Genomic DNA, 72,089 nt, shown 5'->3' with positions numbered 1-72,089 from the left:
AGGTTAGGTTAGCTAGGGTTAGGTCAGCTAGGGTTAGGTTAGGTTAGGTTAGGTTAGGTCAGCTAGGGTTAGGTTAGGTTAGGTTAGGTTAGGTTAGGTCAGCTACGGTTAGGTTAGGTACGGTTAGGTACGGTTAGGTTAGGTTAGGTTAGCTACGGTTAGGTTAGGTTAGGTTAGGTTAGGTTAGCTACGGTTAGGTTAGGTCAGCTACGGTTAGGGTAGGTTAGGTTAGGTCAGGTTAGATTAAGTTAGGTTAGGTTAGGTTAGGTCAGCTAGGGTTAGGTCAGGTTAGGTTAGGTTAGGTTAGGTTAGGTTAGGTTAGGTTAGGTTAGGTTAGGTTAGGTTGCGAATTTAGTTTTGACTCAAAAATAAATATTTTTATACAATATTGGCAAACAATTACATCTCTTAATGCACAAGAGTAATCTTTCGAAAATACCTGCTTTCAAGGCGGTTCGATTTTTTTGACAAACACCCCCCCCCCCCCCAAAAAAAAAAAAAAAAAATGATTGAAATGCATATAGTGAAAATTTACGAAAAATTTACATTTTATGGCTTAAGGAATTCTCGATGATATTGTAAAGAGCAGCTGCCACCTTGATGACCCTCGAGCAATCCACAGACATGAACCTGACAAACTCTGAAGAACAAAAAGGCACAGTACCGTGACTGGAACAATAGACGTTTCGGTCCGAGTCAGACCGAAACGTCCTAATAAGCTTCTCTCTCCTATGTGGGGGTTATTTGTGTAACAGACTTTGATTATCTACGTGATGGAAAGGAGCAGACTCGTTATATATATATATATATATATATATATATATATATATATATATATATATATATATATATATATATATATATATATATATATATATATATATATATATATATATATATATATATAGGATGGGGTCCACCTCTGGTGTAAATTGTGGGACCCATAGCCTCGGAGAAGTGGACAAAAAGGCTTCAAGGAAGAATATTTGGATTTCTTCCGATATATATAATAATAATAATAATAATAATAATAATAATAATAATAATAATAATAATTTTAGTTTCAAATATAATTAACATTATACACGATACTTATAAATGCAGTTTATACCTGTGTATATACACCGAGTTTTTACTTAAATTCCAACTTTAGGTAGTGGAAATTTTTTTATTATTAATATACGGATGAAGAGCCACCTGAGTGACCCTCGTGCAGTCAACAGACATTAACACCAGCAAACTACTGTTAATTTTTATCGCTATTTCTGCCTGTGTTGGGCTGGTTGTCACGCTCAGGCGTACGTCAGCCCCCTGGAGCCAGCTCGTAATGCGAGCAAAATTCTCTTGTATCAAAGGTAAACATGCGTCAAAATCTCGTATATAACGAGACATGTTGTTTGGTGTACAATTTCAAGACAGTGATCATATGCTCTATCAGTCTAGGTTGTCATTATTTTAATATATGCATTGTGAAATATACAGAAGGTCTTCGTGTATTGATAAGTATCATCATAGTATTTCTCAACCCGGATGTGAGATATGGCATCCGTATTAAAGGTGTGTGTGTGTGTGTGTGTGTGTGTGTGTGTGTGTGTGTGTGTGTGTGTGTGTGTGTGTGTGTGTGTGTGTGTGTGTGTGTGTGTGTGTGTGTGTGTGTGTGTGTGTGTGTGTGTGTGGTGTTGTGTGTGTGTGTGTGTGTGTGTGTGTGTGTGTGTGTGTGTGTGTGTGTGTGTGTGTGTGTGTGTGTGTGTGTGTGTGTGTGTGTGTGTGTGTGTGTGTGGTGTTGTGTGTGTGTGTGCGTAGCGGTGTACTCACCTAATTGTACTCACCTAATTGTGGTTGCAGGGGTCGAGACTCAGCTCCTGGCCCCGCCTCTTCACTGATCGCTACTGGATCCTCTCTCTCTCTGCTTCCTGAGCTTTGTCATACCTCTTCTTAAAACTATGTATGGTTCCTGCCTCCACTACTTCACTTGCTAGGCTATTCCACTTGCTGACAACTCTATGACTGAAGAAATACTTCCTAACGTCCCTGTGACTCGTCTGAGTCTTCAGCTTCCAGTTGTGACCCCTTGTCCCTGTGTCCCCTCTCTGGAACATCCTATCTCTGTCCACCTTGTCTATTCCCCGCAGTATCTTGTATGTCGTTATCATGTCTCCCCTGACCCTTCTGTCCTCCAGTGTCGTCAGTCCGATTTCCCTTAACCTTTCCTCGTACGACATTCCCTTGAGCTCTGGGACTAGCCTTGTTGCAAACCTTTGTACTTTCTCTAACTTCTTGACGTGCTTGACCAGGTGTGGGTTCCAGACTGGTGCTGCATACTCCAGTATGGGCCTAACATACACAGTGTACAGTGTCTTGAACGATTCCTTATTAAGGTATCGGAACGCTATTCTCAGGTTTGCCAGGCGTCCGTATGCTGCAGTGGTTATTTGGTTGATGTGTGCCTCCGGTGATGTGCTCGGTGTTATGGTCGCCCCAAGGTCTTTCTCCCTGAGTGAGGTCTGTAGTCTTTGTCCACCTAGCCTATACTCTGTCTGCGGTCTTCTTTGCCCCTCCCCAATCTTCATGACTTTGCATTTGGCTGGATTGAATTCGAGAAGCCAGTTACTGGACCACATGTCCAGCCTCTCCAGGTCTCTTTGCAGTCCTGCCTCATCCTCGTGTGAAGTGTTGTGTGTGTGTGTGTGTGTGTGTGTGTGTGTGTGTGTGTGTGTGTGTGTGTGTGTGTGTGTGTGTGTGTGTGTGTGTGTGTGTGTGTGTGTGTGTGTGTGTGGTGTTGTGTGTGTGTGTGTGCGTAGCGGTGTGTGAAGTGTTGTGTGTGTGTGTGTGTGTGTGTGTGTGTGTGTGTGTGTGTGTGTGTGTGTGTGTGTGTGTGTGTGTGTGTGTGTGTGTGTGTGTGTGTGTGTGTGTGTGTGTGTGTGTGGTGTTGTGTGTATGTGTGTAGCGCTGTGTGTAGTGTTGTGTGTGTGTACTCACCTAGTTCTCACCTAATTGTGGTTGCAGGGGTCGAGTCATAGCTCCTGGCCCCGCCTCTTCACTGGCCGCTACTGGGTCACTCTCGCTGAACCTTGAGCTTTATCATACCTCTGCTTAAAGCTATGAATGGATCCTGCGTGTGTGTACTCACCTAATTGTGGTTGCAAGGGTCGAGACTCAGCCCCTGACCCCGTGTGTGTGTGTGTGTGTGTGTGTGTTTGTGCACTTTCAGCATCTCACTTTCCCTTAGTTCAAACTAGTAATGTTTTCAATCCCTGTTGATGGAGATAGAAATTCTTCTCAGTCTATTGTACAATATTACATATTACAATATTATATATGGCTATCATGTCTGCTCTTCTCTTTTCATCAACTAAGATAACATTTTTGCAATTTCAGTCATTATTTTAACCATTCTTTTTAGCTTCATGCGCCATTTTATGCCATATATTGGGACATTTTCTCTTTTAGGGAAATATTACTTTTATGCTAAACTAACACCACTGTAATATATTTTGGTTTGACGTATGTCGTATTTTTTTCGCCTTTTACCATCTATGTATCTGAAAATTATTTTATAAGTTCGTAAATACAGTACGTATTTGCTGGACCTCGTTAATACAGTACGTATTTGCTGGACCTCGTAAATACAGTACGTATTTGCTGGACCTCGTTAATACAATACGTATTTGCTGGACCTCGTTAATACAGTACGTATTTGCTGGACCTCGTAAATACAGTACGTATTTGCTGGACCTCGTTAATACAGTACGTATTTGCTGGACCTCGTTAATACAGTACGTATTTACGTGGTCCTGTGATAATTTGTTCCTTAGGTCTCTCCATCGCTCGCTTTCCTGACGCGTAATTTATTTTTCCTCTTGTGGCCTCTTTCCTCTTGTCTCCCGTTTCTATCTTAGGGACGTAAGAAAGGTGGAACACAGCAACAGGCCTACTGGCCCATACTGGGCAGATCTTTCTCAAATCCAATCCACTAACAAAAATATTTGCTCAACCCAGTGTCATTCGTACTCAAGCAATGTGACATGATTTCACATCAAAGTCCCTCGTCTACCTGTTACTCCACCCGGTACACCATCAGTCACACCAGCAATCAATCCACCAGTCACACCAGCAGTCAATCCACCAGTCACTCCAGCAGTCAATCCACCAGTCACACCAGCAGTCAATCCACCAGTCACACCAGCAGTCAATCCACCAGTCACACCAGCAGTCAATCCACCAGTCACTCCAGCAATCAATCCACCAGTCACACCAGCAGTCAATCCACCAGTCACTCCAGCAATCAATCCACCAGTCACACCAGCAGTCAATCCACCAGTCACACCAGCAGTCAATCCACCAGTCACTCCAGCAATCAATCCACCAGTCACTCCAGCAATCAATCCACCAGTCACACCAGCAGTCAATCCACCAGTCACTCCAGCAATCAATCCACCAGTCACTCCAGCAATCAATCCACCAGTCACACCAGCAGTCAATCCACCAGTCACTCCACTTGCCCAATTCATCTAAACCTCAATCTGAAGACAGTTATTTTTATTAGGTTAGGTAAAGTTTGTCAAGAAACAGGACAAATGTATCCTGACGCGGGTCTTCGTTATATGATAACCCACAGCGGGAGCTTTTAGATATCTGACCGAGGCCTTCTACTGGCTTACCCCTCAATCCCTTTAAAAATTATAGTTATAATTATAACCAGTTACAAGGATATTACCAACCTGAATATGCGTATATACGCAGATACATACTCCACCGTGTATATACACTGGTAGATGTCATCACATGGGCTATATATTTATTATTGTAGACACACAGAATGATGCACTCCATTTGCTGTATATATAATGAAAGCTTTATAAAGTTTTGAGTATATACAAAGAGATATGCTCAGCTCTACGTATATTTGTTGTATTTTCCAGAGGCAGAGTCGGTCAAAGAAGCCTTTAATAATAATAATCATAATAATAATAATACTTATATTAAAATAATACATTAATAATATTAATTATATAAAAATAATACAATAATGATTATCATATAAAATAATGCTTATAATATAAAAATAATAATAATAATAATAATAATAATAATAATAATAATAATAATAATCGGTAAATTTTAATAAACATGAAGAAAAGAACAAGTAGACTTTTTTTTATTAATTTCACGTTAATACGGGGGGGGGGGGAATTATTTTTTTTTAAATAAGCCTTTAAAATAACGTTTTAAATTAATCCGGGTTAGAGAATGTAATCAGATAAAACCAGGGAGTGTTAACTCCACTTGTGGGACTGTGTCACCCACTGTGGATCACCACTGTAGGTCACCACTGTAGATCACATCACCACTGTGGATCACCACTGTAGGTCACCACTGTAGATCACATCACCACTGTGGATCACCACTGTAGGTGACCACTGTAGATCACATCACCACTGTGGATCACCACTGTAGGTCACCACTGTAGATCACATCACCACTGTGGATCACCACTGTAGGTCACCACTGTAGATCACATCACCACTGTGGATCACCACTGTAGGTCACCACTGTAGATCACATCACCACTGTGGATCACCACTGTAGGTCACCACTGTAGATCACATCACCACTGTGGATCACCACTGTAGGTCACCACTGTAGATCACATCACCACTGTGGATCACCACTGTAGGTCACCACTGTACATCACATCCACCACTGTGGATCACCACCGTAGAACACCATTGTAGATCACCCCTGTAGATCACCACTGTAGATCACTGTGGATCACCACTGTAGATCACCATTGTAGATCACCACTGCAGATCACCACTGTAGATCACCACTGTAGATCACCACTGCAGAACACTACTGTGGATAATAAAACACCGCTGTGGGTGATAAGGTACCCCTGTGGATGATAAATTATCACTGTGGGTGATAAAATACCCCTGTGGGTGATAAAACACCACTGTGGGAGATAAAACACTACTGTGGGTGATAAACACTACTGTGGGTGATAAAACACCAATGTGATTGATAAAATACTACTGTGATTGATAAAACACCACTTTGGGTGATAAAATACCACTGTGGGTGATAAAATACCACTGTGATTATAAAACACTACTGTGATTGATAAACACCACTGCGATTGATATAACACTACTGTGATTAATAAAATACCACTGTAGAGATGAAACACCACTATGGATTATAAAACACAACTGTGGGTGATAAAACACCACTATGGATGATAAAACACCACTGTGAATGCTGAAACACCATGAAAATTGATAAAACACTTCTGTTGGTGATAAAACATCTAGAAATAGAGAGGCCATCATTCCTCAAATGCGGGTTAAGGAGGCAAATTTATATTTAACAAAGCTACCAGAGAGTCAGGAGAGACAGAGAGATATCAGACAAGCAAGAGACATGTGGGAGGAACTGTGTATTCCTAGACATTAGGGCGTAGAAAGTTATCACTCAGACTAGATTAGAATGCCGGAGTGATGCTAAGAGATATACAGGGTGTGGCAGAAGTTGTTTTACTCTGAATGTTTATTTATTTTTATATTTGGCTGCACTGATTCGGCAACGAGGATTTTAGTAGTACTGAGTTGATCTGTGTCCAGTGAAGACCTGTTTAGTAGATTCTAAACCTCAACACTAAAGTGTTGAGGTTTTCTTCCCTATACATTCAGATGAAGGCAGAGCTGCAAGATGCTAGAGAAGAGATACAACTTCTTAGAGAGACTTATGATTCGACCCCCGGAATAAGGAAGAAATTACAAGTGATACCAGTTACAGTAAGTGAAAATATCTCTGCAAGAAAGAAATGATTTGAAAATGAAGAAGGTTGAAGAAAATGCTATTGCCACTACCAGTTCCTTCAATGTGTTACTGGACAAGTGTGGTTCCTCTAGTGTGACTGACACAACGAAGTCACTAGTGAAGGTGAGGCTGGTATTATAATAGGTGACTCCAATTACAGGGATTTCTGTAACAGACATAGGAAGAGAAGACAAAGGGTGAGCTTTCTTTTATTCCAGCACCTTTTCTGGGACTAGAATGGAGTATATAGTTAGTGGATTAGGAAACCTCAGAACTGGTAATGGGAGCAATCTTAATGTCTCTTCCAGCACTGGAGGAAATGATGCCCAGAAGCAACGGAGAATCTACTTCCCAGATTAAAGAGGGTTATAGGTATAAGGTGAAGTGTTGGGAATGAATGGCTGCATATGGGAGCTGGTGTTCACTGATGACTGGACAACTAGTGTAAGGATATTGCAGCACCATGTATTGATAAATGGGAGCACTTCTGCAGAGTAATGACATATTTGCCATTGATGGTATGCATTTAGCTAGGGCAGGGATGGTAGCATTAGCTAGTTCATATGAAGGCGTTGTTGCTGCATTGTATGGGGCTTGAAACTTAAAATAGTTAGAGGTATGGGTGTGTGTGTGTGTGTGTGTGTGTGTGTGTGTACTCACCTAGTTGTACTCACCTAGTTGAGGTTGCGGGGGTCGAGTCCGAGCTCCTGGCCCCGCCTCTTCACTGATCGCTACTAGGTCACTCTCCCTGAACCGTGAGCTTTATCATACCTCTGCTTAAAGCTATGTATGGATCCTGGCTCCACTACATCGCTTCCCAAACTATTCCACTTACTGACTACTCTGTGGCTGAAGAAATACTTCCTAACATCCCTGTGATTCATCTGTGTCTTCAACTTCCAACTGTGTCCCCTTGTTACTGTGTCCAATCTCTGGAACATCCTGTCTTTGTCCACCTTGTCAATTCCTCTCAGTATTTTGTATGTCGTTATCATGTCCCCCCTATCTCTCCTGTCCTCAAGTGTCGTCAGGTTGATTTCCCTTAACCTCTCCTCGTAGGACATACCTCTTAGCTCTGGGACTAGTCTTGTTGCAAACCTTTGCACTTTCTCTAGTTTCTTTACGTGCTTGGCTAGGTGTGGGTTCCAAACTGGTGCCGCATACTCCAATATGGGCCTAACGTACACGGTGTACAGGGTCCTGAACGATTCCTTATTAAGATGTCGGAATGCTGTTCTGAGGTTTGCTAGGCGCCCATATGCTGCAGCAGTTATTTGGTTGATGTGCGCTTCAGGAGATGTGCCTGGTGTTATTCTCACCCCAAGATCTTTTTCCTTGAGTGAGGTTTGTAGTCTCTGGCCCCCTAGACTGTACTCCGTCTGCGGTCTTCTTTGCCCTTCCCCAATCTTCATGACTTTGCACTTGGTGGGATTGAACTCCAGGAGCCAATTGCTGGCCCAGGTCTGCAGGCTGTCCAGATCCCTTTGTAGTTCTGCCTGGTCTTCAATCGAGTGAATTCTTCTCATCAACTTCACGTCATCTGCAAACAGGGACACCTCAGAGTCTATTCCTTCCGTCATGTCGTGTGTGTGTGTGTGTGTGTGTGTGTGTGTGTGTGTGTGTGTGTGTGTGTGTGTGTGTGTGTGTGTGTGTGTGTGTGTGTATGTGTATGTGTATGTGTGTGTGTGTGTGTGTGTGTGTGTGTGTGTGTGTGTGTGTGTGTGCGTGTGTGTGTGTGTGTGTGTGTGTGTGTGTGTGTGTGTGTGTGTGTGTGTGTGTGTGTGTGTGTGTGTGTGTGTATGTGTGTGTGTGTGTGCTGGAAAAATGGGGATTGTGGTACTGTAGACTTGGGCAGTATAAGTTAACAAGATTGTGATGCTATATATTTTAGAAATAACAGTTTTCAAGAGAGAAAGTAAATCTCTTAGCTTATTTCAAGCAATGAAAATAGACCACTGCCTGGAAAATCTTCCAGCTCCTGCCCCCAAACATTTTGCTCCCTGGGGATTTCAACCTAAGGCACCCAAAATGGGGGAATGTAGCAAATAATGGTGTAGCAGAGATTACCCCATGAAAACTCGCACACATCTGATACGAAATATTACCATATCAAAAACAGTATACTCAGATCACATCACTCAGATCACAACATACTAGAGGTTCAGGCATATATGCGCGGGGCCCCAGACCAACAAAATGTGATCAGTCACGAGGGATCCTTCACCAAATTCAACTTCAATAACGAAAACATAAGGTGGGACCAAGTCAGCCAGGTCCTAAATAATATAAACTGGGAAGATAACCTAAGCAACACGGACTCAAACCTATGTCTAGAGGAAATTAACTCTGTGGCACTCGAGGTATGCTCAAGGCATATTCTTTTAAGAAAAGGAAGAGAAGATGTAATCTAGATAGAGAAAGGCGCTCCCTATGCAGGCGAAGGCAAAGAATAACAGAGCAGCTAAAAGAGGCCAATACATCTATAATATGAAGGGAGGCACCGGTCAGAGAAATAGCAAACATCGAACGAAAGCCAAAGGAATCTTACAGGAGTCAATAAACGCGGAAAGAACTAAAAGCCGTAAATGAAATTTAAAGAAACCCAAAATATTTCTTTTCTTATGCCAAATCGAGGTCGAGAACAACATCCAGTATTGGGCCCCTACTTAGACGAGATGGGTCCTATACAGATGACAACAAGGAAGTTACTCAAGTCCCAGTATGACTCGGTTTTCAGCAAGGCGCTAACCAGATTGGAGAGTCGAAAACCTGAATGATTTTTTTATAAGAGGGACACCGAATTTGGTGGACTTAAAGCTATCTGATATTATCCTGACGCCAAATAAATTCGAAAAGGCGATAAATGACATGCCCATGCACTTTGCCCCAGGGGCAGACTCATGAAACTCCGTGTTCATCAAGAACTGCAAGAAGCCCCTATCATGTGCTTTTAACATCCACAGAGAGGGAGCATGGACACAAGGGTCGTCCCACAGCTGCTAAAGCAACAGACATAGCCCCACTCTACAAAGGGGGCAGCAAAACAATAGCAAAGAACTACAAACCGATAGCACTAACATCCCATATCATAAAAATCTTTGAAAGGGTTCTAAGAAGCAAGATCGCCACCCATCTACATACCCATCAGTTACACAACCCAGGGCAGCATGGGTTTAGAGCATGTCGCTCCTGCCTGTCCCAACTACTGGACTTCTATGGCAATGTCCTGGATGTTCTAGAAGACAAGCAAAACGCTGATGTAGTATACACAGACTTTGCAAAAGCCTTTGACAAGTGTGACCATGGTGTAATAGCGCACAAAATGTGTGATAAAGGAATAAGAAGAAAAGCTGGTAGATTGATCTATAATTTCCTAACAAAGAGAACACAAAGAGTAGTAGTAAACATAATAAAGTCTGAGGCAGCTACGGTGATAAGCTGTGTTCCACAAGGTACAGTACTCGCTCCCATCCTGTTCCTCATCCTCGTGTCTGACATAGACAGGGATATAAGCCACAACACCGAGTCTACCTTCGCAGATGACACCCGAATTTGCATGACTGTCTTCCATTGAAGACACTGCAAGATTCCAGGCAGACATCAGCTAAATCTTTAAATGGGCCGCAGACAACAATATGAAGTTCAGTGATGAGAAATTTCAATTACTCCGATATGGAAAACGTAAGAAAATTAAAACTGTATCGGAGTTTAAAACAAACTCCAGTTACACAAAAGAGCGAAAAACTAATGTAAAAGACCTGGGAGTGATAATGTCAGAGGATCTCACCTTCAAAGACCACAACGTTGTATCACTCGCATCTGCTAGAAAAATGACAGGATGGATAACGAGAACCTTCAAAACTAGGGATGCAAAGCCCATGATGACACTCTTCAGGTCGCTTGTTCTATCTAGGCTGGAATATTGCTGCACACTAACAGCAGGTGAAAATATACAGAAAACCTTCACGGCACACATAACTGCGTTAAAACACCTCAGTTACCGGGAACGCTTACAATCACTCCCTATGAAAGCAAACGACTCGGCAGACGATGCAACATTTCCCCAATGAAAAGCAGGGGCGCCACTAGCACGATAAGAAACAACACAATAAGTGTCAGGGGCTCAAGACTGTTCAACTGCCTCCCAGCATACATTAGGGGGATTACCAATAGACTCCTGGCTGTTTTCAAGAAGGCACTGGACAGGCATCTAAAGTCAATACCTGACCAGCCGGACTGTGGTTCGTACGTCGGGTTACATGCATCCAACAGTAACAGCCTGCTTGATCAAGCCCTGATCCACTATGAGGCCTAGTCACAGACCGGGCCGCGGGTCCGTTGACCCTCGAAACCCTCTCCAGGTATACTCCAGGTAATGTTATGAAAAAGAAACTCAGAGAAACATTGGGAAATAATAAAAACACAAGTAGGCAAAGATGAACATGGAGAAGCAGAACTAAAATTTCTTAGTATTAATTTTACTAAGAGTCGTGGTTCTAGAAAAAAATATAAATGAATTGTGTCTAGTTGCATGTGCGAGGAACTTAGATGTTTTTATACACAAATAACCCGCACATAAAAGAGAGAAGCTTACGACGACGTTTCGGTCCGACTTGGACCATTTACAAAGTCATACTAACCAGAAGTGGAGCAGGACGGCTATAATATGGTCCAAGTCGGACCGAAACGTCGTCGTAAGCTTCTCTCTTTTATGTGCGGGTTATTTGTGTATCGTTCCAATCACGGTATTGTGCCTTTTTTTTTTTTGTTATTAGATGTTTTTGCAATAACTAAGAGGTAGTTTAAGTAGAAGAGAGGGGACGGTTCTGCTGAGTGGCACAGTCAGGGGATTTAAATTGTTCCAACTTGTTCCAAACGAAGTGGCACTGTACCTCTGAAAAAGCCAGAATGCTGCATAAAAAAAACAGATGTAAAGACTAAAGAAACAGACAGAATCTGACTCAAGAAATCGTAATGACACGATTGCAAATAAACCGGGCTGGAGTTTTGAGACTCTATGACCGCGGGTTCAATCCCGGCCGGGGGTATGGTTTAGACAGAATCTGTCTAGGCAGAATTTCTAAGACATGAAAAAGATGACTAAAGTGTGTTACACTGACTCCCCGAACACTGAAAGTGACCTTGGAAGACTTCGTTGGGTTCATGACAAGATAATGTGGTAATTCTAGGGATTTTAACTATAGCCACATTGACGAGAATTCTTCGACTGAGATATAGAGTCCAAGAAGTTGATATTAGCAATCAAGAACAGATGTTTGAGGGAGTTTGTAAAAGAATCAATCAGAGGCATGACTTACTTCCACTAGTGGATTTTACCCACAGGTAACTCTACCTCCAACTGCTTCATCTCAATTGTATACAGTATATGAGCTCCTTCTATGACCAAATGCCGCCTTTTTATCAAGATTAATGAAATGAACACATCTCCAGGCTGAGGGACTGATTACTTCAAATTCCTTATTTTTCGCCATGCTCCTCTCTACAGGGCTGATGAAGCCACTGGATGGCGAAACGTTTCCTCAATAAAAATACCCAAGTATTGCACATTTTATAATAACCTTGATAATAAAAAGCTATATGAGTAAATTCGCTGACGACACAAGAATAGGTCGAATCGACAGATTCGGACGAGGATACCACTGAACTTCAGGAAGATTTGACCAAGCTAATGTTATGGTCCAGAAAAGTAGCAAATGCAGCTCACCGTGAAAACTTGCAAAGTCCTTAATTTCTGGCTTGAAAAAAAGCCAGTTGCACAGGCGAAACGTCGCGCAAATCAAATTTACCAGAGTTACAATTTGTCTTAATTATAAATAAACTGTATGTAAAGTAAAAGGACACAAGTGTCACTAATGTGACATTTTACTGTGGCAACGTTTCGCTCTACAGGAGCTTTGTCAAGTCGTTACCGCTCCTGGAGAGCGAAACGTTGCCACAATAAAATGGCACATTAGTTGCATTTGTGTCCTTTTACTTTACATATTATCGGTAATTCTACCAACATATATACACTATAAATAAACTGTCGATGTACACATGCTATTTTTGTTTATAGCTTCTAGTTATATTGAGGACCTAAAGCATCACAAAAGCGAGTAAATGAACCTGGATTAGTTTATTGGTGGATCCGTTCAGTAGGGGTTCTGTTCTGTAGAAAATCTCCTGCAGAGAACCCGTCTACTGACGGATCCTTCAAGCTGGGATCCATCCGGGAGAGGCGGAACGACAGAAGACAAGTAGAGAAGCGGAAAGAGAGTCTCACTGATAAATGAAGAGAAGCAATGAAACAAGGAGAGAAGCAGGGATGCAAAGAGATAATCAGAGAAGCGTAGAGAGAAGCACTCAGACAAGAGAGAGGTAAGTGGAAATACAGAGGCAAGTAGGAAAACACTAAGATAAGGAGAGGAGCAATGTTTGAAGATGAGAAGCATTGCGACAAAGTAGAGAGTGAAGCAGAGACAAAGAGAAAGAGAGAGAAGGAGAAAGGCGAGGAGGATACTGAGAGAGGGATAGACAAGGAGAGAAGCCCTGAGACAAGGAGAGGGAGTAAGATGGGGAGAGAAGCAGCAGCAAGTTAGGGGAAGACAGCCGGAGGTGGTACAACTGGTCGTGTATCTCTAGCCTGGACTCACCGTGGTGTCTTCCTTGTGTGTTGCTTCTCGTGTTATCGCTCGTTGCGACTCCTCACGGTATTTATTGTCTTTTTTCTGGGCCTCTAATGAATCTATTGAGGTTATTTGGCTCGTTCTTTATTATATTTAATATCTTCGCTACGCTTGCTTTGTTATATTCAGCGTCTTATTACTGTTAATGTTTGTATATTGGGCCAGCTTCGTTCTGCAGAGGGACTCACGACAGTGCTTATTACGTCTCCGTTGAAGGTTCATGTAATAATGTTTTTTTGCTGTGATACTATGATAGTGGAGGGAAGAGACCGTGTGACTGCACTGTTAGTTTCTCGGGACTGATTTTGGTGTTTTGGGGACTGATTTTGGTGTTGTGTGGACTGATTTTGATGCTGTGGAGGCTGATTGTGGCATTGTAAGGGTTGGTTGTGGTAATGAGGGGACTGATTGGAGAGCCTGTAGGACAAAATGCGGTGCTAAAATATTGGGCAACTGTCTAGAGAATTTGTGACTGGGGCTGTTTAAGTGGGGACAGACTGTGGTGTTTTTGGGATGACTGTGAGGGTGCCGGACAAAGTGCAGATGTGAATGCTGTTTTCGTCCTTGCTGTGATGAGACTGGTTGCCACTACTGCTGCTGTGAGAGGTGTTACCGCTGCTGTGATTATGTTGTGAGGTTGACCGCCTTTATTTCTGCTGTGGGAGGCGTTACCTTTGCTGTGGTGTTGTGAAGCTTTCTGTCTTCATTGCTGCTGTGGGAGATGTTTTATCCCTGTTGTGGTGTTATGAGGCTGGCTGCAACTATTGCTGCTGTTGTGAGAGATGTTTTTTCCCCTGCTGTGATGTTGTGAGGCTGAATGCCACTGTTGCTGCTGCTGCTGTGGAAGGCGTTGTTACCCCTGCTGTGGTGGTTCGAGCATGGAGAGATCCCCACGTGACCCACCCAACATAATGACACGGCTGGCAGGAGATCTAAGCCAAGGGTATCATTTGCCGATGTCGCTATGATTGGCTTCGCTGTGTCTGTGCCCCCTTCCCCACCAACTTGTCTTGTTGAAGAGGAGGAGGAAGAGGAGGAGGAAGAGGAGGAGGAAGAAGAGGAGGAAGAGGAGAAGGAAGAGGAGGAGGAAGAGGAGGAGGAGGAGGATTCAAGAGAGATAAGACTGGGAAAGTAAGACAACTTTGTGGTACCCTGATGGTGGGTATACTCATCTGTTTGTGGAGTTTGAGTTTCAACTCTTGTGTCCCGATTCTCAATCTTGCTTTGGTTGGTGTAGTAACCTATTGACACTAAATTTTCTCATACTTTACAAACTATGTATGGATTCAGTCTGCAGCACTTGTCTCCCGAGTGAATATACCTTCATCTTTTTCATTATAATTTATGTAAGGTCCATGGGATTGGAGATAATCAGGTTTGATAAAAGAAACGTTGACGGGTAGCTCCATTTCTTTGGATCTAAAGCCCTCACTAGCATTAATGCACCCTTCCTGCTTAAAGTGTTCAGTGCACATAAGAGACACAGAAACTATATGACATATGTGCAGTTAACACCCATGAGTTTCCTCGTTCTGAGTCCTCTCAAATCAGTCTGTCTCAGTCTTAAATATGTCTGTGTATCTACTTGGAGTATAACTGAGGGTATTCTGGGGATCAACGCCCCCGCGGCCCGATCCGCGACCAGGACTTCCGGTGGATCAGGGCCTGATCAACCAGGCTGTTACTGCTGGCCGCACGTAGTCCAACGTATGAAACACAGCCCGGCCGATCTGGCACAGACTAAATATCTGTCCAGCTCCCTCTTGAAAGCAGCCTGGGGCCTATTGGTAATTCCTCTTATGCATGGTGGGAGGCTGTTGAACAGTCTTGGGCCCCGGACACTTATTGTATTTTCTCTTAGTGTACCAATGGCGCCCCTACTTTTCGCACCATCTACCCAGTCTTTTACTTTCGTTGGGAGTGATTTCTGTGTGCAGGACTACAGTCTCATGCAGATCCTAGTATCGTCCGCAAAGGATGACATCCCTGTACACCTTGTACGGAGTGAACATATCTCCTCTGATTCTCTTCACCGATCTTCAACACCTCTGGTCATTCATAGAATTTTCCGCTTTCAACTCTGAGGTCGTTTTGATGGTCAATCTTTCTACCTTCATAAGTTTTATTTTTGCATTTCAGTAGATGAGGGCGCTACGTCGGTGCTGCGGACTCGAGTACGGTCTTAGGTTCATTGCTTACTAAGTACTGAATGATTTATTAGAATCCTGAAGGCAGCTCTCAGTAAAATTTGAGTTATATATATATATATATATATATACATATATATATATATATATATATATATATATATATATATATATATATATATATATATATATATATATATATATATATATATATATATATGTCGTGCCGAATATGTAAAACTGGTCAATTAGCAAGAACTCATTTAAAATTAAGGCTTTTCTAAAATTTTCTCTTATGCGTTTAAAGATATATTTTTTTCATTAATGTTGATGTAAAAATTTATAATTTTGCACCAAAAGGAACTTAGAAAACTTACCTAACCTTATTATAACAAGAACAATTTATTTTAGCCTAACCCAGCTAAATATATTTTAGATTTGTTTACAATAATTTAATACTAAACAAACACAGTGAAATATATTTTTTTCGTTAGGTTCAGAATGATTTTGGCGAAATTATTGCATGCACAAATTTTCACTTGTCCTATATGGCAAGATGAGCGTTGCTATTTAAGCCAAGATTGCAAGTTCTGCCTATTCGGCACGACATATATATATATATATATATATATATATATATATATATATATATATATATATATATATATATATATATATATATATATATATATATATATATGTATAAACTCATTTACGTCTGACGTTTCCTTTACGTCCAACTTAAACGGAACTTAAACTGCGGTTGCCGTTAATGATCCCTTTTTGTCATTATATTTATGCTGGTGTTTCAAACTAGGTAAATAATACCGACAAATTTATGAAACAGACATTAAGTATCTTTAGTGAGGAACAGGACTGATAAAACTTCTGGCGAGCGAAATGTTCCCTTGATAAAGGGTTTCTTTTATACTTGAATTTTAAGGTTGTGCTTAAATCCATAATATTAATGTCTCTCTGTCTGAAAAAGGACCTGAAGTGTTAGTTGAAATACTTGGTAATCCTCCCACCTTATGTCTCATTTTCATCATGTGGATTTGCTTGTATCCTTCATCACTTTCTCTCTTTACCTTAGATACGCCCTGAAAACGCTGTAATTCCTTTCCGAAGACAGATCATTCATTACCGACACGTTCATTCTCATTTCCACATTGCTTCCACGATTCTTAGACCACAAAACTGCCTTAATTAGAAGCACTTATAAACCAGTTTTACGAAAACACTACAAATGCTAACCCCAGACACTGTCTCGCCCCATTCTTCAAACATAACTAATACCCGGTAGTAAATCTTCACAAAAAGCATAATTATTTTCGTTTTCAAACATTTACGTTAATTTACGAGGCACCATTTGCACTTGCAACAACATTCAACATACCACAAAAATGTTGGGTGAGTCTGGAACTGCTCCCGTGATAGTTTCAGAGTCGTGGCGTTATGGCGAAGGTTAAGTGGGCTACAAACGAGCAGTAAACGACGGCAGGTGTAGAAATTCCCATTATATGTAAAACATTATTATTAGGTTTCATTGCAGCGAAGTTGTAAACTAAGACAAGCAGCAGCAACTGCAGCAGCAGCAGCAGTAACAGCAGTAACAGCAGCAGTAACAGCAGCAGCAGTAACAGCAGTAATAGCAGCAGCAGTAATAGCAGTAACAGGGGTGTCAGAGCAACAGAAATAGTGAAAGCACAATTGGAAACAGAAACACTCACATATGGTCAGTTAGCAAGAACTCATTTAAAATTAACTAATTTCTAAAATTTTCTCTTATTCATTTACATATTTTTTTCATTTATGTTAATGTAAAGAATAATTTTCTACCAAAAGAAACTCAGAAAACTTACCTAACCTTATTATAACAAGAGCAGTTTAATTTACCCTAATCCAACGAAATATATTTTAGATAAGTTTACAATAATTTAACAATAAACAAACATAATGATATATATTTTTCGTTAGGTTCAGAATGATTTTTGCGAAATTACTGCATACATAAATTTTTGCTTGCCTTATTCGGCAAGAATAGCGTTGCCAAATCGCAAGTTTTACCTATTCGGCACGACATTATATATATATATATATATATATATATATATATATATATATATATATATATATATATATATATATATATATATATATATATATATATATACGCGTGTGTATGTGTGTGTTTGTACTCACCTATATGTACTCATCTATTTGTGGTTGCAAGGGTCGAAACATAGTTCCTGGCCCCGCCTCTTCACTAGGTCCTCTCTCTCTCCCTGTGCGTGTGTGTGTGTGTGTGTTTTCTCTGAAGGTTGAAGGAGTATTGAATAACCATAAACAACCATGAGAAGCAGAGGTTACTGAGAGTGTTCGTCTATTGAGTATCACTCACTATATTCCACTTTACTACCATAAAAATCCATGTTAGAGTTCCACTTTGATCCCGGCTCCATGGAAACCCGCCATTTTGTGCCGGAGTTTCGTGGAAGACATTCATTGCCACTCTGATACAATTCATTAGAGCAGAAGAAATCAACTTTAGAGTTTTGGATTATCTGACGAACGTTTCGCACTGTGTAGAGCTCTACATAGGGCGAAACGGTGTCCCGATAAAAGCTTGCTCTTCTACGTACGTGCTTATCTTCAATTTTGTCGGTAACTCACAATAGTATCCCAATATTTTGGAAGCCTGATTAAATTAAATCTTTAGTCGTTGTAAAACACACGTTAATATTCCATTGTACAGTATGTAATATTATCCACTGGCAACATGGGATGGTTCTTGGGTGGCTTTGAGTAAAGTTGGACAAATACGTGAGTGGGAATGGGAAGTTTTGATAAGCATCTGCCTTGTATGGGTCAGTAGGCCTGCTGCAGTGTTCGTCGAATCTTATGTTCTAATCTTAATATATTTTTTTAACACTTCGGCAGTCTCCCACCGAGGTAGGGTGACCCGACTAAGAAGGAAACCCTTTCACTGTCACTCATTCAATCACTGTGGCGCCAACACAACAGTTCAGATGACCCTCCCAAATGAAACATTCCTCAACCCTCGAAGAGTGCAGACACTGTACTTCCCACCTCCAGAACTGCAACAACCGCACCCCTCCTTCAGAGTGCAGACACTGTACTTCCCACCTCCAGGACTGCAACAACTGCACCCCTCCTTCAGAGTGCAGACACTGTACTTCCCACCTCCAGGACTGCAACAACTGCACCCCTCCTTCAGAGTACAGACACTGTACTTCCCACCTCCAGGACTGCAACAACTGCACCCCTCCTTCAGAGTGCAGACACTGTACTTCCCACCTCCAGGACTGCAACAACTGCACACCTCCTTCAGAGTGCAGACACTGTACTTCCCACCTCCAGGACTGCAACAACTGCACACCTCCTTCAGAGTGCAGACACTGTACTTCCCACCTCCAGGACTGCAACAACTGCACACCTCCTTCAGAGTGCAGACACTGTACTTCCCACCTCCAGAACTGCAACAACCGCACCCCTCCTTCAGAGTACAGACACTGTACTTCCCACCTCCAGGACTGCAACAACTGCACACCTCCTTCAGAGTACAGACACTGTACTTCCCACCTCCAGGACTGCAACAACTGCACCCCTCCTTCAGAGTGCAGACACTGCACTTCCCACCTCCAGGACTGCAACAACCGCACCCCTCCTTCAGAGTACAGACACTGTACTTCCCACCTCCAGAACTGCAACAACCGCATCCCTCCTTCAGAGTGCAGACACTGTACTTCCTACCTCCAGGATTGCAACAACCGCATCCCTCCTTCAGAGTGCAGACACTGTACTTCCTACCTCCAGGATTGCAACAACCGTACCCCTCCTTCAGAGTGCAGACACTGTACTTCCCACCTCCAGAACTGCAACAACCGCACCCCTCCTTCAGAGTACAGACACTGTACTTCCCACCTCTAGGACTGCAACAACTGCACCCCTCCTTCAGAGTACAGACACTGTACTTCCCACCTCCAGGACTGCAACAACCGCACACCTCCTTCAGAGTGCAGACACTGTACTTCCCACCTCTAGGACTGCAACAACTGCACCCCTCCTTCAGAGTGCAGACACTGTACTTCCCACCTCTAGGACTGCAACAACTGCACCCCTCCTTCAGAGTGCAGACACTGTACTTCCCACCTCCAGGATTGCAACAACCGCACCCCTCCTTCAGAGTGCAGACACTGTACTTCCCACCTCCAGAACTGCAACAACCGCACCCCTCCTTCAGAGTACAGACACTGTACTTCCCACCTCCAGGACTGCAACAACTGCACCCCTCCTTCAGAGTGCAGACACTACTTCCCACCTCCAGGACTGCAACAACTGCACCCCTCCTTCAGAGTGCAGACACTACTTCCCACCTCCAGGACTGCAACAACCGTACCCCTCCTTCAGAGTGCAGACACTGTACTTCCCACCTCCAGAACTGCAACAACCGCACCCCTCCTTCAGAGTACAGACACTGTACTTCCCACCTCCAGGACTGCAACAACTGCACCCCTCCTTCAGAGTGCAGACACTACTTCCCACCTCCAGGACTGCAACAACTGCACACCTCCTTCAGAGTGCAGACACTGTACTTCCCACCTCCAGCACTGCAACAACTGCACACCTCCTTCAGAGTGCAGACACTACTTCCCACCTCCAGGACTCCAACAACTGCACCCCTCCTTCAGAGTGCAGACACTGTACTTCCCACCTCCAGGACTGCAACAACTGGACACCTCCTTCAGAGTGCAGACACTGTACTTCCCACCTCCAGGACTGCAGCAACTGCACCCCTCCTTCAGAGTGCAGACACTGTACTTCCCATCTCCAGGATTGCAACAACTGCACACCTCCTTCAGAGTGCAGACACTGTACTTCCCACCTCCAGGATTGCAACAACTGCACCCCTCCTTCAGAGTGCAGACACTGTACTTCCCACCTCCAGGATTGCAACAACTGCACCCCTCCTTCAGAGTGCAGACACTGTACTTCCCACCTCCAGGACTACAACAACTGCACCCCTCCTTCAGAGTGCAGACACTGTACTTCCCACCTCCAGGATTGCAACAACTGCACCCCTCCTTCAGAGTGCAGACACTGTACTTCCCACCTCCAGGACTGCAACAACTGCACACCTCCTTCAGAGTGCAGATACTGTACTTCCCACCTCCAGGACTGCGACATCTGCACACTTCCTTCAGAGTGCAGACACTGTACTTCCCACCTCCAGGACTGCAACAACTGCACACCTCCTTCAGAGTGCAGACACTGTACTTCCCACCTCCAGGACTGCGACATCTGCACACTTCCTTCAGAGTGCAGACACTGTACTTCCCACCTCCAGGACTGCAACAACTGCACACCTCCTTCAGAGTGCAGACACTGTACTTCCCACCTCCAGGACTGCGACATCTGCACACTTCCTTCAGAGTGCAGACACTGTACTTCCCACCTCCAGGACTGCAACAACTGCACACCTCCTTCAGAGTGCAGACACTGTACTTCCCACCTCCAGGACTGCAACAACTGCACACCTCCTTCAGAGTGCAGATACTGTACTTCCCACCTCCAGGACTGCGACATCTGCACACTTCCTTCAGAGTGCAGACACTGTACTTCCCACCTCCAGGACTGCAACAACTGCACACCTCCTTCAGAGTGCAGACACTGTACTTCCCACCTCCAGGACTGCGACATCTGCACACTTCCTTCAGAGTGCAGACACTGTACTTCCCACCTCCAGGACTGCAACAACTGCACACCTCCTTCAGAGTGCAGACACTGTACTTCCCACCTCCAGGACTGCAACAACTGCACACCTCCTTCAGAGTGCAGACACTGTACTTCCCACCTCCAGGACTGCAACAACTGCACACCTCCTTCAGAGTGCAGACACTGTACTTCCCACCTCCAGGACTGCAACAACTGCACCCCTCCTTCAGAGTGCAGACACTGTACTTCCCACCTCTAGGACTGCAACATCTGCACACTTCCTTCAGAGTGCAGACACTGTACTTCCCACCTCCAGGACTGCAACAACTGCACCCCTCCTTCAGAGTGCACACACTGTACTTCCCACCTCTAGGACTGCAACATCTGCACACCTCCTTCACAGTGCAGACACTGTACTTCCCATCTCCAGGACTGCAACAACTGCACACCTCCTTCAGAGTGCAGACACTGTACTTCCCACCTCCAGGACTGCAACATCTGCACCCCTCCTTCAGAGTGCAGACACTGTACTTCCCACCTCCAGGACTGCGACATCTGCACACCTCCTTCAGAGTGCAGACACTGTACTTCCCACCTCCAGGACTGCAACAACTGCACACCTCCTTCAGAGTGCAGACACTGTACTTCCCACCTCTAGGACTGCAACAACTGCACACCTCCTTCAGAGTGCAGACACTGTACTTCCCACCTCTAGGACTGCAACAACTGCACACCTCCTTCAGAGTGCAGACACTGTACTTCCCACCTCTAGGACTGCAACAACTGCACACCTCCTTCAGAGTGCAGACACTGCACTTCCCACCTCTAGGACTGCAACAACTGCACACCTCCTTCAGAGTGCAGACACTGTACTTCCCACCTCCAGGACTGCAACATCTGCACACCTCCTTCAGAGTGCAGACACTGTACTTCCCACCTCCAGGACTGCAACATCTGCACACCTCCTTCAGAGTGCAGACACTGTACTTCCCACCTCCAGGACTGCACCATCTGCACCCCTCCTTCAGAGTGCAGACACTGTACTTCCCACCTCCAGGACTGCAACATCTGCACACCTCCTTCAGAGTGTAGACACTTTACTTCCCACCTCCAGGACTGCAACATCTGCACACCTCCTTCAGAGTGCAGACACTGTACTTCCCACCTCCAGGACTGCAACATCTGCACACCTCCTTCAGAGTGTAGACACTGTACTTCCCACCTCCAGGACTGCAACAACTGCACACCTCCTTCAGAGTGCAGACACTGTACTTCCCACCTCCAGGACTGCAACAACTGCACACCTCCTTCAGAGTGCAGACACTCAGTTTCTTTTAATCCCTTCATAAATATTACTGTATAATTGTTCACAGATATAGGTAATACGGGGAAATACAGCATCATGGACGTTTTGTGAATATAAATTGTGGTTATGTTTCACCTGTTGGACAAGATATCAAACTTTGCTTGTAGAACGAGAGGCTAGTGTATGTTCCTTGGATCAAGAACCCTTCACCAGAATCAATGCATTCCTCTTGAAGGGTTCTAAGTTTAGAGCTTATCGAATATTCAAGATTCATTAAGATTGAAATTCCTGTGTACATCACCAGTCAAGTATTATTGACAGGTGGTATCAAGCATCCTTGACAGGTGGTGTCAAGCATCCTTGACAGGTGGTGCACTTAACCAACATACTGTTGCTGCAACTACACTTTTAAGGAATTCAATTTTTTTCGGTTAAAAAAATATTAATTTAGAGCAGCAGTGACTAATTCTATCGTTTTTTATGCATATTTCTAATTGAAATTAAAGAAAAATGTTCTGTACACTGTTGAATTAACTTGAGTTTTACAAAGACTAAAGATTGAAATTAATAAGACTTCCAAAAAATTTGAATATGATTAATTACCGACAAGAATGATTATATATATATATATATATATATATATATATATATATATATATATATATATATATATATATATATATATATATATATATATATATATATATATATATATATATATATATATATACATATAATCAGTCTGAATTGGAGAAGAATTCTTCCTCCGTAAGGCATGCGTGTCATAAGAGGCGACTAAAATGCCGGGAGGGAGGGAGAGGCTATTAACCCCTTCTGTATAATTTATTAAATTTAAAAAGAAAATCTTTTGTTTTTCTTTTTAGGTCACCCTGCCTCGGTGGGATACAGACGGTTCGTTGAAAATATAAAATGCCACTCCCAGTATTTACGTCACCTCTTACGACAAGCATGGCTTACGGAGGAATAATTCTTCTCCACTTCCCCATATATATATATATATATATATATATATATATATATATATATATATATATATATATATATATATATATATATATATATACATTGTCCAGCCACATTGGTCCAGGACCAGTGACGAAACGTCGTCATAAAGTTCCTTTCCTAAGCGAGGGTTATTTTGTGTATTGTTCCAGCTACGGTATTGTGACTGTTTATTCTTTAACATATATCATCCTTAACTGGAAGAAACGCTGCACAATAACCTTGTGAAGCTAACAGTCTTGCAACAACACTGTGTGGGGCTAAGTTTGCCACAACTAACAGTCTTGCAACAACACTGTGTGGGGCTAAGTGTGCCACAACTAACAGTCTTGCAACAACACTGTGTGGGGCTAAGTATGCCACAGCTAACAGTCTTGCAACAACACTGTGTGGGGCTAAGTGCGCCACAACTAACAGTCTTGCAACAACACTGTGTGGGGCTAAGTGCGCCACAACTAACAGTCTTGCAACAACACTGTGTGGGGCTAAGTGCACCACAACTAAGTCTTGCAACAACACTGTGTGGGGCTAAGTATGCCACAACTAACAGTCTTGCAACAACACTGTGTGGGGCTAAGTGCACCACAACTAAGTCTTGCAACAACACTGTGTGGGGCTAAGTATACCACAACTAACAGTGGAATGTACTTACCTAAAGTTAAACAATAACATCGACTACAGGGAAGTCTTTATTGGAACAACATTTCGCCACAAATTAGCATTATCGAGTATAGTATTTGATGAAGTCCATGATTGAACGTTACTATTAAACTCACTGGTAATTATTCCTTCATTATGCAGCAAATTTTAATAATTATTTGGCCATATATAGCTGTAACCTGAACCCACGTTGTAGCAAAGTCAAATTCCTGCAAGGTATAATAAAATGCGTTTCAGTAAAAAAAAAAAATATTGGCTTGCTGGAAAAAAACTCAATTTTACTATCTTATAAATCGAGGGAGAGAAATATAATTATTGCTAATTCTGACAAGGGACAAAAAATTGTCTTCGTGAAGGACGAAAACAACAACTTTACATGTTTTGAATGACATTAACATGTCTGAAAATCTCACTTCAAAAACCTCTTTTTAATATCAATGTCTTGTTTAAATAAAGATGCTAGGAAGATTGGTAATATCAAAAGAAAATCAAAATTTTTGGAGAAGCTCAGAACACATTTCTATGAGCTACCAAAGATCCGTAAAGAAAACAATCCGGTAATAATTCTTTTCTACAATCTGGTCAAATGACCTAGTTGTTTACTCTCATTTTTCTTGAAAACATTCTCCAGTTCTCATATCATACATTCTGAGAACTTTATTAAAAATAAAATCCGCTTACATAACAAGGAATGTTTGCGCTGTATGTTGACTGGTTATTCACCAAGGCATCAAATTTGAAACGATACGTCTGTGAATACGAGATTCTTCTAGCAAGCATATTCCAGCAGTGAAAGTGAATACGAGATTCTTCTAGCAAGCATATTCCAGCAGTGAAAGTGAATACGAGATTCTTCTAGCAAGCATATTCCAGCACTGAAAGTGAATACGAGATTCTTCTAGCAAGCATATTCCAGCAGTGAAAGTGAATACGAGATTCTTCTAGCAAGCATATTCCAGCACTGAAAGTGAATACGAGATTCTTCTAGCAAGCATATTCCAGCAGTGAAAGTGAATACGAGATTCTTCTAGCAAGCATATTCCAGCAGTGAAAGTGAATACGAGATTCTTCTAGCAAGCATATTCCAGCACTGAAAGTGAATACGAGATTCTTCTAGCAATCATATTCCAGCAGTGAAAGTGAATACGAGATTCTTCTAGCAAGCATATTCCAGCACTGAAAGTGAATACGAGATTCTTCTAGCAATCATATTCCAGCAGTGAAAGTGAATACGAGATTCTTCTAGCAAGCATATTCCAGCACTGAAAGTCAATACGAGATTCTTCTAGCAAGCATATTCCAGCAGTGAAAGTGAATACGAGATTCTTCTAGCAAGCATATTCCAGCAGTGAAAGTGAATACGACATTCTTCTAGCAAGCATATTCCAGCAGTGAAAGTGAATACGAGATTCTTCTAGCAAGCATATTCCAGCAGTGAAAGTGAATACGAGGTTCTTCTAGCAATCATATTCCAGCAGTGAAAGTGAATACGAGATTCTTCTAGCAAGCATATTCCAGCAGTGAAAGTGAATACGACATTCTTCTAGCAAGCATATTCCAGCAGTGAAAGTGAATACGAGATTCTTCTAGCAAGCATATTCCAGCAGTGAAAGTGAATACGAGATTCTTCTAGCAATCATATTCCAGCAGTGAAAGTGAATACGAGATTCTTCTAGCAATCATATTCCAGCAGTAAAAGTGAATACGAGATTCTTCTAGCAAGCATATTCCAGCACTGAAAGTGAATACGAGATTCTTCTAGCAATCATATTCCAGCAGTGAAAGTGAATACGAGATTCTTCTAGCAAGCATATTCCAGCACTGAAAGTGAATACGAGATTCTTCTAGCAAACATATTCCAGCAGTGAAAGTGAATACGAGATTCTTCTAGCAATCATATTCCAGCAGTGAAAGTGAATACGAGATTCTTCTAGCAATCATATTCCAGCAGTGAAAGTGAATACGAGATTCTTCTAGCAAGCATATTCCAGCAGTGAAAGTGAATACGAGATTCTTCTAGCAATCATATTCCAGCAGTGAAAGTGAATACGAGATTCTTCTAGCAAGCATATTCCAGCACTGAAAGTGAATACGAGATTCTTCTAGCAAGCATATTCCAGCAGTGAAAGTGAATACGAGATTCTTCTAGCAAGCATATTCCAGCACTGAAAGTGAATACGAGATTCTTCTAGCAATCATATTCCAGCAGTGAAAGTGAATACGAGATTCTTCAAGCAAGCATATTCCAGCACTGAAAGTGAATACGAGATTCTTCTAGCAATCATATTCCAGCAGTGAAAGTGAATACGAGATTCTTCTAGCAAGCATATTCCAGCAGTGAAAGTGAATACGAGATTCTTCTAGCAAGCATATTCCAGCAGTGAAAGTGAATACGAGATTCTTCTAGCAATCATATTCCAGCACTGAAAGTGAATACGAGATTCTTCTAGCAAGCACATTCCAGCAGTGAAAGTGAATACGAGATTCTTCTAGCAAGCACATTCCAGCAGTGAATGTGAATAGAATTCATCACACAAATGGACTAACACGTCCCCCAGAAAATTATCATCGCTCAAAATTGTCACAAGCTCAGGCCAAGTTTCTCTCCTTCTCCACAATAATTAACGCCATCATTCAGTCTTCACATGACCTCCTCCTCCTGCACGTAACGTATTCTATTATTTTCTTGTGTCTACCGAAGAGGATCTCCGACCGAGGTCAAAATATGCAGACCACCACTCTTCTGCTTTTGTTTCTATGTCTGTTACTCTGGAGATAAATGGTATAAAATACCGACGCGATAGACAAATAGACACAAATGCATTAAAAACGTGTTCATTGTTCTATGATTCTCTATTACATACATACATACCCTCCTTCTGCCCCCCTCACTCTCATATATGACACCTCTCTTCACCCCCCAACCACCCCAACAGATGAACTCATCCACCCACCCACTAATACCCCATCCACCTACCGAATCCACAGAGGGTTCACTCCCTATCCAATTCATCCTGGTTCAAAGATAAGACTGAAAAAAAAATCATAGCAACAATATCTGAGAAAGTCAAAAGAAGCCATTACAGACGCAATTTTTCCAACAGGATACCATATAATGAAACATGGAAAAACAAATGACAGTAAGTGAAGCAATGTAAATGCCACGAAATGATGAGAGAGAAAAAAGATTATCGTAACATGAAGCAGGAAAATTAGTTACTCAGAGTAGTGTATATATATATATATATATATATATATATATATATATATATATATATATATATATATATATATATATATATATATATATATATATATATATATATACAATAATATGAATATTTCCTTTGGTTTATATAAATTAGATCCATTTATAATTAATAGAATTTGGGTAGAATTTAATAATACACTGGACAAATAAATAGCTTGGGGGTGAGTTTTGCAAAGGACCTGTCCAAGTTGGCTCGCCGCGCGTCACGTGTTTAACCGTTGTGGGATCTGATAGTGAGGTGCTGGCCGACCCCTTATATAGCCTCCTTGGATGCTTCACTTTCATAGTTCCTTGATAATGTGAGTAGTCACGAAAGCGCTTGGAATTTCTCTATTCTTTCAGAGTGGTTGTTTTGCATATTTTGAAATCACCTGTTTACTGTGATCTTATTGCATATATATAATGTGTTTGTGTTTGTGTGTGTGTGTGTGTGTGTGTGTGTGTGTGTGTGTGTGTGTGTGTGTGTGTGTAACAGAATATAAAATATATAATTCCTCGGAAAATAAATTTTATTTTACTCTGGTAATCCCGAAGTTGAACATTAGAAGCAAGAGTCAAGAGTATGAGGAACATGGCAACTGTGATATACAGTGTAAACAGGACAAGCACGCAGACTACAAGCACGCAGACTACAGCCACGCAGACTACAACCACGCAGACTACAACCACGCAGGCTACAACCACGCAGACTACAACCACGCAGACTACAACCACGCAGACTACAACCACGCAGGCTACAACCACGCAGACTACAAGCACGCAGACTACAGCCACGCAGACTACAACCACGCAGACTACAACCACGCAGGCTACAACCACGCAGGCTACAACCACGCAGACTACAAGCACGCAGACTACAGCCACGCAGACTACAACCACGCAGACTACAACCACGCAGGCTACAACCACGCAGGCTACAACCACGCAGACTACAAGCACGCAGACTACAGCCACGCAGACTACAACCACGCAGACTACAACCACGCAGGCTACAACCACGCAGGCTACAACCACGCAGACTACAACCACGCAGACTACAACCACGCAGTCTACAACCACGCAGACTACAACCACGCAGACTACAACCACGCAGACTACAACCACGCAGGCTACAACCACGCAGACTACAACCACGCAGACTACAACCACGCAGACTACAACCACGCAGGCTACAACCACGCAGACTACAACCACGCAGGCTACAACCACGCAGGCTACAACCACGCAGGCTACAGCCACGCAGACTACAACCACGCAGACTACAACCACGCAGGCTACAACCACGCAGGCTACAACCACGCAGACTACAACCACGCAGACTACAACCACGCAGACTACAACCACGCAGACTACAACCACGCAGACTACAACCACGCAGACTACAACCACGCAGGCTACAACCACGCAGGCTACAGCCACGCAGGCTACAACCACGCAGGCTACAACCACGCAGGCTACAACCACGCAGACTACAACCACGCAGACTACAACCACGCAGACTACAAGCACGCAGACTACAACCACGCAGGCTACAACCACGCAGACTACAACCACGCAGGCTACAACCACGCAGGCTACAACCACGCAGGCTACAGCCACGCAGACTACAACCACGCAGACTACAACCACGCAGGCTACAACCACGCAGGCTACAACCACGCAGACTACAACCACGCAGACTACAACCACGCAGACTACAACCACGCAGACTACAACCACGCAGACTACAACCACGCAGACTACAACCACGCAGACTACAACCACGCAGACTACAAGCACGCAGACTACAACCACGCAGACTACAACCACGCAGACTACAACCACGCAGACTACAAGCACGCAGACTACAAGCACGCAGACTACAAGCACGCAGACTACAAGCACGCAGACTACAAGCACGCAGACTACAACCACGCAGACTACAAGCACGCAGACTACAACCACGCAGACTACAACCACGCAGACTACAACCACGCAGGCTACAACCACGCAGGCTACAACCACGCAGACTACAACCACGCAGGCTACAACCACGCAGACTACAACCACGCAGACTACAACCACGCAGACTACAACCACGCAGACTATCTTCCTTGTTGAAAACAGAAACACTTTACTCCAATATGAAAACCATGTAATACAACGTTTCGCCACATATTAAACGACACATAAAAAATATTTGTATTATGAAGACGTTTCGAAAACAACTGTTTCCAGTATACACTGTAAACTTTGTATAGTAATGAGAAAAGACCACTGGTGGGCGAAATGTGTTGAGAGTGAAGATCCCGAAGAGTTGTAAAAGTGTCTTATTAACCGATCAACATTATTGTAATGAAGTTAGTGAATGTATTTTGATATATGTAAACAAAATCAAAATTTTAATTCTGTTAGAAAAAAAAGAGAAAGAATGAGATTTATGACCCTTGTGGGTTTAGCAATGTTTCACAATAATAATAATAATAATAATAATATATAATAATGAAGCAAAATGAGATGAATAAGGTATATAAATCTGGGGTGGAGGAAAGAAGGGGGTAAGGGGTCCTCCCAAGAGGGGTTGTAGCAGGGGGTAAAGGAGGTTTTGAGCGTTAGGGGATTGGACATCTAACAGGCTTTGTGTGAGCCTGTTAGGCTGGGGTGGAGGCAAGTGGTTTTTATGATTTGACATGCTGCTGGAATGTGAGCACGGTAAAATTTATGAAGGGATTCAGGGGAAGTGGTTAGTCGGACTTGAGTTCTGGAGGTAAGAATACAGTACCTGCACTCTGTAGGAGGGGTGGGGAATATGCAGTTCTGGAGGTAAGAGTACAGTACCTGCACTCTGTAGGAGGGGTGGGGAATATGCAGTTCTGGAGGTAAGAGTACAGTACCTGCACTCTGAAGGATGAGGATGTAACAGTTTAAAGGGTCATCTGAACTGTGGTGTCAGCACACTTCTGGCAAGACAGTGATTGTAAAAATAACTGAAACTGTTTCCTTTTTCTCGGGTCACCCTGCCTAGGTGGGAGTTAAGTCGATGTGTCCATACTACTACTACTAATAATAATAATAATAATGATAATAATAAATAATTGACTAGTTACACAGAGGTTTTATGTATAAATTGAGTTGCTGTATAACGTAAAAGTGCAATGAATGTTCTGCAGTGTACAGGGCTCAGTTCTGTGTATCGTGCTGTATTATAGAGTATCGTGCTGTATTATAGAGTATCGTGCTGAATTGCAATGTATTTTGGGATGAAACACAACATTGTGGTGTCACTGTGATTTTATACGATGTTGTGAATTTCCTGCGTCCGTAAAAGACAGTCTTTTGAAAGGCAATGTTGCTAGCTTACTGACATCAATGAATAGTTTATCATTTACTGACATCAATGAATAGTTTATCATCATTTACTGACATCAATGAATAGTTTATCATCATTTACGTTTACAAATTTATTTTAAAACAGTGTCGATGGCATTGGTGCCTTTTTTTAACCATCATTTTATGTCGTGCTGAATAGGTAAAACTTGCGATTTTGGCTTAAATAGAAACGCACTTCTTGCCGAATAAGGCAAGTGAAGATTTTTGTATGTAATAATTTCGCAAAAATCATTCTGAACCTAACGAAAAAAATGTATTTTGCTGTGTTTGTTTATTATTAAATTATTGTAAACTTATCTAAAATATATTTAGTTGGATTAGGCTAAATTAAATTACGCTTGTTATAATAAGGTTAGGTAAGTTTTCTAAGGTTCTTTTGGAACAAAATTATTAATTTTTATATTAACATAAATGAAAAAATGTCTTTAAATTTATAAGAGAAAATTGTAGAAAATGAGTTCTTGCTAACTGACCAGTTTTACCTATTCGGCACGACACACATACACATACACAATACCCTCTTTTGACAACCCAACACTCGACGAATATGACACACACCTGAGATCAACCTTTAAGAAGGCACTGAACCTGTCACTAGAGGATCAGCAATGGGATCAGGCAACCCTCCCAGTGCGACTGGGAGGTATAGGGGTGCGTAAAGCAACGCATGTAGTTTTACCTGCTTTTCTGTCTTCGTGTTTGGCTTCCAGTGCACTAGTCAAGAATATTGTCACTGAACGCTTGAGAGACGTGGTAGGAGCTCAAGACCCCAGGTTTAGTGAAGCAGCGATGCTGTGGGATACCCTTGCAGACTCCTCCGGTAGACCAGCTCCTCCCAAAGAACACAAACAGTCCCACTGGGACAAACCGATCATGGAAAAAATCGCCAGCACAATGCTCACCAACGCTTCAGGAAAGGACAAAGCTCGTCTCCTGGAGGTGAAGGCACCACACTCAGGAGATTTCCTTCTAGCTGTTTCCAATTCCTCCTCAGGAGATTTCCTTCTAGCTGTTTCCAATTCCTCCCTGGGCATTCGACTCGACCCACAGGCCATTCGGATTGATGTTGCTCTTCGCCTAGCAGCCACCATCCTCACCGAACTTAGGTGCATTTGCGGCAGGGCGACAACTGATCAATTCGGACTTCATGGTCTCATGTGTCACACAGCAGAAGGGAAGTATGCCAGACATGAGGAGGTCAATGACATCATAAAGAGAAGCCTCGCCACAGCCCGTTGCCCAGCTCAACGGGAACCCCAAGTGCAGAGGTCTGACGAAAGTCAAAAGTGTCCTGATGGAACCACTATGCTACCCTGGAAGGATGGAAAGCAGATTGCCTGGGACTACACCTGTGCCGCCACATTGGCAGATACCTACTTGCCGTACTCCATAGCCGAAGGGGGTGGAGCTGCCAGCCACAAGGAGACCCAGAAGATCCGCAAATATGAAGACCTTCCCCCTTGCTATAACTTCATCCTAATAGGGTCGGAGACCCTTGGAGCATGGGGCAAGTGTGCTCTAAAGTTCCTCAAAGAACTGGATGAAAAGCTCATCATAGAAACCAAGGACCACAGAGCGACCAGCTTCCTCTTTCAGAGACTCAGTGTCGTGATCCAGAGAGGAAATGCCTGCAGCATTCTGGGCACGCGGCCCACCACCGGGGAGCTGGACGAAGTATTCGAGAAGTAGCTGTGAGTTGTTATCTAGGCTGTTTTACTTTCTACTGTATTTTCGTGAATGTTTTATATATACATATATATATATATATATATATATATATATATATATATATATATATATATATATATATATATATATATATATATATATATATATATATATATATATATATATATATATATATATGTCGTGCCGAATATGTAAAACTGGTCATTTAGCAAGAACTCATTTAAAATTAACTCCTTTCTAAAATTTTCTCTTATATGTTTAAAGATATATTTTTTTCATTAATGTTGATGTAAAAATTTATAATTTTTCACCAAAAGGAACTTAGAAAACTTACCTAACCTTATTATAACAAGAACAATTTATTTTAGCCTAACCCAACTAAACATATTTTAGATTTGTTTACAATATTTTAATACTAAACAAACACAGTGAAATATATTTTTTTAGTTAGGTTCAGAGTGATTTTGGCAAAATTATTGCATACACAAATTTTCACTTGTCTTATATGGCAAGATGAGCGTTGCTATTTAAGCCAAGATCGCAAGTTCTGCCCATTCGGCACGACACACACACACACACACACACACATACACACACACACACACACACACACACACACACACACACACACACACACACACACACACACACACACACACACACACACACACACACACACACACACATATATATATATATATATATATATATATATATATAGATATATATATATATATATATATATATATATATATACGGTCAAACTGGAAAACGTCTTGAACTAAGATTAAAGCAACATAAATATAGCTTTAGAATTGGACAAGAGTTTAATGCTCTATTTATTCATGTGAGAGATTTTAACCATCCAGTTGATTTTCGGAAGGCCGAGAAAATTGTATGAAGTAGGTCTACGGTTGAGGGAAATACAATTGAATCATACTTCATAAAAAAATAATTTTGATTTTAATATGAATATTGGTTTAGGATTATATAAATTAGATTCACTTATAATTAATAAGATTTGGGAAGAATATAAGGTATGTTTGACAAGTCCTTGACCATCTCACCCACATCATCATGAAGCAACGGGTAAGGTGTCAAATGTTGACCCGAGATGTTATCTCGGGCTTATAAGCCTTTTGTTAGTTTCTATTTTTTCTACAGTTCCTTGATAATGTGAGAAATCACGAAAGCAAATGGAAATTCACTATTTGTTCGCTATTTTTTTTGTATTGTGATATCACCTGTTTACTGTGGTTTTATTACACACACACACACACGCACACACACACACACGGCCTGACGACACTGGAGGAAAGGAGGGTTAGGGTAGACATGATAACAATATACAAAATACTGCGTGGAATAGACAAGGTGGACAGAGACAGGATGTTCCAGAGATGGGACACAGAAACAAGGGGTCTCAATTGGAAGTTGAAGACCCAGATGAGTCAAAGGGATGTTAGGAAGTATTTCTTCAGTCATAGAATAGTCAGGAAGTGGAATAGCCTAGCAAGTGAGGTATGGCAGGAACCATACATAGCTTTAAGATGAGGTGTGAAAAAGCTCATGGAGCAGGGAGAGAGAGGACCTAGTAGCACTCAGTGAAGAGGCGGGACCAGGAGCTGAGAATCCACCCCTGCAACCATAATTAGGAGAGTACAACTAGGTGAGTACACACACACATTATATATACGTGTGTGTGTTCCTTCCTCAGTGCGCCTTCTCTAGTGTTCCTTCCTAAGTGCTCCTTTAGTATTCCTTCCTAAGTGCTCCTTTAGTATTCCTTCCTCAGTGTTTCCTCCCTAGTGCTCCTTGAAGTATGCTTATTGCTATTCTGAGTAATTACAGTCGCCTACAAAGTCTTCGTCAGTGATTGAAGGAACGTTTGTCAAGGTTGTCGAGACCCACGATTGTTGCAAGTCACGAAAACTGTGGTGGTGGTGTTGTTTTTATTGTTGTTATTGTCGGTGGTGATGATGGTTATGGTAGTGGTAGTGGTTTATACTGGGGTGGCGGCGATAGTGGTGCCTGTGGAGGTTGTGGTAGCAGTTATACTAGCGATGATGATAGTGGTAATGCTGGTGCTGACTTAACACACACACACACACACACACACAAACACACGCAAAACACACAAAACACACAACACAAACACACACACCAAAAAAATACAAACACAAACACACACTACAAAACACCCAAATAACCACCCTGTAAAAAACACCAAACCTTAAACAATTCCGTAAGAAATATGAGGCAACAGTTCACGGTAAATAAGAAGAATCTTGGAGAGTCGTGTTTTCTGCCTTATTTCTTGTGGATGAGTTTTAAATTAACCTCAAACTACAGTGGGAAAGGAAAATGGGGATTCCTGAGTGAATTGTGTGTGTGTGTGTGTATGTGTGTGTGTGTGTGTGTGTGTGTGTGTGTGTGTGTGTGTGTGTGTGTGTGTGTGTGTGTGTGTGTGTGTGTGTGTGTGTGTGTGTGTGTGTGTGCGTGTGTGTACTCACCTATTTGTACTCACCTATTTGTGGTTGCAGGGGTCGAGTCATAGCTCCTGGCCCCGCCTCTTCGCTGATTGCTACTAGGTCCTCTCTCTCCCTGCCCCATGAGCTCTATCATACCTCGCCTTAAAACTATGTATGGTTCCTGCCTCCACCACATCACTTTCTAGGCTATTCCACGGCCTGACTACTCTATGACTGAAGAAATACTTCCTAACATCCCTTTGATTCATCTGAGTCTTCAACTTCCAATTGTGACCTCTTGTGTCTGTGTCCCATCTCTGGAACATCCCGTCTTTGTCCACCTCGTCTATTCCACGCAGTATTTTATATGTCGTTATCATGTCTCCCCTGACCCTCCTGGCCTCCAGTGTCGTCAGGCCGATTTCCCTCAACCTTTCTTCATAGGACAATCCCCGTAGCTCTGGGACTAGTCTTGTTGCAAACCTTTGCACTTTCTCTAATTTCTTGACGTGCTTGACTAGGTGTGGATTCCAAACTGGTGCTGCATACTCCAGTATGGGCCTGACGTAGATGGTGTACAGAGTCTTAAACGAATCCTTACTGAGGTATCGGAACGCTATCCGTAGGTTTGCCAGGCGCCCGTATGCTGCAGCAGTTATCTGATTGATGTGCGCCTCAGGAGATATGCTCGGTGTTATACTCACCCCCAGATCTTTTTCCTTTAGTGAGGTTTGCAGTCTTTGGCCATCTAAACTATATTGTGTCTGCGGTCTTCTTTGCCCTTCCCCAATCTTCATGACTTTGCATTTGGCAGGGTTAAATTCAAGGAGCCAGTTGCTGGACCAGGCTTGTAGCCTGTCCAGATCTCTTTGTAGTCCTGCCTGATCCTCGTCCGATTCGATCCTTCTCATTAACTTCACATCGTCTGCAAACAAGGACACTTCTGAGTCTATCCCTTCCGTTATGTCGTTCACGTATACCAAGAACAGCACAGGTCCTAGGACTGACCCCTGTGGAACCCCGCTTGTCACAGGCGCCCACTCTGACACCTCGTCGCGTACCATGACTCGTTGTTTCCTCCCTGTCAGATATTCTCTGATCCATTGCAGTGCCTTTCCTGTTATGTGTGCCTGGTCCTCTAGCTTTTGCAGTAACCTCTTGTGAGGAACTGTGTCGAAAGCCTTCTTGCAGTCCAAAAATACGCAGTCGATCCACCCCTCTCTCTCTTGTCTTACTTCTGTCACCTTGTCATAAAACTCTAGTAGGTTTGTGACACAGGATTTTCCTTCCCTGAAACCGTGCTGGTTGTCAATTATACACTTGTTTCTTTCCAGGTGCCCCACCACTCTCCTCCTGATGATCTTCTCCATGACCTTGCATACTATACACGTTAGAGATACAGGTCTGTAGTTTAGTGCCTCATGTCTGTCTCCCTTTTTAAAAATTGGGACTACATTTGCCATTTTCCATACCTCAGGGAGTTGCCCAGTTTCAAATGATGTGTTGAAGATCTTTGTTAATGGCTCACACAATATCTCTGCTCCCTCTTTAAGGACCCATGGAGAGATGTTGTCTGGTCCCACCGCCTTTGAGGTGTCAAGTTCGCATAGCAGCTTCTTCACCTCCTCCTTGGTTATATGTACCTCATCCAGCACTTGCTGGTGTGCCCCCCTGTTCTGATTTCTTGGAGTCCTACTGGTTTCCACTGTAAATACCTCTTTAAATCTTGTGTTGAGCTCCTGACATACCTCTCGGTCGTTTCTTGTGAATTCCCCATCACCCTTCCTCAGTCTGATTACCTGGTCCTTGACTGTTGTTTTCCTCCTGATGTGGCTGTACAACAGCTTCGGGTCAGTCTTTACTTTTGATGCTATGTCATTTTCATATTGTCTCTGAGCCTCCCTTCTTATCTGTGCATATTCGTTTCTGGCTCTTCGGCTGATTTCTTTATTTTCCTGAGTTCTCTGTCTTCTGTACCTTTTCCATTCTCTAGTACACCTAGTTTTTGCCTCCCTACACCTTTGGGTGAACCAAGGACTCGTTCTGTTCTTCCCATTATTTCTGTTTCCCTTGGGAACAAACCTCTCCTCTGCCTCCTTGCATTTTGTTGCTACATAGTCCATCATTTCTTGTACTGGTTTTCCTGTCAGTTCCCTCTCCCACTGAATGTCTTGAAGGAAGTTCCTCATGCCTGAGTAGTTCCCCCTTTTGTAGTTTGGTTTTTCCCAGCCTATTCCTGCTACTCTCTCCACTTGGAGCTCAACTATGTAGTCGAAGCACAGAACCACATGATCACTAGCTCCCAGGGGCCTTTCATACATGATACCCTCGATGTCCGAACTACTCATGGTGAATACAAGGTCCAACCTTGCTGGTTCATCCTCTCCTCTCTCTCTGGTAGTGTCTCTAACATGTTGATGCATGAGGTTCTCCAGTACCACATCCATCATCTTGGCTCTCCATGTTTCGGGACCCCCATGGGGCTCCAGGTTTTCCCAGTCAATCTCCTTGTGATTGAAATCACCCATAACTAGTAACTTTGCTCCCCCCATGTGTGCTCTCCTGGCCACCTCGGCTAGTGTGTTGATCATTGCTCTGTTGCTCTCATCGTATTCTTCTCTTGGCCTCCTGCAGTTCTGTGGTGGGTTGTACATTACTGCAATTATCACCTTATGTCCCTCAGACTGGATTGTTCCTACTAAGTAGTCCCTTTCGCCCATGCCATCCATTCCTTCCATTTTCTCAAAACCCCACTGGTTTTTAATGAGCAGTGCAACTCCTCCTCCCCCTCTCCTCCCTCTGTCTTTCCTGAAGATTTGATATCCGGATGGAAAGATTGAATCTGTTATTATTCTGGTGAGTTTTGTTTCTGTGAGTGCTATTATGTCTGGGGATGTCTCTTTGATTCTTTCGTGCCACTCCTCATACTTGTTTGTTATTCCATCTGCATTTGTATACCACACCTTCAACTTCTTTTCTAAGACTGTGGTCTGGGAAGTATATTGGGGTTGGGGAAGTGGGAGACCTGGTAAGGAACTATGGGTTGTTGCTGTGGGGGTGAAGTTTGTAATGTAGTGGGTGGGGGCATTGGATGTGGCATGGGTGTTTTGATTTAGAGTGTTTGGTTGCACTGGGGTTGACCTGGTTGGGAGGCTTCTATAGAAAGTTGTGAGGGGGGCTGTATTAGATCTTCTTCCTGGGTCTGGGATCTCCTGTCTGTCTTCTCCATCCCCTCTCTTTCCTCCTTTCTCCTTTGTACCATCTCTCTCAGTTTCTTCCTTTCTTCTTGTGTTCTGTCGCGGTCGAGATACACCCTCCTGTATGCCGTCATGTCCCTTAATCGTGCTTTCTCCTGCAGTATCCTGGTCCGAGTCGCTTCTGCCTTGAAGGTCACTCTCACTGGCCGGGTTCTTTTTTTTACAAACCCCCCTATTCTCCGAAAATTTTCCAGCTGGGTCATATCGTCTTCTCCTATTGCTTTCATGATGCTTTCAATTGCTTTTTTTTCCCCTTGTTTTCTTGCTTCATATGTTTCCCCTTCGACTTCCTGGAGCCCATACACAAAGACTGACCTCACCCTTTCATTCTCCCACTGCATATCCCTGTGTATCCCCTCATTTAATTTGGTTTCCTCCACTGCAGCTTTCCTTTCATCAGTTTCACTGGCTAATGTACTTGGGCTCAGTGGCCTGTCATTTTCCCTTCTCGGCTTTCCTTGGGCTCTGTTGTTGTCTGTTAGGGCCTCCACATAAAGCTTAGCTCTTTCATTTGCTACAGTCTCCTCTGATAGAGCATCTCCATGCAGTTGTGCCCCTTCTTTTCCTACAGTCCCCTTATTTGTGGCTGAGGTAGCAGTCTCTGTTGTCAATCCCAAAATGTTCTTTAGTTCTTTAGGCTGTTTCAGATTTTTCAGTTCCTCTTCTAAACTCTGTATCCTAGCTTCTGCTGCTTTGACATGCACCTCCCACTTCCTGCTTTCCATATCTATCCTCTCTTCCATTCTCATGCTAAGTTCTTCTAGTTTCTTTTCCCATTCATGATCCCTTTTTATGAGCTCTGCTGCCCAATCTTCCTGTGTATTTTCCTCCTCCTGTCCCTTGGTTTTTCTTGTTACTCTCTGGCAACCCATTTTTGTTTTATCCTGATTGCCTCAGAGTGGGAAACCTATGTAGTTCTGTATGTTAGGTTAGTAGTGTGTGTGTCAGAGTGTGGGGGGGGAAGTAGTGGAGGAACTGTGGCTATTTGGGAGCTGAGTGGGGAGGGGTGGGGAGGGTTTGGGGTGAACGGGGGAGGGGAGGGTGATCGAGGGAGGGGATGGATCAGGGGAAGTAGTGAGATGTCGGTGGTGAGGGGGGAGTGTGTGTGTGTCTGGATATGTGTGTGTGTGTGTGTGTGTGTGTGTGCGTGTGTGTGTGTGTGTGTGTGTGTGTGTGTGTGTGTGTGTGTGTGTGTGTGTGTGTGTGTGTGTGTGTGTGTGTGTGTGTGTGTGTGTGTGTGTGTGTGTGCGTGTGTGTGTGTGTGTGTGTGTGTTGCATTTTATTTCTACAAGATCATTAATCATGCAGAGAAACTGCAATAATTGACACTTTTTCTTTCACAGGATGAACGAAACTTTTCTTTATATATTGTATATTTACAAACATTAACTTCACCCCCCCCCTCCTTCCTTTCCCCCACCGTCCCACTCCCCCGTCCCTGGTCCATGTATTAGCATTAACAAACCTCTATTGGTCCATTGCCACCACTCTCGACAGCCAATCAGAGCACAGAATCCTACCTGACGGGGGTTAACTTCTCTGGGGGCCAAAATACCCCCTCTAGAACAAAAAATATTAAATTGTGTATATATAAAATGGTTGACCACTAACCGGCATCCACTGTTTGATCGTAATTGATTTAATAAAGGTGGAAGGGTGAGTCGACAACCCTCCCACTGGTCAAGTTGACAGTTATTGCATGTAATCCCACGGCAGTGTATACCATGGGTTAATATTTTGCAAGGGGCGGGATAAAACAGGACTGTGAGTAATCTAGGAGGTGGATGAAGGAGTATAGTGGTCATTAAGCAGATTAACCGGGTGAAAAGCTGATAATATGTGTACACCTGGTTCCGTCTTGGGCCTCGGAATAAGCAAACTTGGGTTTCCCATCTTCAAAAAAAAAAAAAAAAAAAATAAAAAAAAAAAAAGAAGGCGATAGAGAAGGCAGATTTATTTCCTTCGCGATTTCCTTGTGGTTATAATGGTTAATGTGCCGGTATATTGCACTCATCTACTTTAAAAAAATAGATTATATATATTACGGCCAATATAATGCAATGTTTTGTTTTAATAACAAAAAAAGGCACAATACCGTATATATATATATATATATATATATATATATATATATATATATATATATATATATATATATATATATATATATATATATATATATATATATATTTAGTGAAGGGATTCAGGGAAACCGGTTATTTTCATATAGTCGGACTTGAGTCCTGGAAATGGGAAGTACAATGCCTGCACTTTAAAGGAGGGGTTTGGGATATTGGCAGTTTGGAGGGATATATTGTGTATCTTTATACGTATATGCTTCTAAACTGTTGTATTCTGAGCACCTCTGCAAAAACAGTGATAATGTGTGAGTGTGGTGAAAGTGTTGAATGATGAAAGTATTTTTCTTTTTGGGGATTTTCTTTCTTTTTTGGGTCACCCTGCCTCGGTGGGAGACGACCAACTTGTTGAAAAAAAAAATATATATATATATATGTGTGTGTGTGTGTGTGTGTGTGTGTGTGTGTGTGTGTGTGTGTATGTATTTGGGAATATTTTCCCAGAACTTCGAGTTTATCGTTAAGCCAGGGTGGTCGTGTCCGTAGAATTAATCACGATAATATTACAAGTAGTGAACCTTGAGCAGTTACATCTCTAACTTTCTACTGTTTCTACATTCTAGATTTTTTTTAATCAATGATCAAGAAATTCATTCAAGTTAAACGTCTTAACTATGATTTCAAAGAACGGTGGTTGGGGGGGTTATTTTATTGAAGAAAACGTTTATTACGATCATCGTTCAAAGAAAATATGAAGTCATCAATCACAGAAAACGGAAACCATTATTCATCGAAAACAGGCATCATCAATCACTGAAAAAGGGGGCATTATCATACGGAGAAAACAAGCACCATCAATAACAACAGCCATCAATCACAAAGAATAGGCATCATTAATCATGGTTGATATATTTATATGTATGAATGATCTAAAGGATAACGGATCGTCTTTACACTTGTCAGTGTGACCTTCCAGTGTGACCTTGACACTTGTCAGTTTACCCTTCCAGTGTATGCTTCCATTGTGACCTTCACCTCAGGGATGGCCAGTCCCTCAGACCTGAAGAAAAAACAAACAATATTGAGGTGGTGAGACCCTTAGCCTTAAAGAAGTAATATTAAGGTGGTCAGTCCCTCATCCTTGAAGGAGAAGCAATTCTGAGGTGATCAGTCCCTCATCCCTGGTAAGTGTTCGGCTTCATAGCTTCGAGATGTTAATAACCTCTCCACATTCCTGAGACTGATGTGGCTGTGTTTCATAATCACCATCTGAAGAACCATTACTCGCCATCTGAAGAACATTCATGGGAGGACATCATTTTGCGAGTGGTTTGCTTGGTTCCCTCACCTGTAAGTACACAACTGGCAAAATCTCTGGTGGACAGAACGTCTACACAATAAAGTGCCTGTCTTATCGCCATTATAGTTTACTATCGTAGTATAGTACTGTGGGGAGGCCTGGTCTGGGACCGGGTCGCAAGGGCGTTGACCCTCCGAACCCTATATAAGTAGACTATTCCTTCACGTGTGTAGATACGCTAGATCACAGTCGCTAAGAGAGAGACAGAATTCAGTTTGCGACTTTCAGATAGCAAGAAGAAGTGTAGTAAAGGCGTGAGGCGAGTATAAGAAACAATAAGAACGGTTTTGTCATCTAAGACAGCGAGGGGCACACATTAGGACGAACAACAGGAGGAGAAGCTGTATGAAGGGCATAGGGCAGGAGCACTAAACTACACGGAGAGGTAAGAGACAAGACAATCGATTAACAGCAGCAGAGCAGCTGTATACGGTAGCTGCAGCACCAACAGCAATGAAAAAGACAACAACAACAACAGCAACACCACCACCACCAACAGCAGCATTAGCAGGAGTAGTAGCAGTAACACTAGCAACAGAGACAGCAGCACTAGCAACAGCGACAGCAGCACTAGCAACAGCAGCACTAGGAACAGCAGCAGCAACAACAGTGTCAGCTACTGGTACTGGAGCGTTACCAAGCACCTCCATTACTAAGTTAAAGACAGACAGGCAGAAGATCACAAGGAGAGATCACAGCTATTTTCATGTTATCCCAGAAAAGTAGTGCTTAACACTGCATTTAAAATTCCTACATGAATGACCAGGTAATAACAGCGCTGAGCACTCTATAGTGGTCGCCAGACGGCAAGTATTGTTTAGATACAATATTAATAACAATAGTAACAAAATTCTTACTCATCATAGCATGACTATGGATTTGGTGTACTTGTAACAAGCAGGGAACCAACCAATGACAGAGAACACGTGTTTATCTAACGTCAATGAGAGCCAATAGCTGTCTGAGAACAGCTGTTTATCTAACTCAATGACAGGCAGTCACCAGCCAGAGAATGCCACCAGGTCTTCGGGGCTTATTAAAATATAATAAAGGATTGGGGAGCGTCCTTTCCTGTGGGCGGCGTCGGGGAGGGGAACGATCATGTTCTCCGCTCGTCATTACGGCTGATTACGGCGACCGACACCGGCAGAGCGACGCCGCAACCATTCCTAACGATCCCGGACACCGAACCCAACCCTTACATTTTTTTTACACTCCCACCCATCCTCTCCCTACCTACCTAAAAAATCAAATGAGGACCAGTAAGTGCAGTAGACATTATTAGAATTTTTATCTATCTTTGAAGCGATAAACCACTTCTGTCATTCAACGCAAGCGGTGACGGACGCTCGATCCTCCGTTCCCTAGGAGTGAGATCAGCATGCTACTTACATGTACTCACGCAGACCTTATTAGAAACGTTGAAATAAAAGTTATAATTTTTGCAAATGAGAGAGAGGATGCAGGTGAGGGGATCTTGATCGGAAGAATTGGACTTATCCTTCCCTTCTTTGGATCGAATCTGATTGCCTCCTTTTTCCCCAGGCGCTGTATAACTGCTGCGAATTTAGAGTTTTTCCCTCGATATAACAATAAGTAAATGAGAGGAAATTGAGAAGTTGATGGACACAGACGAGGCAGCAGCAGGAGGAGGGGGCCGAAGAGGTGGGAACCAGGACGGGACCAGCAGTTAGTGCCCTCAAATGAAAGGTTGTCCGAGCTCCTCCGCAATTTTGCGTGCGTTCCTTTACGAGCTACAATTTTGACTCCCTCGCCCACTCAAAGTGACACCCAGCTTGATGTATGTCCGGTAATTTGAGTCAAAAATTCCCGCCCCCCCTCTCCTAACACTCCCTCAACCATCCCCTGGGGGAGGTAATAATTTCAGAGAGGACCAGGGGATGACTAGGTGAGTTATGGGTGTCAAGACCTTGTGATGTCCACACACACACAGGTGTCAGGAGTTATTTACCCACGACGACACCTCGTCAGTATGACGGATTAAATGTAGGGGTACAATGCTTTCGTCGTCCTGAACAGCCTCCTACACTCTGGTGTGGTCTAGTGATGTGTAGTGTAGTGAAGTGAGGTGTGTCGTGGTGTGGTGAGGTGAGGTGTGGTGAGGTGTGGTGGGGCATAAGCAGTGTATTGAATGGTGTGGAGTCTCTCCTTTCTTATGTTCTTATGTATATATACAAGTAATGAAATTAAAAGCGTTTAAAATGCATTCACCGAAACCTCACACTTAGAAGAGGACCTTTATGGCGGTCCGTCCTGGACCATTGTCAAGTCACTGCGACTTGACAAAGGTTCAGAATGGACCGAAACATCGCCCCTCTTCTAAGTGTGGGAGTTTGTTGAACTGTTCCAGTGACGGTATTATGAATTATTCTTCACATAATCTTGCCCTAGAAGGCGAGTACCTGTATACCTGTATAACAATACTCTTACGTGATTCCATACTAAACAAAAAAAAAAATGCAAAATTAATTTCGGGAATGTTAAAAAAAAAATAATAACTCTTCAATAATGACGGTAGTTTCTTCATTGATCCTTCAGTCAGTAAACTTGTAAAGTTCAGAGAATAAAAGTCATTACAGTTGAACATTTTCCTTGAATAACCCAGATCTTTATTTACTGGTAATTTGAACAAATGTGACGCTCTTTCATTAACCTAATCATTGATTGGGTTCAGCCCTGAGCTAATTATCTAATTATCACTACGTAAAAGAAATCGAAAAACTTTTTCCGGAGAACGTCGGTTTTTGAACGTATCGACAAATTCCTAAAAAGATTTATGTATAGGGTAGGTGGAAACCGAGTCTCAAAGGCTGTTTTCGGAGGCGGATTTAATCACATGAAACCTCTAATAAACTGTAATAAAGACTAATAAAGAGTAATAAAGGCTAATGAAAAGTAGGCAAGACTTATACGTAGACGTGGGCAGGAGAAGAGGAAACTTCAGCAAACATTCATTTAATAATGACTTTCATTGATTCTTGTAATATGTGTTGAGTGTGATCTGGTGTGTTGAGATATTTGACAACGCTGGCAGAGTGACAGTGCAGAAATAATGACAAGAAATGCAGGGAGACTGACCGCAATGCAGTGTGTGTGTGTGTGTGTGAGAGAGAGAGAGAGAGAGAGAGAGAGAGAGAGAGAGAGAGAGAGAGAGAGAGAGAGAGAGAGAGAGAGAGAGAGAGAGAGAGAGGACTGAAAACGCACATAGACTGACAACGTAGATGCAATAACTGACAACACAGAGACAATCGTTGACAACATAGTGGGAAGGACTGACTGTATAGAATGACTGACATCACAGAAAGATTTATTGACAATGCAGACAGAGTGACTTAGAACACAAACTAAAGAATGGCTGACAATTCAAAGAAAATGACTGAAATATCAGAGTGAATAATAATAAAAATAATTGTAATGATTAATGATTATTATATTATTATTACAACAGACATAGTGGAAAATTATATTTCATGACAATGCTGTTTACATGCTGGTAGTCAGGGTAATCAACAAACACACATCACTGGACCCAAGGGATATATATACACTGAGAGGTATATTCCTCTCAGAGTATATATGCTAAGTTTACTTTAATGCCTATTTTAAGGATTATTCTTGTCTGGTGTAGAGCTGTTTACATGCAGCCTTAAACCCTATTAACTAACCAATCAACCAGTAGTTGACAGCTGGTCAACCTCACTTATCTGTTCCATTCAACATCACTCCTTTGAAAAGTAATATTTATTTTAGTAATGATCATTGATTTCTGAGACTTGGGTCGTGTCGTACTGCTTCTGGATGTCAATGTTTATTCGATCGCAGCGTCCATTTCCACACGCTTTACCATCCTGATGGAAGAGGCTGAAACTACGACATCAGCGCTTGGTTGATTATTGGGATTTAAACCCGAATGTAATCTTTTCACCACCAGGCAAGAATCTCTTAATCCCCTTTAACAGGGATTACACTCTCAGCATACGGTATATACAGTGAGAGAAATACACCTCACGGTGTATATATCCTGGGATATATACACCGTGAGGTGGTGTATATATCCTGCAATAGATATACCACACACGGTGTTTGACACAAATCTAAATATCTAAATCAAATTTCCTACAGTTTAAAATGTACAATAATATACAAATAACCCGCACATAAGAAAGATGAGCTTATGACGACGTTTCGATCCGATTTCGGTCATTTACAAGTCACACTAAAACACGAAGATGAGGGGAGCCGGTATATATATAGGAGAGGGAGGAGGGATACAGAGACAGGACAAAGAGAGGAAGAAAGAATCTGAGTAGTGGTAGCGGTAATGCTGGTAGTGGAAGTAGTAGTAGAAGTAGTAGTAGTGGTGGTAGTAGTAAGTAGTGGGAGTAGTGGTAGCTGTAATGCTGGTAGTGGAAGTAGTAGTAGTAGTAGTTTCGGTCCAAGTCGGACCGGAAAGTCCGACTTGGACCATTTTGTGCGAATTATTTGTGTATTGTACCAGTCACGGATTTGTCGTTTTGTTCCATATGTATTAATATTTTTTTCAGTTGCCGGTATTGGGTATTGCTAGAAAAGGGTCAGAAATAAATGATTTTTGTGTTCAGTGTTAAGTCATCCCTTGATGCTGGTGAAGGGCTCTTGATTAGAGGAACTGGAGCCACCCCTCTCTTTCACTGGAATAGTCCTGATTGCCTCCCGTTTCCCAGGAGCTGTATGACCCTTACGGCTTCGGCTTTTTTTCATGACTGTAACAACGTCCGCTGTTAAATCATATAATACTACTACTACTACTACTACTACTACTACTACTACTACTAATAATAATAATAATAATAATAATAATAATAATAATAATAATAATTATATAATCTCGAGGAAAAAGAAGGGGTAAGAAAATTATACTGTGAGTTCTTACTAGCTTTGTGAGTCACGAAAATTATTAATAGTTAACTGACCTACTGTGAGACGCACTTGTTGTGGCACTCACAAATATTATTAAAATATTAGCATAATCATTAATAATTATTTTTGATGACGATTATGAGAACTCATCTAGCAAACAAGAATCCACTGTAACCCAGGGTGGGTGAATATATGGCACCTTTGCCCTAAGTGACAACCAGGGTAGGTGAATATATGGCACCTTTGCCCTAAGTGACACCCAGGGTAGGTGAATATATGGCACCTTTGCCCTAAGTGACACCCAGGGTAGGTGAATATATGGCCCCCTTGCCCTAGGTGACACCCTTGCCCTAGGTGACACCCTTGCCCTAGGTGACACCCTTGCTCTAGGTGGCACCCATGTCCTAGGTGATACCCTTGCCCTAGTTGACACCCAAAAACTTTTTTCATCTATAAGTATTTATATCTTAAGGCGTAGAAATTTCACTTAATTTTATATAGTAATAATTATTATAAAATTTAAAATAATCGTAACACATCCCATAAAAACCATAAAAATTTTGATTATCAAAATTCTAATGGGAACGCCAAAGAATTTTTTTTAGAGAATTATACCAAGGTATAACTGGTCTGATCTTTTCTAAACCACACTAGACAGCCCTAGTTGATCCTGACACTAGCACACACTAGTTTTAGCCATTCTGGTCTACACTAGTCCCTCCCAACCCAATCTAAATCCACTCCACCCCACTTTAATCTTCTGTAACCCACTCCTATCTACCCAAGCACATCCTTAACTCACCAGGTACATCCTTAACCCACTCCATCTCACCCAAAATTCACCCCCATGTTCTACCCACACTCACCTCAGGTTACCATAGCCTACCCTCCACAAGCCACGCCCACGCCGCCCCTACTGAATCGTGAGCAACAAATCATAGCCCTGCTAATCAAATAACCTTCAAATAATTATGATCGTGGCATAATCACCTTGCAGGACCCCTCCAAGTTTCCTTCGTTGTTAGTAATTAGTGGACTTCCTTGTGCTCGACCCTATCCGGACGTGATGAAGAGAGAGAGAGAGAGAGAGAGAGAGAGAGAGAGAGAGAGAGAGAGAGAGAGAGAGAGAGAGAGAGAGAGAGAGAGAGAGAGAGAGAGAGAGAGAGAGAGAGAGAGAGAGAGAGAGAGAGAGAGAGAGAGAGAGAGAGAGAGAGAGAGAGAGAGAGAGAAAGAGAGAGAGAGAATTACAAAAACTTGTAGATTTCTAAAAAGCCTAGAAATTAGACCATAAAAATTTGGGAATTTTCAGATTATCTTCGTGAAGAGCAAAAAAGGCACAATAACGTGACTAGAACAATACACAAATAACTCGCACATAGGAGAGAAAAGCTTATGATAATGTTTCGGTCCAAATAGGACCATTTACAAACTCACACTTTGTAAATGGTCCAAGTCGGACCGAAACGTCATCGTAAGCTCCTCTCTCCTATGTGCGGGTTATTTGTGTATTATCTTCATGTTTTCATAAGGGATTTTTTGATAACATTACTAACAGAATTTTTAACATCTTATTTTTACTAAAAGACCTTTTTTTCCAGGCGAAGAGAACACAAACGGCGAGTTTCCGGTTGCCCCTCAGAAACACCTGCCCGTAGCCCTTCCCTCCTCCCCCTCACACCTTTCCAGTCGTTCTTGTATGGATTACAGGCCTCTCTACAAACTACAAGTAAACCACTAAGTAATGTACTCACATCATCCATTCTGATGTGGGCGGTTGTCGAATTTCTCTCAATGGACCATCAATGGTTCGGCAATTTTCCAGTCATTTCCGTTGTCTGTCAGCGGCGTTGCACTTCAGCGGGGACGATTATATCATCATGTACGGAAGAATCAACTGGCCTTGGAAGGGTGGTCCCTTGCGGCTCTCCTGGATCACTGAGATATCCAAGTACCTGGGAGCATCGCATGTTTTACTGGGTTTACCAACGATCTCTTAGAATACGGATAGCTGCAATGGAGGTGCATGTTGTTACTTGATGGAAGTTTAGTCAATGAGCTATTGCTGATGATTGTACACTCCAGAAATCTAGAAACGTTTAACAACTCCTTTTGGGCTATCGGTGGCAATCTTACGCCAGAAGTCTACAAGTATATAGCGGCAACCTAAGTGCTATAAAACTGGTTGAAAGCTGGATCTTAATATTTTGAGTTTTGTGCAAAATGAAAAAAAAAAAGTCTAGTGGAGACTTAGAGATTATTAAGAGTTTTGAAAATTTAAGAAAGATGTAAAGAACAGCCGCAAGCAAAACAAATTCTGAGGAACCAAGGAAGGATTCAAAAACATTCTGAAGTGCTTTCCAGTTTGTCGCTACTCTAATAAGAGACTTCCAATGGGAAAGAAGGCCTTATTTAAATTATTTACCACGGAGGTTTAATAACCAGGATAACCTTAGAGACCTAAGCAGCATGGTTTATTTCCACTGGGTCCTGAAGGTTTATACAAGGCCGCGATCCACGCCAGCGGACGTTAAGGGAGTTACCCACGTCTTTCGCCCCTCCCGGGAGTGAATATAGTGTAGGAGCACTGCAGCAGGCTGACTGGTCCATACCAGGCATGTCCTCCACTCCTAACTGAAACATTTATACAACCTATTCCCAAAGTTTTCCAAGGTCTACTTGATCTTTCCGGTTGTAAGCCGAACCCTCTACCACCCAGCTTCGAAATATCTATTCTGGTACGGTGGTCTAACTGCTGTAACTTACTTGGTTACTCGACATGTCAGCCACTAGACTAGGGACCCCAGGGAAGGAAGAGACAACAAGCGGCTCCGACACATGTAGTGCTGAGCAACTCACTGGCAAAATCATAACGACACGATTACAGACAAGATATTGAGCTTGGATCGAACCCTACTCCGAAGAGTGAGCTGTTTACAATCGTGTCATTCGCAACTGCTTTGAAGGGACTTGAGCTAGAGCACGTCACAGCCATACTGGTGTGAATTCCGTCTGTGAGAAACTCCATTTGTGGTCACAGTGGGGCGCATGCTAACCTTCCTAGTCTGATGAAGCCTCTCATTGTTAAACGTTTCATTCAATAAATGCCCTGAAGTGGACACAAGTAGCCTTTTGCCCTGTTGTGGGTTTGAATCCCACTTCCTTCAGCAAGTGATTCAGAGCATTTAGTAAAATAATTCTGAGGCGCCATGTAAACATATTATCCTGAAGATCAACTGAAATGCAAATCGGATTCAGACGTGTTTTCTGAAGCTTTCCAAATGCGGCAGAAAAGAGCATTAGAGAGGAAATTGGAACAGTTGATGGCTCTCTGAAACATCAGAGAGCATAGAGGGAGTGCGACTCTTATTGCTCAATGAATGTTCCACTCACAACCGAAAGGGCCCGGGAAAAAAACCTAAGGAAGATAAGCCACACTTGGCACCTGGGTTAATAACCCAGGAACCTCCACCCTCTTCTTTTTCCCTACCTAGATCTCGCTACTACAAAATTTTCAGGAATCAGGGAATGATAAACAGACCAGAAAAGGGTAGTTTTGTGGCCGCCATACCTTGTCGGGGACGACCCACTGATCTATTAGTACCGAGGAATTGGACTCAAGGACAAATTGGTCGACAAAGGGATATTTTGGTAGGGAAAATTAGGGATCTTTAAGGAATAATGATTGGGACTGAAAAAAAGGATTACCCGATTATCTCGTAGGATACGTAGACCAAGTACCTGACTATATATATATATATATATATATATATATATATATATATATATATATATATATATATATATATATATATATATATATATATATATATATATATATATATATATTTATATATTCTCTTACTAACAAAATCTTAAACTTTGTATTTAATTCTTGACACATTTTCTTCTCAACGTCAGTGATTTTGTTCTTGTCTTTTCTTCTTTATATTTTTACTTCAGGTTTAAACATTTTTCGTTCTTGAATAAATGTTTTGGTTCTGTCTCTCTGTTGTGCAATATTTAGTTTCCAAGGATTTTTCTACCCTCTTCGTCTCGTCTAATATTTGTATTTAAATTTCTGGCCTTCCTTAACCTCTAGAAAATCCCTAATTATCCATTTATTTTTCCTTCATACCTCTACAACGCCTTCTATTAAACCATCCGTTATTATTTTTCACATATTACTTTTTTTGGGATAAACTGTTTGCTTCCATCATCATAAGTTGAAGAACTTTGTGTCCAAATTTACTTGTATCTTATAATATTATGTGCCGTTTAGATTCTCAGAAATATTGTATTAATTAGTATTGTTATCTTTTGCTCTAATCGTTTCCCTCTTATGAGTATTTTAATTTCATCGGTCTTATTTAACAACATATCTAATTTTCAATAGGACATAGTCACTTTTTCCAAGTGTGTGTGTGTGTGTGTGTGTTTGTAGAGTGGTGATGCTCTGGAGAGGTTGACCAGTGGGCGGTGGGGGACTAAAGTGACGAAGCATTGGGTGGCTGGATAGTGAGCGGTGAAGGTGTGGGCGGCTGGATAGTGGGTGGTGAAGGTGTGGGCGGCGGGATAGTAGGCTGGCAAAGCTGTTGACGGTGAATGTGTGGAAGGAGCGGTGGGCAGCCGGATAATAGACGGGCAGATCTGTAGACGGAGGGATAGTGGGAGAGCAAAGCTGTGGGCGGCAGGATAGTGGGTTGGCAGAGCTGTGGGTGGCTGGGTCGTGGGCGGGCAGAGCTGTGGGCGGCGGGGTCGTGGGCGGCGGGTGCGTTGCTGGCCGTAATAGCGGGGGCCCAGCAACCTGGGCCACCCTAATTGCTATCAAACAATGTAATGGTGGAGGATAAGTAGTGGACCTTGATATTTTATTATTGGTCCCTCTATGATGAGTGGGTGGGGGGAGGGGGTGGCCAGCGGGCGAGCGTGGGTCCTGGGCCGGCCGATGATGGCCCCATGATGGCCCCTGATCATGGTCTCCGACCCATATGTCTCCCACAGTCACCCTTCACTCCTGCTACCACCTCTCCACCACCCCCATCATCACATTCTTCACCACCGTCTTCACCACCTCCACCATCACCACCATCATTACCCCTGCCTTCACCACCATCTCCACCATGACCTCCACCACCTCGCACCTGCCCTGCACACACATACACTGTCACATCCGCTGGCTTCCCAAGCTTCCAGTTCTCCGTCAGGACCCTCAGTCTTCATCAACACTGCCGCCGTCCGCCTCGCGATCGCCACTGCCGCTCTTTTCCTTATCCCTGTCATAACCTCTGAAGCCCTTCGCTATTCTTCTCTTCACCCCCTCCTCCTCCCGTTTCAATCGCTATCGCCACCGACGTCAATTCTTTGAAGTCTGGCTACCGCCGCGTCCGCCCGCCGCTGTCAACAGCAAGCGTCAATCTATCTTCGTCAGCCTTCCACCGGTTCCGACAGATTCGCCGCCGCTTCAATATCATCGGTAAAGTCATTATACTGTCACGTTCTTCACTGCTTGTAGGATTTAAATCAGCTTTGTAGTTAATGCTGGCTACCGTCTTTACTGCTGTTGGTGTTAGCAGTGCCTCCTTCAGCGTTGCTTCCTTTTCCCGATGTTCCTCGCGGTGATTTCTCGCTAAAAGCTGTCGAGGCTGGTACCTCTTTTCCTTTCCTTTATACATCCCGCAATTTTTTATATTGATTTCTTTCTCTTCCTCGTTATTTCGCGGTGCTTCTGTCACATTCGTTATCTTAAAAACATTTACCTCGTATGTGTTACAAGCCAAAATACTTTGCAACCTACACCATTTGCAACTAAAATCACTGTAGCGACTGCATTTCTCCGTCAATATCGTCTGTGCTAAATTCTGCTAAAATTTCACCATAATTTATACGAAATTTACAGCAGCTGTTGCTTCTCATTCAGAGTTTGAAACTCACTACCTCCGCTACCAGTATTTTCATCTATAATGACACATATTTTGCCAGGATTGAAATATTTTGCTTTCGAAAGCTTTGGGTGAAAAATATATATTCATTACTGGCGCTTTACGAAACAGTTGTTATTTTATTATTATTGTTTTGATTCCACACACACACACAATTATATATATATATATATATATATATATATATATATATATATATATATATATATATATATATATATATACACATATATATATATATATATATATATATATATATATATATATATATATATATATATATATATATATATATATATATATATATATATATATATATATATATATATATATATATATATATATATATATATATATATATATATATATATATATATATATATATATATATATATATACACATATATATCGTGCCGAATAGGCAAAATTTGCGGTTTTGGCTTAAATAGCGACACACTTGCCGAATAAGACAAGCGAAAATTTGTGTATGCAATAATTTCACAAAAATCATTCTGAACCTAACGAAAAAAAATATATTTCATTGTGTTTGTGTATTATTAAATTATTGTAAACTTATCTAAAACATATTTAGTTGTATTAAGCTAAATTAAATTGCGCTGGTTATAATAAGGTTAGGTACGTTTTCTAAGGTTCTTTTGGTAGAAAATTATTAATTTTTACATTAACATAAATGAAAAAAATATATCTTTAAATGAATAAGAGGAATTTTTAGAAAGAAATTAATTTTTAATGAGTTCTTGCTTTATCTATTCGGCACGACATTATATATATATATATATATATATATATATATATATATATATATATATATATATATATATATATATATATATATATATATATATATATATATATATATATATATATATATATATATATTATATATATATATATATATATATATATATATATATATATATATGTATATATATATATACCCATATATATAAATATATATATATATATTAGTTACAAAAATGGTGGCGGTCCCAGTAAAGACAATTGTCCCAGGGTTTTCCATCGTTACCCAAAATCAAAAAATAATATTCATATATAAAAAAATCCTTGTTAACAATGTCGCCACCAAAAAACACCATCCCACGATTTTTTTTTACTTTGCACCATATCTCACTCATCATACCTCACTGTCATCATATCTCACTGTCATATCTCACTCATAATACCTCACTGTCATCATATCTCACTGTCATATCTCACTCATCATACCTCACTGTCATCATACCTCACTGTCATCATACCTCACTCTCCTCATACCTCACTGTCATCATACCTCACTGTCATCATATATCACTCATCATACCTCACTGTCATCACCTTACAGTGCCAACAGTGCCGATCCAAGTAACCGCTTCCCTTATTTGCTACCTCCCTCCCCCCCCCACCCCAGAAAAAATATACACCAGCACGACACTTAGCAGTAAAAAAAAAAAAACCTGCTGCTATCATTTTTAGAAAATTAAACCTTATTGCTAAAAAAAAAAACTTTAATTCCTATATTTTTTCTTCCTCTGTTTCGACACCGTCTTCGTTGTCCACCGAAATGTTAACGTTATTCTGTACTTTCTCCGACGAAAATATTGCCATTGTCGTTGATGCTTTGACCCCAATTGAGTATTATTGATTACAATTTCACTCATCAACACATGCGCGACACCCGGGTATATTTATCTTCAAAACTTTTCGCCAAGCATTGCATTTTTCAATTCAATGCAGAACTCATTAACTGGAAGCAGTAGTTGGTGAGGTAATCAGTCCCTCAGCACAGGCAGGAAGATGGAAGCTTATATACCGGAGTCAGAAGAGGTGCAGTAGTTGAAGGCATCGTTACAAGTGGGCAAAAGAAATCTACAAAATAAAGATACAAAGTTTTTTCATATGTGTCTTATTTATCAATTTTTTTTTTACTGTATACATGAATGTTATGATTTTGTGATCAGTAACCTATACATTTTTTTTTTGCATCTAGAATATTTATTCTTAAAATATTTCGATGCATTTCTCAAAGGAGAATATATGCGTTGGGCGGTGCGAGTCCAGCAGTGGTCTTCCCTATCGTAGTGGTGTTCACCACTGTACATACCATAGTAATATGTACAGTGGTGTTCCCATCATAGCACATACCACTGTATATGTGCATCATTGAGAATCTTTATTGTTGAAACATTACGCCTGAACTACAGACATCATCAGTCGAATACAGAGATGAATTACGCTCCTGGAGACGTTAGCGTTGGTGTAAGACGTAGAAGATGAAGTGGAGAGTCTGATGTAATCAGTCCGTCACCCTTGGTGCAAGATAACCAGTCTCTTGCTTTAAAGAAGAAAAGTTGGGCAGTGGAGTATACACAGGAGGATGAGGTGTAGAAGCTTGGAGATGAGGTCACTCACAGGTGAACTGGGCTGACTAGAGGGAGCTCCAACTCGCAGAACCAAAATGAGTAACAGACTTGGTGGCAGAATCAACACCAAACTGAGCACAGTTGTGTAGGACCACTATTGCTGGACGAAGATTGAAGCTTTCACTACTTATCAATGAATAACGCCAAATATCCCGTCTGAGGAATTCATGAATAGAATGCCATTGGCTGTATATGCAAAACTGAAAAATGAATGGATATCCTTCAGAAATCTAAACAAGTAGACATTCAGATCCCTGCTCATGACAATAGCAAGATCAATACTGGACTAGATGGCGCCAGAGCGAAGCCCTAATTTCTTCCAGCGTGAAAGAGAAACTTGTGAAACTTTGACGTCCGTCTACAAGGCTTAGTGAGAGAGCGACAGGTGAACTGGAGACTCCATCCTCTGTCCGCCAATGGCAAAGCAGACGCTTAACCCGCTATTTGTTGGTTGGTTAATGGGTTAAAAGCCTATCGAGTAAACAAGGACCATTAAGGCTGCACGTAATCTGTTCAACGCCATTCAAGAATACGTTAATCCCAAAAGAGGGATTAAAACTATCAGCATTTATACATAAAGAACATGCACCTCTCGTAATATATTATACATCTTTACGTAACTGATTTCGACTACTCCGAAAACTACGAAGACTAGAATAAGGAAAGAGGTTAAGATAATTAGCTCTTACATTACTGGAAGACTGAAAAACCAGAGGAGGCATTATCACAAATTATAAGAAATTCAGAGTCATGGACAAAGTTCATAGGGAAAGATTAATTAATTGAGATGACATGAAGAAGAACGAGGAGACATGATGTTCATGAAGTTCCGAATGACTTTAGACAAATTTCTTCAGTGAGAGGGCAGTAAACTGATGGAATAATTTAGGAAGGGACGTAGTGGAGGTCCAGTCAGTACATGGATTTACATGTACGAACAAGAGTACCCTCAAAAATCCGGTAATAAGCCATACCAGTTAATGGAAGTCCAAAGGGAGGTTCTAAAAGCTAGAGTTCAACCCCATCTCTCCCCCAGACATAGCTAATTGAGTACAGATATATTCATTTCGAAAACTAAACCAAAGAACACTCTGAGGAGAGTTTATATAATTTATTTATTTACATTTTTTTAAGGAGCAGCGCCACATAGATCCCCTTCATAACAATGATAGAGAAAGAAGAAAAAATTAGAAAGACACGGTACCGGAACACTTCTTTAAGCTAGATAAACGAGGGAAGCGGGGAGACATGGTCACAACATACACGATACTCAGAGGAAATGACAAGGCAGGTACTGTCAGGATCTTCACAACAAACAGAACCAGAAGGATAGGTCATAGATGATTTTTTAGAGACGTTAGGAAGTACTTCTTTAACGTGAGAGCAGCGAAGAACCAGGGCTACACGTGAGAACCATACACACCTTATGGACTTAAAACGGAAAATAATAACGGCAGCCAATAGGAAGCTAAGAAGCAATCTACAGATCTACAATCTAAAATCTTCGTATTTCACACACACACACACACACACACACACACACACACACACACACACACACACACATACACACACACACACACACACTGCAGCAACTCCAGCAGCCATGAAATCGCAATTTGCATATTAAGTAAGGATAATTAACCCATATGTCAGATGATTAAAACTTATAAGTCGCCCTTAACACACTAAACTCTATTAGTCTGACATGTACAGTGATCGGGAGACAATTAACTAGTTTCTTTAACCCAAAAAAGGTCAGATTTATTTATAGTGGCCCCGATTTCACTTAAGACTTGATTAAGACGTGTTTTCGATGTTCAAAAATAGATTGAATAATTTTTCAAAATTTCGATTATTATCGTCTAGATAAACTGAAAAATGTAACAGCATTTCATGGAGAACATAATCGATTACATTTTACAACAAAGAAACCGTCTTCCGAGAAGGAAATAACCGATTACTTTTAGGAATAATAAAACGGTATTTTATACATGAAGTAATTACATTTGAAATCGATGAAGCAGTGTTTCACGTAGGAAATAATTACATTTAAGAACACTGAAGCAGTATTTCATACATGAAATAATCAATTACATTTTGTTTCAGATACAGAGGGCCCGATTATTTTATTTTATTTTACCTGAAACCTGAAGTCGGTGTTCAGAATAATTATTTTGTTAATATAATCCTGGGGGGAAGTGCTAAACTCGCTTGGGCCCTGTAGCGCCTGGAGAATGAGAAGTAATCAGGTTTGATTTAAGGGATTCGTAGCTCAAATCTCCTGGATCAAGAGCCTTACAACATGAATACATTGGTCTAACCCTTGCCATGAACGGAATATGTTTTGACTGAAAAAATTATCAAGAAAATGTGTTGATTAGAACTTGATTATTACTGATTATAAGGAAAATCACGTCAAGCTACAACGCTACAATGTTACAGTGTTGCAATGTTACAGTGTTACAATGTTACAATGTTACAATGAGCTTCACACTGTAGCGTCCATCTGGCCTTGTGGCGCAGTATTACAGTGCACACAGAGAGAGGATCTTGATTCGCTCTTCACTGCCGTCACTGCTGCCGTTCAGCCAGCTGGTGAAATACATATGAATACATGAGTGCACTGAGTACGTGAGAGTACATGGGAGTACGTGAGAGTACATGGGAGTACGTAAGAGTACATGGGAAGTATGGACAAAATAGAGAACATGGTGCCTCTACAGGCGCCATCTTATTGAATCGGCCTCTTTGTTTTTATTTTTGTTTTTTTGCTCAGTATTCCAAACATGAATCTTACTGCCATAATTGCTTCTGGTAATGCTCCATTTCCCAGTACACTGCTTAATGTACTAATCTTCGGAACACATGTGACTTTACCTCGCTATTGCTGTCTTGCCGCCTTACCTCACCTTGGCTGTCTTGCCGCCTTACCTCACCTTGGCTGTCTGGCCACCTTACCTCACCTTGGCAGTCTCCTCACCTTACCTCACGTTGGCTGTCTGGCCACCTTACCTCACCTTGGCAGTCTCCTTACCTCACCTTGGCTGTCTGGCCACCTTACCTCACCTTGGCAGTCTCCTTACCTCACCTTGGCTGTCTGGCCACCTTACCTCACCTTGGCAGTCTCCTTACCTCACCTTGGCTGTCTCCTCACCTTGGATGTCTCTTACTTCTTCAAAAACTGACTTTCAGCTTGTGAAAAAAACGCTAAGTTTGCGCAGAAGCCTTAATAACGGCTTTTCGCAAAGGACTTCATCATGCGTTTCCATAAAATTAAGTCCTGGACGAAACGTTTAAGTTAATGTTTCTCTGCCACAACCTGTCGGTTTAATCCATAGTTTCGCCCCTCGACTTCTGGCTTTACCGTATTTTCTCTCTCGTTGCTGTGTTTAGTCCTGGAAGAATGGAATCCTAGTTTAAAGTTCCCTCTTCAGTTGTGGTTTTAACAGGATTTTCCCCAAAAAACAGCATTTTGGAGAGAAATCATATAACGACGTTTCGGTCCGTCCTGGATCATTGTGTGACTTGAGAATATTGCCAGGACTGAGCGAAACGTTGTCATAAGGTTCCTCTCCTGGGTGAGGGATTTTGGTGAAATTGTTCCGGCCATGGTAGTGAGATTTTCATTTTTTTCTTAACGGGATCTTTTTCCTGAGTTTCTTAATCTAATAAATCACCAGTGCAGTTAAAGCTCTTGCTAGTTCCAATCACCAGTACAGTTAAACCTCTTGCTTGTTCCAATCACCAGTGCAGTTAAACCTCTTGCTAGTTCCAATCACCAGTGCAGTTAAACCTCTTGCTAGTTCCAATCACCAGTACAGTTAAACCTCTTCCTAGTTCCAATCCATCAAGAATGTAGAGCCTTTCTCTAGCTTGTCTAAATATGGGGCAGTTGCTCTGAATACATTATTAATTTTGGTTTTATCTGATTATTTCTTTTCCTGTGGAGGAGCATCAGTAGTTTGATTTTAATTTCATAATGATTTTTTTCTTACCACTTTCTGCAGCTTCATGCGCCCCCCCAAAAAAAATACTACATAACATTTCAGATTAGGCTATATGTATATCTCGATTTTTTCTAACGCCTTTGGTAAGGTAGAAAATTCAACATTAAGAGATTGTGGAACTGTTAAACTTACTCAGTTGTTAGTTATGTTATATCTGTTTATTAAAATCTTTGTTCTGGTTTTTTTTATTGCTAATGTAGTGAATTTTAAGTACCATCTAACAGCAGAGGAACATTGAGACAATGATGCCAGCCAGAAGTACATTGTCAACAGTCATCAGTGAACAAACATAAGAGAGAATAGACACTGCAAGTTGTGCAGTCGTCGGAGAAGAAACGTAAAAAAGAAAGGAGAAGAAGACGACGAGGAGAAAGAAGCAGAGGAATAATAATAATAATAATAACAATAAGAAGAAGAAGAAAAAGAAGTTCAATCTTACTTTCTGTAATTCTAGACCAACAAATTGAAAGGTTCCAGTTGGTTGGTTATGGGTAGATTTAAAAAAAAAAAATGAGTGTCTTTTAAAATGCAGATGAGTATCTTTTTTTTAAAAAAAAAAAGATAAGTATATTTAAAAAAACAGTTGAGTATCTTTTAAAAAACAGATAAGTATCTTTAAAGAAAAATATGAGTATCTTTAAAACAACAGATGGCGAAACTAAACCCACAAAACCTTCCGAATGATAGGGAAACAGAGTTGATCCGAGGGAAAGGAGAGCTGCTTCAGTTCCTTAGATCAAGAGCCTTTTGCCAGCATCAACTTATCTCCCTAATTTATTCGTTTAAAAATATATAAGCATCCATTTTTATATTAAAATAATAGCAATAACAATAATAATAAGGATAATAATAATATTATCATTATTATACAAGTAGTAATAGTACTAATTATCATTATTATCATTGTGATTATAGTAATTATTTTTATATTATTGTAGTAGTAATAATAATAAATTAAATAATAATAATTATTATTATTATTGGTAGTAGTAGTAGTAATTATATATTATTAATTATATAGAAATAATAGTATTATTATTACTATTATCATTATTATATAATTTGTTTTATATTGAATTATTTTATAATTTACGTAATTATTGCCCAGACGGAGAACTATAATGTTAATATAACCTTGATAAAAAATATTAATAAAGGAGATAACAGTAATAATGAAAATAATAAGACTAACAATGAAAAATAAAGATACAGTATAATGAAGATAGAATATAATGACGTCAAACAAAACAAATAAGGTAATAAGGAATCAATAAAAAGTTAATACGTAGAAAATAAAGAAATTATTATTACATATATCAAGTTACAGGTTACTAATATAATATGTAATAATAATTTCTTTATTTTCTACGTATTAACTTTTTGTTAATTCCTTATTACCTTATTTGTTTTGTTTGACGTCATTATATTCTATCTTCATTATATTGTATCTTTATTTTTCATTGTTAGTCTTATTATTTTCATTATTACTGTTATCTCCTTTATTAATATTTTTTATCGAGGTTATATTAACATTATAGTTCTCCGTCTGGGCAATAATTACGTAAATTATAAAATAATTCAATATAAAACAAATTATATAATAATGATAATAGTAATAATACTATTATTACTATATAATTAATAATGTATAATTACTACTACTACTACCACCAATAAAATAATAATAATAATAATAATAATAATAATTAATTTTATATTATAATTATTATTATTATGTCTCCGCTTACCGACTCATACTTTTCACAGTTTGAAACCTTTTTCTAGTTTCTTCATTTCTTACTCTCTTTGTAATATTTACATTACACAGTAATCTCAAGACACTGCATTTCATCTTGCCTCCAGCATCGCAGGATGTACGCACAGTGAGGAGTACTCCTCTCCGCGTATATACGCTGAGTTTAAGCCCTACTCTGGTTGTGGAAAGGTTACGTGTAGCCTTATTAACCGTAATACAGTCGGTAGACTTTAAATCTAATTAACCGGTAAACCGACCTGAAGCCTTCTCTTTGCTGCAACAGGTCCACGATTAGCGGCAGGAGGATCGAGCCTGCACTAGTCCAGCAACTGAATGGCTCACATAGCTTTACTCCCTTATTAAATACAGCAAAGGCATCATTGTCTCTGTATGTTATCCTCAGGCTTGGATGAGAAGTACATGATCTTCGTGTTTTGAAAGCAAATTCCACATTACACTGGTACAGTATTTACTGGACGAAGAACGGTAGAATGTAGCACACTGGAGTGTGTAGCTGTAATTGGTGGTGTCTGTGGTTGGATAGTTTATTGAGCCTAAAGCCTATCGACTATTCGAGTGCCTTAAATACGAACTGAAGAAGAATCTGAGTGTATTTATGCTTTAAATGAACCTCTCCGTGTATATTCACTGAGATATACATCTCTCGGTGCATATAGACAAAGATACGCTGAGAGATACACACTTCGGGTTTGTGTACCTTTCTAGTGGAGTTCTCCAGAAACATGTGAAGGTGGTTTGTGTACCTTTCTAGTGGAGTTCTCCAGAAACATGTGAAGGTGGTTTGTGTACCTTTCTAGTGGAGTTCTCCAGAAACATGTGAAGGTGGGGGGTAGCTGCTGGTCTTGTGGTGAGCCACGGCAGTGACGGCCGCACGCTTCATCGTGTCGTCTTAGAACATGAAAAAAAAGAATGAAATCGCTCATATTTTGGGGATCTTGAAAGGATGATAGCCCACTAAAATTCCCATTTGAGACATTCATAGAGATTTCATTGTGAAACTGATTAGCTGTTATATTGATATCACAATATCCCTGAAGACAAATTTATCACAGTCTGGGTCGTAGTGGGCGCAGTTGTACCATTCAGAATCAGAAATTTATTTTCAGAGCATTATACAGAAGTAAATTATAAAGGAACGGAAAGCCTATAGTACACACAGCATTTTCGGCTCATACTCCTCCCTAGGAAAATTGAGAGGCGCCAGTTTTGCTCGTATTTTAGTTCCACAGTAGTAAAAGGCCATTTCTAAAGTGGCAGTAATGCCAAATGTATTAATGGCTATGTTAATAAATTAATGCTCGTGGTATAGTAGTACGGACATAGTCGATGTATAGCTGTACGGTCATCTGGTCACGTCCCGTCTTGTAGACGGTGGCCGCTACTAGTAGGTCTTCCAGTTTCACGCCACCATGTGCGTAAGACAGGCGGTGAATTTATACAAAATAGAAGATGAGAGGGTTCAAAGAAATGTTAATGAGTGACGGAAGTACGGAAACATTGCTCGTCTCTTAATGAAGTAATCACATGCTTAATAAGTTCGTTAATTTATAAAATGAAGGTAGAATGTATCTTCATTGGAATAAGAAATGTCCTAAATGTATAAATGTCTGTTTTTTCATCCTCAGTGAATTTATTTTGTTCAGATTATTACGCTGTTTCTCCTTTATTTTTCGGCAAGCAATATTGCGGGTGCTGAGATGGTCGTGCGATGCACACGTTAGTAAATATTTGGTCAGGCGTCTTGAAAAGGTAGTCAAGGTCTTGCTGATATACAGAAGGTCAGGCAGACCTGCTCCACCTGGGAATTATGCCACCAACAGGTCAGTCGGGTCAAACACATCTTCATAAACAACGTCTTGAGCGGTTCTCTCTGTCTCTCATCTTTCTCTGACACTGATGATGAGCTGTGTGTGGAACGAAAAGCTTTTGCCAGATTCTGTTAATTTTCTGGTGACTAATATATGCTTGAAACAATTCATCGTGATTTACACACACATTATATATATATATATATATATATATATATATATATATATATATATATATATATATATATATATATATATATATATATATAAATATATATATATAGATATATATGTATATATAAATATATATAGAAATATATATATAGATATATATATATATATATATATATATACATATATATATACATACATATATACATATATATATATATATATATATATATATACATATATATATATATATATATATATATATATATATATATATATATATATATATATATATATGATGTGTATGTGTGTATGAATGTATGAATGTATGTGTGTGTGTGTGTGTGTGTGTGTGTGTGTGTGTGTGTGTGTGTGTGTGTGTGTGTGTTTGTGTGTGTGTGTGTGTGTTTGTGTCGTGCTGAATAGGTAAAACTGGTCAATTAGCAAGAACTCATTTAAAATTAACTCCTTTCTAAAATTTTCTCTTATATGTTTATAGATATATTTTTTTTTTCATTTATGTTAATATAAAAATTAATAATTTTGTGCCAAAAGAACCTTAGAAAACTTACCTGATCATATTATAACAAGCGCTATTTAATTTACCCAAATCCAACTAAATATATTTTAGGTAAGTTTACAATAATTTAATAATAAACAAATACAGTGAAATATATTTTCTTCTTGAAGTTCAGAATGATTTTTGCGAAATTATTGCATACACAAATTTTTGCTTGCCTTATACGGCAAGAAGAGCGTTGCTATTTAAGCCAAAATAGCAAGTTTTACCTATTCGGCACGACATATTATATATACATATATATATATATATATATATATATATATATATATATATATATATATATATATATATATACATATATATATATGTATATATATATATATATATATATATATATATATATATAAATATATATATATATATATATATATATATATATATATATATATATATATATATATATATATGTATGTATGTATGTATGTAAATATATATATATATATATTTTGAATTGAAGGAGGGAGGGAGGTAGGTGGATTTAGGGAAGTCAGTAGGGTCATTGTCAGCCAGGTGAATAAAGAGGACAGTGCCAGCTCTAAGGGACTTTGTGGAGAGTGGTAGGGGGGAAGGGAGGGAGTGCCAGTAATGCCTCACGCCACTTACCGATTAAGGCACTTATCGGCACGCTCTATCGGATAGTCAATTGGCACGGCTCTTCTATTATGCGTCTCTGCTGAATATCCTGTCACGGAAATGACAACAATATAAATATCCGTATGTATATATATACATATACATATATATATATATTTTATTATTTATTATATTATCACACTGGCCGATTCCCACCAAGGCAGGGTGGCCCGAAAAAGAAAAACTTTCACCATCATTCACTCCATCACTGTCTTGCCAGAAGGGTGCTTTACACTACAGTTTTTAAACTGCAACATTAACACCCCTCCTTCAGAGTGCAGGCACTGTACTTCCCATCTCCAGGACTCAAGTCCGGCCTGCCGGTTTCCCTGAATCCCTTCATAAATGTTACTTTGCTCACACTCCAACAGCACGTCAAGTATTAAAAACCATTTGTCTCCATTCACTCCTATCAAACACGCTCACGCATGCCTGCTGGAAGTCCAAGCCCCTCGCACACAAAACCTCCTTTACCCCCTCCCTCCAACCCTTCCTAGGCCGACCCCTACCCCGCCTTCCTTCCACTACAGACTGATACACTCTTGAAGTTATTCTGTTTCGCTCCATTCTCTCTACATGTCCGAACCACCTCAACAACCCTTCCTCAGCCCTCTGGACAACAGTTTTGGTAATCCCGCACCTCCTCCTAACTTCCAAACTACGAATTCTCTGCATTATATTCACACCACACATTGCCCTCAGACATGATATCTCCACTGCCTCCAGCCTTCTCCTCGCTGCAACATTCATCACCCATGCTTCACACCCATATAAGAGCGTTGGTAAAACTATACTCTCATATATATATATATATATATATATATATATATATATATATATATATATATATATATATATATATATATATATATATATATATATATATATAATATCTTGCTTTATTCAAAATTTCTCACATGTTTTACTGAATTTTTTCATTTTTGGGGAAATATTTTTCTCACTTGACTTATGTTTGATTTTATTTATGGCAGCTACAGTAATACTGAGTTTCTGAAGTTACTGAACTGAACTAAATTAAAGCTACGGTTCCAGGCTATTCTTATTAATTTTCTAATATTTACATCAGATTTTTTTATTCTAAATATTCTTTATAACAGGATGAAAACAAAATTACAATACCGTGCATAGAACAATTCACAAAATAAACCACAAAGTCAAAATAACATGTCTAGAATATCTGACAAATAAACCACAGAGTCACAGTGGCTAGAATAATTCACAGTAATTTACTCCGCTCTGACTGGAAAACTTCACAAGTAATTCACACTTTGAGGAGGAAACTTTAGACGTCTTTGTGGTCGGTCTTGTACTATTATCAAGTTCCCTGATAACGGCCCAGGACCGACCCGGTCTTGTGCTATTATCAAGTCCCCTGATAACGGCCCAGGACCGACCCGGTCTTGTGCTATTATCAAGTCCCCTGATAACGGCCCAGGACCGACCTGAGCCTCAGCGATCGTTTCCTCTCCAGACTGTGACTCATTTGCGAATTGTTTTCATCAGCATCATGGCAGTGGGTCAGAAAATAATCTACTGTTTTTTTCTACCTATTACAGCTATAGCATGTATTTCCATTTCTATACAGTTTTCATCTCTGTACTTCCTTCATTGGATTTCGTTTGTCGTAAGTCCAAGCTCACTCGGCAAGTTTTTCGAGGAATGTTAATGCTGCTAAATTCCTTATCCAAATTCCTCAGTGAAAAAAAATGCATAGATCAAGTAAGAACAAGCCTCCAGCTACACGCTAGTAAAAAATAATAGCGGATGTAGCATTGCTGCTGTAATATTACAGTTACTTGCATGTACTGGTTTCCTATATACTTGAAATTCCCGAGAAGTTGTCCTCCCAGCATGTCCGAGCAAGACAGTGCGTTGTTTTCACAATAAAGACAATAATTTGGCCTCAAGTATTAAGCTCCAAAAGACTGAGAGGTAAATGGTACATTGCCCTTCTTGTTCATCCTCGTTATCAGAAAAACTACATGCTGGGATTTAAAGTATATAGGAAGTCAACTCATACAAGGAGTCATTTTTGCTATTAGAGCTACTCTGAGACACGAATTATTATATGTACACGTATATATATAAAAAGTGTAGCTTCAGATTTATTCTGACGTGTTTTTTATTTTGTAAATCTTTAGATTTCGTGCATGTTGTACTGGGGGTCTGTACCAGTTTTCTTGCAACGACAAATTCACTGCTGTGCCGACTGAGCCACAGAGTATACACACACCGGCTGTGTACAACTGGAATCTTGCAACTTGAATAAATAGTTTAGAAAACCAACAGGATGATAAATGAGACACTTGGGCAACATTTGAGTATCTTAATTCAGGAAACGTTTAGCCGGCTAGTACCTTCTTCAGTTCAATGCAAAGAAAGGTGGAAGATGATGAGGTGTTTGAGGTAATCAGTCCCTCAGCCTGGAGTCGATGTGCTCTATCCATCAAGACTGATGAACTATACACAACCGAAACGTTTCCTGAATAAAAATATCCAGATGTTGCACAAGTGTCTCATTTATCAATCTTGCAACTGCAAGAATGGCGTTCCAATTTAGTGAGTTTTCCATCACATTTCACATATCTCATTTGTGTGTAATAATCTGTGCTGAGGTGGACCCCAAAAGCGGGATTGAAATATTTCTTTTCACATGATGCTTGCTTTCAAAATGTTAATAGTACTGTGAGTAAAAAACGTCAAGAATAAACAAGGGCTATAAATCAGAGTTTCTTAAGTGATTAATGACGCGAGAATAGTGGTGAAAATTTCTACCTAAAGGCAGTAATTTAGAATATTTATGAAAATATTTATGTGTTTGACCAATTTAAGTATGATATACGTGTTTGTTGCTGTTGATGATTATATATATATATATATATATATATATATATATATATATATATATATATATATATATATATATATATATATATATATATATATATATATATATATATATATATATATATATATATATATATATATATATATGCAATGCATCGCGGACAAGCGACAAAATATTCTAAACAACCACAGGGGGAGTTTAATGACAGTTCTAGGCCTTTTGTGCTGCAGCCAACCATGTTGCAGAGGTAAAAAAGTATACTGGTAGGTGCGTCTGTGTGGACATCTAGTTCTTATAAGTTTCGTCTCAGTCTTCTAGTGTCCAAGTCTTCCCAGTAAAGTACTTGCTTTAACAAGCTAAAGTTTCCATTGAGATTGTCCTGCTGCTCTGTTTATAATCTAGATTTTTATCCTTTTCACACAAAACCTTTAATCACTGAGTCAAACCAATGGCTTTGTTGAGCGTATAAGAGCCAACGTCATACCTTAGACATACTAATAATAATAATAATAATAATAATAATAATAATAATAATAATAATAATAATAATAATAATAACAATAATAATAACAATAATAATTATTATTATTATTATTATTTCTACACGTACATGTACAACGTATACAGACCATAGCTGACATCAGTGACATACTATATAGAAAGCCTCTTGTTATGCAGAGCATTACGGGTAAATTAGGTAAATTTTGTCTCCAGGATGCTACCCACACCAGTCGACTAACACCCAGGGACCTATTTTTTGCTGCTAGGTGAATATGAACAAGAGGTGTCTTAAGGAAACCTGTCCTAATGTTTACACCCGTACCGGGGATCAGACCACGATCCTCAGTGTGTAAATTGAGGATCTACTTGGCTTTAAATAATTATTTCCATCTTGGGTCATATAAATTGTTCCCTCTGGTGTCTTTTGTTATCGCAGGAAATTTGTCCTGGGAGACATATCCTCCTCCAGTACTTGTTGCTGCGGCACAATTCATTGTTTTATTGTTTTACAATAAAGTCTCCGACCACAACAACAGACCAACCTAACTTAGGTTAGTCTCCGACCACAACAACAGACCAACCTAACTTAGGTTAGTCTCCGACCACAACAACAGACCAACCTAACTTAGGTTAGTCTCCGACCACAACAACAGACCAACCTAACTTAGGTTAGACTCCGACCACAACAACAGACCAACCTAACTTAGGTTAGGTAAGGTCTGTCAAGGAAACAGAACAAGTGTTTCCTGACGTGGGTCTTAGTTACATGACTCACCGCTGGAACTTTTGGCCATGTGACCGAGGCGTTTTAATGGCTTACCCCTCCACCCCTTTTAAAAATTATAGTTACGGTTAATTGATTTAGTTGAAGTATTTCAGGGAGTGGTTCGGTTACCATTATACAGATATTACACAAAATAATGTTACTCCCTAGATTTGTTTCTCGGTACTAGTGTAACACTGCTAGGAGTTTGTTTTAGAAAGAACTTAATTTTAAACGAGTTCTTGCTAAGTATTTTCTCTTGTACGTTTAAAGATGAATTTTTTTTTTATTAATGTTAATGTAAAAATTAATAATTTTGTACCAAAAGAACCTTAGAAAACTTACCTAACCTTTTTATAACAAGCGCAATTTAATTTAGACCAATTCAACAAAATATATTGTAGATAAGTTTACAACAATTTAATAATAAACAAACATATTGATATATATATTATTCGTTAGGTTTAGAATGATTTTTGCAAAATTATTGAATACACAAATTTCTGCTTGTCTTATTCGGCAAGAAGAGCGTTGCTATTTAAGCCAAAATGGTAAGTTTTACCTATTTGGCACGATATATATATATATATATATATATATATATATATATATATATATATATATATATATATATATATATATATATATACATATATACATACATTTATATATACGTCGAACTCCTTAAAATTTAAACTTTTCAAAATTGTTTTTAAGGATCGATAGCTAATTTTTTTCATTAACAGTGATATAATGATTTTTTATTTTTGGATTAAAATATAAAATTGTTTGCTATTACCTAAAATCAGTGACATGTATTTTTTTCGTAATGATCAGATCGACTTCCGCTTATTTAATGCAAATAAAATTTTAATTCGGCTAATTCGGCAAAACGAACCCTTGATAAGAGGCCAAACTGGACGATTCGGCTTATTAGGCACGACACACTCACATTATGTATATATATATATATATATATATATATATATATATATATATATATATATATATATATATATATATATATATATATATATATATATATATATATAAAAAGCAGATGGAGAAAAGGGCGAGGAGAAAATGGGAAGAAAAGGCTGGATGAAGGTGGAATGAGAACGAAGGTGAAGGTGGAAGACAACAAAAATTAATAGGAAGAAAAAGTAAGGTGACATTGGAAGGACAAATATGAACGACGAAGAGGAGGAAGGGGAAGAAGGTAGGAAAAGAAGATGACGTAGGTAGAAGAAGAGATCCGCAGAAGGCAGGAGGAGGATTTAAAAAAAAAAAAAAGGGGCAGCTCCTCACCAGCAGGAACGCCAGGCGTACCATTAAACACCATTACTGGAAAACATTAGCCAAAACGCCCATGGCTCTATCTGATTTTATCTCGGGGCTGATTTGTTGAGAGATCTTCTTTAACGTCTCTTTATTACAAATAAATATCGACTTTCCGACCATTAAGTCAAATTATCAAGTGTAATCGACGGAACTAACCCACTGAGTCGGCAGGCACACATATTAATATATATATATATATATATATATATATATATATATATATATATATATATATATATATATATATATATATATATATATATATATATATATATATATATATATAAGTCATTGTACGACAATCACGACCTTGTATTGTCTTTTCTTGCATTCTGTTTTGTTCTCGTTGTTATTGGTCATGTCGATGTGGCGGTGCTGGTGGTGGTAGTGGTGGTGGTGATGGCGGTGGTCGTAGTGGTGGTGGTGGCGGCGGTAATCGTAGTGGTGGTGGTGGCGGCGGTAATCGTAGTGGTGGTCGTCGTGTTTGTGCAGGTAGTTCACATCTACAAATCCGAAATGGTGCTCCAGGTAACCTTTCCCGCAATAAAGTCAAGACAGGCGCAGGACAAACTATTACTCTGACCACCTTTCCATCTTTGTAGAGCTTTATTAGAGGTGTAACAGTGAGCTTATGCTTCAGCTGTATCTTATCTTCATTACTCTGGTCAACATTCTGCCGTATCCAAGACCTGTGCTCCGGGATGGGCAGCTTAAATATCCGCACCTAGTTAAGTTTTCATGATTTTAAAGAAAGTTATTGTTTTCTATTATCATAATATAAATGCTCTGCAATGTTGACAAGTTGATAAGTCACATGAGCAACTCTTTAGTATTGAAACGTTTCTCCTGCTCAGCAGGCTTCTTCTGCTGAATACGGGTTATTATAAGACTGGAGATGGTTGAGCAAAGACGCCTGGCTTCCAGTCACATCTTAAGTCTACCTTAAATCATGTCATTAAGCTGGAAAAAAGTCTTGGGGTCTCAAACATCCTGCGCAGGAGATGGCCAGGTGCTGTATGGCCACAGTAGTGGCCATACAGCACCTTGGGGCATGGCAGATAATAAGGTTCGACCCAATATACTAGATTAAAAATGCTAATAACAAATCTCTTACCAACAATAACACTAGAATAGCGGACTTACTGTGTTGTTCTTTTAGTTCACAAATTAATTGATTGAAGGATACTCTGTGTTGGTATTATCAAATGAACTAATTTCTATGGAAAATTCTCGGTGTCTTCAGAACCTAAAGAACATTTAGGACTATAAAAGTGTCTAGTTTAAATATATTAGAACAGTTTTGTGTGTGTATGTGTGTGTGTGTGTGTGTGTGTGTGTGTGTGTGTGTGTGTGTGTGTGTGTGTGTGTGTGTGTGTGTGTGTGTGTGTGTGTGTGTGTGTGTGTGTAGTGTGTGTGTGTGTGTGTGTGTGTGTGTGTGTATGTGTGTGTGTGTGTGTGTGTGTGTGTGTGTGTGTGTGTGTGTGTGTGTGTGTGTGTGTGTGTGTGTGTGTGTGTGTGTGTGTACCATCTGACGTTAAGTACAATTCCTATGCAAATTTAGAAGACGAAACAAAAATAATAATAATCAGGTGGATTGATTTAAGAGCTGGAACCTTGGCTCATAAACATTGTATATTATGTGTTTAGAGGCGTGATGGATGGTGGGTGCCAGTAGCAGCTGGCACCTCTAAGTGTGATGGATGAGTGGATGCCAGCGGTGGCTGACACCACCAGACGTGACGGATGATAGGATGTCATCCATCACTCTTTAAACTGTTAGTGGCGCTACACCTGTATGCACCAACCAACATGATTTAATTAGTGGAAGGGTCTCGAAGCCGTGGTCTGGTGGTCCTAAGATTACCAGCCCCTCGATTTTCCACAACACCACAGAAGGTTACACTATACCAAGTTTACTTTAATCCCAATAGGTCTATATTTGTGATTAAAATATTTTTGATCGGTGGTGAACAAGGTTAAAAGCAGCCTTCATGATCCTCGCGTAGTCGATAAGTTTTAAACCTAATCAACCAACCAACCTAACCTTTGTAAGCAACAGCACTGCCGTGGGTTGATGCTGATGCCTCATATTGCCAAACTCGCGAACAATTGATCGCCGATATCCCCTCCACACCCCAAAATAAATATGGAAGAAGGCGATGGTGTAGCCAACGTCCCCCGCTAATTCTAATTTATCGCTCTGATCCCTATTATCTAAATTTGGTTTACATATAAGTTATAATTCGGATTGCAAGGGAAGACGGAAGGTGCGCGAACGGTAATTATCGTTCATCATTGGAGCATAATTGCGGTTTGTCCCCCCACAGTTTCACGTGTACTTGTAGAGGGAAGGAGGCAGCTTGTTGGTAAAAGTTTAAGCAGGGAGGGAAAAAAACTTTTTTTTTTTTTGAGGATGGAGGAGGGTAGGGTGATTATCAGACGTGGGTGGGGGTGGTTG

This window comes from Cherax quadricarinatus, chromosome 34 (assembly GCF_038502225.1).
Source record: "Cherax quadricarinatus isolate ZL_2023a chromosome 34, ASM3850222v1, whole genome shotgun sequence".
In the NCBI taxonomy this organism is placed as follows: Eukaryota; Metazoa; Arthropoda; class Malacostraca; order Decapoda; family Parastacidae; genus Cherax; species Cherax quadricarinatus.
The sequence above is the reverse complement of the archived record's forward strand: the minus strand, read 5'-3'. Positions refer to the sequence as shown.